The sequence below is a fragment of the Neltuma alba genome, unplaced genomic scaffold, assembly GCF_004799145.2.
Source record: "Neltuma alba isolate B1F8T4 unplaced genomic scaffold, ASM479914v2 tig00012021_pilon, whole genome shotgun sequence".
NCBI lineage: Eukaryota > Viridiplantae > Streptophyta > Magnoliopsida > Fabales > Fabaceae > Neltuma > Neltuma alba.
This window is the reverse complement of record NW_021636590.1, coordinates 65,390-137,478: the sequence shown is the minus strand read 5'-3', so window position 1 is coordinate 137,478 and position 72,089 is coordinate 65,390. Positions and strand designations below refer to the sequence as shown.

General features: G+C 35.2%; 5 protein-coding genes and 1 long non-coding RNA gene across 6 annotated transcripts; 1 reads left to right on the top strand and 5 right to left on the bottom strand.

Annotated features, from left to right (window-relative positions):
- Window positions 1-27,671: 27,671 nt before the first annotated feature.
- Window positions 27,672-28,825, bottom strand: LOC114721280 (uncharacterized). The gene is made up of 4 exons (XM_028907113.1): window positions 28,632-28,825; window positions 28,292-28,552; window positions 27,938-28,215; window positions 27,672-27,861 (listed from the first exon to the last, which is right to left on the bottom strand). Exons 1-4 carry the CDS (start codon window positions 28,782-28,784, stop codon window positions 27,672-27,674), a joined length of 882 nt encoding a protein of 293 aa, XP_028762946.1. The 5' UTR covers window positions 28,785-28,825.
- Window positions 28,826-29,213: 388 nt separating this feature from the next.
- LOC114721285 (uncharacterized) lies at window positions 29,214-29,682 on the bottom strand. Its single transcript, XR_003738058.1, has 3 exons — window positions 29,632-29,682; window positions 29,347-29,556; window positions 29,214-29,258 (listed from the first exon to the last, which is right to left on the bottom strand). It is a non-coding gene; the product is annotated as an uncharacterized LOC114721285 (long non-coding RNA).
- LOC114721279 (uncharacterized) lies at window positions 29,229-30,092 on the bottom strand. The gene is made up of 4 exons (XM_028907112.1): window positions 30,071-30,092; window positions 29,632-29,940; window positions 29,347-29,556; window positions 29,229-29,258 (listed from the first exon to the last, which is right to left on the bottom strand). The coding sequence occupies exons 1-4, from the start codon at window positions 30,074-30,076 to the stop codon at window positions 29,229-29,231; spliced, it is 555 nt and encodes a 184-aa protein (XP_028762945.1). The 5' UTR covers window positions 30,077-30,092.
- Window positions 30,093-53,446: 23,354 nt separating this feature from the next.
- LOC114721284 (cyclic pyranopterin monophosphate synthase, mitochondrial-like) lies at window positions 53,447-56,022 on the top strand. The gene is made up of 3 exons (XM_028907116.1): window positions 53,447-53,640; window positions 54,667-54,811; window positions 55,196-56,022. The coding sequence occupies exons 2-3, from the start codon at window positions 54,710-54,712 to the stop codon at window positions 55,766-55,768; spliced, it is 675 nt and encodes a 224-aa protein (XP_028762949.1). The 5' UTR covers window positions 53,447-53,640; window positions 54,667-54,709; the 3' UTR covers window positions 55,769-56,022.
- A 10,820-nt stretch (window positions 56,023-66,842) lies between these two features.
- On the bottom strand, window positions 66,843-68,073 carry LOC114721282 (uncharacterized mitochondrial protein AtMg00810-like). Its single transcript, XM_028907114.1, has one exon. The coding sequence runs from the start codon at window positions 67,980-67,982 to the stop codon at window positions 66,897-66,899; it is 1,086 nt and encodes a 361-aa protein (XP_028762947.1). The 5' UTR covers window positions 67,983-68,073; the 3' UTR covers window positions 66,843-66,896.
- A 1,716-nt stretch (window positions 68,074-69,789) lies between these two features.
- LOC114721283 (uncharacterized) lies at window positions 69,790-71,207 on the bottom strand. Its single transcript, XM_028907115.1, has 2 exons — window positions 70,167-71,207; window positions 69,790-69,856 (listed from the first exon to the last, which is right to left on the bottom strand). The coding sequence occupies exons 1-2, from the start codon at window positions 71,095-71,097 to the stop codon at window positions 69,828-69,830; spliced, it is 960 nt and encodes a 319-aa protein (XP_028762948.1). The 5' UTR covers window positions 71,098-71,207; the 3' UTR covers window positions 69,790-69,827.
- Window positions 71,208-72,089: the final 882 nt, after the last annotated feature.

Sequence of the window (72,089 nt, the reverse complement as noted above, 5' to 3'; positions counted from 1 at the left end):
TCCTAGTTATCCTTGAATTACACTGAGTACCGGTGCAATGCCGGATAAATTTTTTTTGTATCCTATCAATTTTACTGCCTTAAAAAATTCATCTGAATGTACCATTAGCCTTCTCTTAGGGTAGGAAAGTTACATAATTTTTCTTAGAATTTAATTCCCTCAGGAATTCTCTAAATTCTTTTTTCCCCAAAATCAGCTCTTTACTAACGATAATTATGCTTTAAATATTATTAAAGCTAACTTCCTCATCAATTGAAGTCCAAAATAATTTTATAAATTATTATAATCCTCCAAGGTAATTTCTCAATTTTTGCAGAATTATTGAGGCTTCTAATTATTTCTCATAATTAACTTTTTGTCACTCTTACTTTATTTATTTTCCTTCCAATAATTCCTCTAGGCCTCAAATACAATTCATTGACCTTTATTTCTATTTTTCATGATTTTTTGAAAATTTTTGAAAATTTCTAACTTAAATTCTCAATTAAATCTTTATTTAATTGATATTTAAAATATCAATCTAGCCTTTAACCGGATTTCAAAATTCAAACTAGTGTTAATTATAATTCCCTCTACTTTAACTAGCCCTTGATTTACTTAATCCCCTTAATCTTAGGGTTAAAATTTTCAGGATGTTACATGAACCATTTAGAGTTACATCTTATGGCCTTAAGTTAGAAAATTTTGAACGTTTAAAAGTTCCCTCTCGGGTTACTACTCATTATAATCCTTAAATTCTCCGGACTTTGAAAAACCATAACTAACTCTAAAAAAATCAAAAAGATTTGGTTCTATGTCCTACTTGAAGCTTCCAATGAGCTCTTTGAGGGAAAAATATGATCAAAGTATGAATCCAGCTCATATGTGCCCAGTTTTAACATCAAGTTGCATTGTTCATTTGGTAAATTTTTCAATTTTTCAGAATTTATGCTCAACTTTGGAAGAGCATAACTCTTTGTACAAAACTCCAAATTTCATAAAATACCACTCATTTTAAAGCTAAAAATATGATATATTAAACCGTTAAGTTTTAGATCCAAACTCTATCATTTGCTCAAAATTTCACATAGTCAAACTTTGCCCTTAAAAAGTCAACTTTTATTCTTTTCATGCAAAACTCACCCAAAATAAACCATAACCATTCCAACATGAACTAGCCATACATCCCATCATATGATAAGTCATTTAATATAATTTAAAAGCCACTATGATCATCTATAGAATATTCATATGTATTACAAAACTTGTACATAAAGTTCAACATAATTCCATCTAACTTTCACAGCATTCTTCTTTAAGATGGCATCACTTTCTTGCCTTTATCCACACTACTTGCTTGCCCTATTAGTGTTGTTTGAGCATAGAGAGGAATGAGATTTCATAGAAATCTCGGTAGCAAAGAAATTACAACAATAATATTAAACATACAAGATATATTACAATCAATTCCATAAAACATTTCTCTACCTTTTTGTCATAGAAAAACTATATCAAATCATTCCAAGTTAATAAATTAATGTATTATGCCAAGGCATATCATGCAAACAAATAAACCATATTACCATCAAATAATTTTAGTTACCATATGGCATATATTCAAAGAATCATATCATGTAGCAACCAAGCAAGTTAAAATTAAAATTGTAAATTCTATGTTGGTCCTCCTTGTTCTCTTGCCCAATGCCTATCAATTCATGCATAAATACATGTCAAATTATCAACCATAACACATGAAATACCATTAGGTATCAACATAAGTCTATAACCCTCTTTTCTTTGACTTTTTTACTTTAATTTTCATCTTTGTTTCCATCAATCTCTTGGGCCATTTTTACACAATTTTTCATGTAGAATCCAAATATGAACTTGATTTTATCAAAATCAAACTCCTCCCTATCCATATGAGCTTGGCAGAATTGAATATAATTTAGGGTTAAACTTTTTATTTTTGATTCTAATGCTTTTAAACACTTTATCATGACATATTCTCACAAAAAAACACATTCTGAACTCATTGGAATCATAAAATTAAACTGAAACAATTTCTAACCCACTTTACTATGCTTGACCGAATTATCATAATAACTAGGGAACTTGGAGTTTCTTCCAAAAATTAATCCAAACATCAACCAAGCAAGCCAATCCAAGCTCTAAATCATGGTTTCTATCCTTCCCTAACCATTCTTCATTATTTCAAAAATTCAACAGCATATTACCTCAGGATTTTGTCACCAAATTTCACTTGAAACAAGCTAGAAACATAGTCAAATTAAAGCTTAAACATATCTTGATTGATCCTTGATTCTTGCTTGAAATTTTTGGGATATTTTCAATGTGTTCTTGGCCTCCCAAACTTAGTTTTCCTGCAACAAAATCTCCCCCTTCAAGTGTTCAAAAACTGAAAATTGAAGGTGTAAGAGGGGGTATTTGTAGACCTCAATGTGGCCTCCTTTTCCTTCCAAGTGTCCCTTAAAAATCTGAGATATTATGGCTATGTGGAAACTTTAGATGCTGTAGAAATATCAAAGTATACAAGTGTCCCTTAAGGGACAAGTTTTCAAATAAAATCATGTAATAGTTTGTATTATTTTATTCCATAACCATGTGTACCACTTGAGCCACAAAATTACTATTCATTCCTGGCCCAAAATAATGTCCAATGGGTTAGAGAAAGAAGGAAGAAGTATCACCTTGTATCTCCAAACATTTTTCCACCTGATTTCGCCCTATCAGCTAAAATTCCTTTCTAATTTTCAAAAATATTTCTGGACATTCAAAAATTTATTTCTTCCCACCAAAATTCATATTTTAGTATAGGAAAGCCCCATAAAAATTTTAAAAATTTATCTCAACCTCGAATTATTTATTTTGAATTTCCTCCAAAATTGTGTTTTACCGACAAGATTTCAGTAATAAATATTCTAAAATTAATTCATGCACTTCAAGGGCCTATAAATAATTTTATAAACTCAAATAAGTCCTCAAATAATTTTTTCATATTTATTTTAGAATTATCGAGGCCTCTATATATTTAAAATAATTATTTCAGTCTAATTTTTTATTGTTTTTCCTAAAAAATCTCTATTTATAGAAAATTCTGTAATAAATTATTTTCATGTCATTTCCACCTCCAAGACCTCAAATAGGTTTCAAAACCTCTAATTTACCTTTTACTATTTTTTGAGAATTTTTTGGAAATTTTCCCCAGTTTTCTCATTTTATTCTTCCTAGACTGATAATTTCAAAAATATTAGTCCGGACAAAAGTCGGATCTCAACTCAAAAGTTGTTTCGCTTCTAAGTCTACTTCATTACTTGACCCTCTGTCTATTTTATTATTCACATTCTTAGGGTCAAAATTTGCAAGATGTGACATCAAGAACCCTAAATTTGGCTGAAATATTACAAAACATATAAGAAGTTGGATTCTTTCCAATTTCATCACAAAACTACTTGATTCTTACTATTTTCTAGCTTTTAAACATGATTCGATCATCAATCAATACTGTAAGAATGGCTGATCAACCAAGGGGGTGAATTGGGTGTTAATTAAAATTAAAAACCTTTTCGCAAAATAATGAAATTCATAAGAAATTCTGAGTATAAAAACAATGATTTAACATAAGCATAATTACAGTAGTAGAATAGTTTAGCTCGAAATATAAAGAGGTAAGGGAAGAGAAGATGTAAACTGTGATTTATCTTGGTTTGGTCCTCACTGACCTACGTCCAATCCCTAGGCTCCTCCTGAGATTTTCAATCCACTATCTCCCTCAAGTTTAACACGGGTACTTGAGAACCACTACAATCACAAGTTTGATCCTGGCACTTGTGACGCCACTTACAATCCTTAGACTAATCAGTCTATTTAACAGCAACCTCACACTGAGGTAAGTACTCCCCCTTACACACCGTAAGGATACAATCTGATAATGATAATGAAGATTGAATATTTCTTCTCTCAAAGAAGTAATAGATGAATCTCAAGCACGTTTAGAAAACTCTCTTCTCTATCTTACAAATACATTGTTATAGTCTTTAAAGTACAGAGAAATGGAGTTTTCTTTTGGAGCTCTAAATGAAAATATGTTGATTTGGCATTTTAGCATTTGATGTTGTAAGCTCAGACTCTCCTTTTTTTTCTCATTTTGAATGTTCTTCTATTTATCGATGATGTTAGGTACTTGACTGTTGAGCATCTTCTTCCCGTTTGGCTTGAAGAATATGACCGGTGAAATTGGCCATTAGAAGCTTCTGACAAAAGTTGATTCTTCACATCATAAATTCATTATGGCTCTTAATCTGAAATAGTCTTCTTCAAATCAAGTGATAAGTATCTGATAATCTTAGAAACAATAAGTTGGAAAACATAGAATCAATCATAAGATATTCATATATTCAGAAAATAAGATGAACTTACTTGATTGATGTGTTGATCGATGAATAGTTGATCGATCAAGTTATCAATTAAATACCAGAAAAAGGATTGAAACTGATATGTACATTTATCGAGTAGTTTATGGATCAACAAATGATCAAACGTGTGATCGATAACTGATGAAACATAAATGCAGTGAGCTTTAAATGGATTATGCAAGGATAATCTTTTTCAAGTTACGTTTGCCTTTGTTTCCTTTCAATAGAGAGTTATGTGTAAAAGGAAGGCTGAGAAAAGCTTAAAGATATAAAGATAAAAGTTTTTGAAGATCATTGTGAATAGCTATTGTGAAATGAACTGGTGCAATGATTGAACAAGTGATCAAAAATTGTTTGATCGATCATATTATCAATAAAGCTAAGTATGAGGTAAATAGTTTTTGAAGACCGTTGATCAAATACTTTACCAATAAATGAATGATAGAAAAACTGATTGATAAAAGGTTTAAAATAGATTTTCTCAGATAAGTCACAAAATATTCGATGATCGAGTAAATTATCGATTAAAGATTAATCGATTAAGTGATCAATAAACTATCTTTGAAGAACTTGGTTCAAACATGTCAAGAAAAGCTTGATCGATCGCATTATGTGAAAAACAAAAGTTTCAAAGTTTGGATGATCAATCATTTTATCAAAAACTCAATGATCGATCAGGTGATCCAAAAATGACTTAAAACAGTTTAGTGTAGTGAGATGATGATGATCGATCAATTGATCGATAAATAATGATTGATCAATTGATAATAAAAAAAAGCCTTGAGTGAATGCTTTGACAAAACACTTTATTGATTAACCAAAAGTATTTTTAATACATGATGTTCAAATAGATTATCGATAAACAATGATTGAAAAAGTGATAGATAATAAGAGACTATTCAATGTAATAAATAAGTCAGGAAACTTTATCAGCTATTTAAGTCCGTATTGAATAACACTTGATCGATTAGGTGATTGATAATTTAACAAATATGGAGATTAAAACTTTTCAGATTTGCTTGATAACTTTAGCAATAAATCCCTTTATCAATACTATTATCAATAAAGTTTCAAATATAGAACGAAAAAAGTATTCCTCAGTAACTCAAAAACTTTATCAATTAACTTTTAATCATAATGTTATCGATTACTTATGCTTTTAGATTTTCAAAGATAGATTATAGCTTGAACACCTTAGTAATGCAATGAAGATAAAATAGAAGAATTGAAGGGATAGTATCAGTAACTCGATAAAGTGATTGAGTGTGTAGTTGCTTGATCAGGCTCAAGTAACATCTGATAATGGCTTTTCATTTCCTCATTTCTTCTAGTGCTTTTACTCAATAACATGTTTGAGGAGCATGTTGCTCGGGAGCCTAATCGATCTATGTAGAACTTCTGTCTTTGCCTAAATTGATCGATAAAAAAAAGCCTTGAGTGAATGCTTTGACAAAACACTTTATTGATTAACCAAAAGTATTTTTAATACATGATGTTCAAATAGATTATCGATAAAACAATGATTGAAAAAGTGATAGATAATAAGAGACTATTCAATATAATAAATAAGTCAGGAAACTTTATCAGCTATTTAAGTCCGTATTGAATAACACTTGATCGATTAGGTGATTGATAATTTAATAAATATGGAGATTAAAACTTTTCAGATTTGCTTGATAACTTTAGCAATAAATCCCTTTATCAATACTATTATCAATAAAGTTTCAAATATAGAACGAAAAAAGTATTCCTCAGTAACTCAAAAACTTTATCAATTAACTTTTAATCGATAATGTTATCGATTACTTATGCTTTTAGATTTTCAAAGATAGATTATAGCTTGAACACCTTAGTAATGCATATGAAGATAAAATAGAAGAATTGAAGGGATAGTATCAGTAACTCGATAAAGTGATTGAGTATGTAGTTGCTTGATCAGGCTCAAGTAACATCTGATAATGGCTTTTCATTTCCTCATTTCTTCTAGTGCTTTTACTCAATAACATGTTTAAGGAGCATGTTGCTCGGGAGCCTAATCGATCTATGTAGAACTTCTAGTCTTTGCCTAAACAAATTTGAATTCTAATTCAAGCAAAATGAAGGTCAATTTTGGGTGATCATGAATCTTCCAATTCAACTCCAAATTTTGCAAATGACCTATCCCAAAAATATCTTAATAATTCCTTTCTTTTCTTGAGGAAACATACAAGATATTAAGTATAGTAGTTAGTCAAAATATGAGATAAATAATTTATGCAAACTTTTTGCTCTATATTTGACATCATCAAAAATAATCATCATATCTAACAAATATTTACATGGTTCAAACATAATTGGAGAGCATCTCAGCTTACGGTTTCAAGCCTCCAAAATCCATTACAACCATCAAATCATAGAGCATCATAAATCTGAAGAAAATCCATGTTCTTATCTCGATTTAGCACTTAATTTTACCTAGACTTGGCTTGGTCTTCTCTTTCTCCTTTGGCTGAACTTCCTGTCCCTCTCTTACTCTTGAATTGGCCAAAATTTTGGCCATGAAGGAGGGGATGGGGTATTATATGTAAGCCAAATTACCTCATGGCAATCATTTAAATTCACCATTTCCTTTACTGTGCACACTTGTTTGATCTTGCTTCAATCCCTTTATGATTTTGCCATATAAACCCTCTTAGGTATCCTCATCTTTCACTGCCAAGACCACCTCATGAGACACCTCATATGCCACTGATCACACATGTGAAGAAAGCATAATATTTTATTATATAATTCCATTTCTTCTAAACATGCCCCTTAACAACTTGTACAATTTCATCCATGTCCCTATCATATTTGCATTAAAATAGGAAGAAAAATAGGGAGAAATTTGTACTCCCTCTTACCCTTGACTATCCCTCTGCCATTTAACAATTTTACATCATATCTAAAATGTCCTAACTTTAACCCCTCAGAGAATACATTCATAAGTGTTATGGTTCAAGCAGATCATGACACAAGCCTGTGGATTTAAAAATTCCAATTAATTACTCGAGTTACTATTTACTGTTTAACTTCTAGATTACAGGTCTAACTTCAAAAATTCATAACTAATTCCATAAAAATCGTATTGAAGTGTTCTAAAATTTTAAAGAAAGCTATTTCGATTCTCTTTAAGGAAAAAATATCCAATTAGACTTATCCTTACCCAATTCATACAGTTTAATCAATAAATATTACTATTCATTTCGTAAAATATGGAACTTCCAGATTCTATGCCTCAACTTTAGAAATTTGTATCTCCTTGTGTACACATCCAATTGAGGTGATCTATCTCTCATTTTAAAGCTTGGGAAGTGTACTATAAGTCTACCAAATCTTGTAACTTAACTCATTTGTTTGATTGGTCATACTAGAGCTACAAACTTACTACTCTAGGACCTATGTTTTATCCTTTAACATCTCTTTACTTTAATTCTTTTTATTTCTTTAGCATACATAACATTTGCTTACTCTTTCCCATTCATGTTCATACACTTTCATTCATGCTATAAATATTATAATTAATTCATAGGCATCCATAACATAAATTACATAATAGGAGAATTACACATTAAATAATAATATCATTCATTAACATGAACAATTCTCCACTTTCTTCTCCTTACTTCTGATGCCATTATTGCCCATTGATGATTGACCTAAATGGTTGGTTAGGGAGGGGGTGAGATTTGGGAGAATCTCAGTAGCAAAAAATACCATATTAATCATGCTAAATGGATGCTAATGCACTATACACAACTTGTTTATTCTCTTGTTAATTAGTAACACATTAGCATGCTCAAAGCTAACTTCTTGATGCATGGCCATGCAGACATAATCTACTCATCATGAATAGCAATTACAGTAGCTAAAATACATCACAATAAAATTCAAGTAACATGTACAAAGCAGTACACAAGCATACAACATCAAGCAATGACAATAGGTAAGTTCACTACCTTGCACCTCAAGCTTTCCTCTTACTTTTCCTTTGACTCCCTTGACTTTCCAACCATGTGGGCATTCGGTCAACATCACCAAATATCCTCTTGGATGTTCCAAGGTCTTAAACATAGTCATAATGATCATACAATCTATTAGGACCAAGAGACTACATAATGTTCAAGACTAGCTCTCTTGAACCTCAACCCTTTATCTTGGTTTTAGGGTTTTCTTTTGAAATTTTTCTAAATAAATCTCATCATTTCCCATCCTTAAGATCCATTTCTTGTCAATTACCACCACTTTAGATGGCCTTAGATTCAAGAAGATCAAATCTGAAAATTTTGCTTCGCGGGTACTATTCACGCAAAAATTCCAGAATTTTTGCTCAACTTTGAAAATTCATAATTAATTCTAGAAAAATCAAAATTGAGTGGTTCCAAGTGTCACTGAAAGCTCCTTAAGTTATCTTTAAATAAAAAATAGTTTTTGGAACCAATTCTGTTCTAAACAGTACCAGAATTGTACGGAATTCTTCACTCTTTCAAAGGTTAAACACTGTTTACAGATTTCAGACCCTAACTTTGAAAAATCACCATAAATCGTACAATATCAAAATGAAGTGTTCTACCCATGGATTTAAAGCTCACAGAGTTTACTTTAATCATGTCAATTTTTAGAATCAGATACAAAGAGTAACTTATTTGAAATAGGTATCAAATCAGATGCTACAACCATCACATACCTTGATCTTGAAGCTTGAACTTAGGTAGACTTTCTCTCACTAGAAATAGCTCTTTCTCTCTCTAAATGTAAGAGCAGCAGAGTTTTCACTATGGTTTCTTGCTTGGCTGAAATGTGAGGGGAGGGAGTGCCTATTGATAGCCAAAAATTTGGCTTGAATGGACTAAAATGCCCTTGGTGGCTAATAGAAAGGGTAAGGGCAATCTTGGAACTTCAAGTTAACTTTTGCATCATCCTAACCTCATTCTTCTAGAAGATGCAAAGTGTCACAAATGTGGTGGAGGAGAAGGGAGATTAGATCCTAGCCATTGGATCAAAACTTACTCCCTAAGTTTCCTCTTATTTTACTTGGCCCACATTTCGCCAACTTTCTTTATGGCCTTCCGGAGCTCAGAAAATTCTTCTGTCAGCTCCATAAATTCCTTTTAATTTAAGAGAATATCTATAAATTTTTTTAGGCCATAACACTTCCTTTAAGCCTTGCATAAAAATTCATTTACTAAAATACCCTTTTATTGGCACAATCGGCTTTTAAATTTATTAAAGCCATTCCACTAGATTTTTTGTTACCGGACTAATTTTATAAATTAGTACAACCTTTCAAACATTTAATCTCATTTTTGTATATATTTTTTAGGTCTCTTGCTATTTCAAATAATTACCTTAAATGGTATACTTTTTACCGGCTATAACCTCATAAATTCCATTCAAGCTACCTCAGGGGTACTTTCGTCTTTTCTCTTCACAGAAGAGCCTTAGAATATTATTTTCCATTTTTTACCGCTGTTGGTCATGACTCTCTGAATTTATGGTTTAGTCCCTGCTTGGACTTAACTTCATAGAACCATTTCTTTGAGGCTTCTAACTTAATCTTTGGCCTGTATCTACCCTCTTTTCTCTCTCTGGGCCTTTGAGACTTTACTAGAGCCTCTAACTTGATTATACCTGAGCCCCTGAAAACTTTTACTTTGCAGTTTAATCCCTAAAACTGCTTTGACTTCCTTTCTCATCTTTGGGACTTCTGCTCAAAAAGGGTCTAGTAGTTTATCCAATTCAGGCTATTTCTGGTACTTCTAGGCTCAAAAGCTAGGATGTTACAATTCTCCGCTCTCAAAAGAATTTCGTCCTCAAAATTCAGAGTCAACCCTCTATTCTTACCTTTAATGAGAGGTTAACTGAGGAGAATATTTCCACTTATACTTAACTCTGACCTCTTCAACTTTTCATTATACTTCATTTTTAGGTTTCAACCCTAGACTTCATACTTACATAACTTGTCGTTCTATACTTTTCTGTTATTTACATGAGCATAGCCTTTGCTTTTAAGCATTTTGTCACCATTACTCACATTCTTCCTATACTTTAGGCTTATTCTTTCATAATAATACCATAACAGTGTGCCTGTCTTCATGGTATTTTACTATACCATGGCATTTTGGGTTCTCCTAATACAGCCTTTATCTATTCTTTGCTGTATACCCTGCTATTCCTCTTTACTTTAAGGGCATGTCTCCTTTCTTCCCTTCACTGACTAGAACAGAATTGAGCCTAGTCTAATCAACAATAGAGGTGCTTGGAATAAGTCAAGGGTACGCTCTCTATATTAGTCCATCGCTGAAGGAGATTTCAGTATCTTAAACTCATCTTTGGTCATCATCTTCCCAAAGAGGTATTGTACTCTTACCCCTATAGCTCAACCACTTTCTCTTAGGCTTGGTCTACTATGACCTTGGTGTTAGAAACAATCTCATCCAAGAGGGGGGTGAATTGGGTGAGTTACAAAAATTTCCAATTAAAAGCGTGTCAGTATTGAATAAAAACAGAGAGTCAGAGTATGAAGAATTTTAACCGCAGAGAGGAGACACAAGATTTATACTGGTTCGGTCTAAACCACGTGACCTACTTCCAGTCCCCAGAACACCTCTGAGTATTTCACTATCTTCCAAGATTGACAGGGCTCTTGGTGCCTCGGTACAGTAATTGAATCGCTCAATCACTCCCCCTTACTCCCGTAAGGATACAACCCCTCTCAAGAGTCCACACTCTTGAGTGTCACTCAAGTCTTTAATAAGAGTAGTAATTGGCTCTCTTACAGAGTGAATTTAATGATAAACACCGATGCTCGGTAGTAACGTGAAAACAGAGTATTGAATGCGTAACTAAATAATCGCAGGTGGTAGTTCCGGTATTCAATCTCTTCATTAATGCTTCTTCGCGCCTTTTATAGTTGATATCGTTAAGTAGCCGTTAGACGGAAGAGCTTCTAGCCGTTGTGACTTCGTTTGCGTGTTTCGCTGGTTTCAACGGCTCCGCCATTAATGCGTCTGAGCTTCTGACACTGTAGGTCGCAGTCTACGTAATCCCGTTGAAGAGCCGTTGCCCTCGTTTTCATTAATCTGCATATTTTGAGCAAATGAGAGTTTTGTGGTGAATGCTTTAATCTCGAACACAGAGAGAAAACCAATTTATCATTCAAAGATTTGTGACGAAATCATTTATCAGTAAGAAGAACAGAAAGTCATTCTGGTTTAGTTTGATCGAAAAGATGATCGATTACTTGATGATAGATCAAGTTATCGATAAACAGAATGAAGACTTTTTGAATTAGATCACCAATATTATCGATCAAGTGTTGGATCATTGACTCTAAGAATTATCATAGAAAGAGGAAATCGTTCCATGATCGAACAAGTGATCGAACATATGTTTGATCAAACAGATTATCGAAAATTTAAATGTTACTGAAATGAAGCTTCAGTCATTGATGATCGAACATCTTATCGATAAATGTATGATGGATAATGTTATCGATAAACCATGGGTATGTATATATTCAATGAAAGACACAGCTATCTGAAATGATCGAACAGTTGATCGATCAATGAACATTCGAACAAGTGATCGATAAAGTGAAGAAAGAAATTTATCCTTGTAAGACAGAGAAAATGATTATCGATCACGTTTTGTGAAAACATGAGTTCCAGGGAATTGAATGATCGATCATATTATTGAAAAACCAGTGATCGATTTGGTGATCGAAAAATAGTTCACCATAACTTAATGTGAAAATAGCAATCCTTAGACTCTTTATCGATCATGTTATGTGAAAACTTATTTAAGCAAACAAGTTAAATTTATCGATAACATTATCGATAATTTGGTTGTAGGAAAAACTGAATAAGAGTAGATAAGGACATTGATTATCGATCATGTGATCGATAATTTTATGATCAATAAGTTTATCGATCCATCTGTAAAGATGATTACCTGCATTCAGAGAGTTAGAGCATAAAGTTCGAACACGTAATCGATAAACAAATGATCGAGAATATGATCGATAAATTGTTAACAGAATTAATGTGCAGAACAAGTAGATTATGTTACCTTTTATCGAAGTCGTTATTGATGACTGATTTATCGATCACTTGATCGATAAATACACTTCAGATTTGGTTCTCTTATCAGTAACTCGATTGTTTACCTGATATTATCGATCAGTTTATCGATAATTAACCATACTCTTATGTGATTTTTACGATAGCGATAATCGATCACTTTATCGATTAATTGCTCATCGAATAGTTCTTCAATCCGAATACCTACTATAAACCTGATTTACATTTGAGCAATTATCTGAAACCTTAGCGATAAACAATTGATCGATCAGTTGATCGATCAAAATACTTAACCTTGATATTCTGACTTTGTTATCATCAAAACTATAATCCTAACACTTGGGAGCTACTGCACTCTACCGTAGCCTCTTCAGGATCCATTATGACCCTGGAATCAATCTGAGCCGTCTTAGGATCTCTAGGAGACTCTAGACCATAGAGTTGAGTAATAAAATAAGTCACCTCCACTCAGCTAGTAACTTGACTGATTATTCCCTAAGACTGATCACAAATATCAGTATTGTCTTCTTAGGCCTTACTCAATCCTTTTTGTCAACTCCTAGAATTCTTAGCTTTCCCATATTTCTTTAGCCCTTAGTTTTAGCTTCTTTAGGCCACTTTCCTTTCTTTGTGCCTTTCAAATTCCTAGGCGCTGACTCATCTCTAGAGCCTATTAACTTGCCATTATATCAATGCCAGCCTACCTTGTCTTAGGACTCTGTAGTCTTTGCTGTCTCTTAACAATTTGGACAACATCAGGACAGGACTTATATCATCATATTCTCATTATCCTTCAGTATTCCGTAGTACCCTGTTAAGCTCGAGGAGCATCTGTTTGCATATCACACTTCTTTTCTTAACTAGTTTCACTCTCTCTCTAGGGTAAGGTGTAACCTTTACCACTTACTAACCAGAACTAACCATGATAGAAAGGACTAAAACTAGTAAACATACCCTATCATGGTTATTTAAGAGCAATCACATCATTAAAGAGCTAACCATGATAGAAAAGCATTCGACCTTAATTAAGGCTATCATGGTTAGAAACAGAATAACCTATATTTGTAATCATGGCAAACATGGTTAAAAAACAATACGCCTTTGAATGATAATTTATAATAGCAGTTTAGACTTGACTATCTTAGTCAATACTAGCAACAACTAAACTTGCAAAAATTGTCATTGTCACATCATGGATCCACAATAATTCAATCACATGCAATCTAAGGGCCTCGGGCCCACTATCAGCACTCTAGTCTAATGTTCAGACAAAATAAACCAAAGATAAAAGGTATAACGCGTTTACTAAGTCAAATGACATAAAAATATGAGAAGGTAAATAAGTCCCAAATGAATGCAATCCTGATACGTGGCAATATACGAAAAGATTGCATAAAATAAGGTCCAGAAGCTCTACACTGTCAGCTACAGCTATTGAGCCTCAGGAGTCTTCCCCGAAGGTCCCGCTAACGTATTGTTTCCTGAAAATGGTAAAGCAACACGAGTGAGACAACGTCTCAGTAACTAAATCCCTACCTATCCCATACCCTAGCATGGGCTAGCGAGGTGTCAGGTGGGATACACAGAGTTAATAATAGTTGATAAACATTTATTTAACATTTAAACCCACAATAATCATACAAGACAAATATTTCCACCAGTCTCATGCAATTGATACATTTCAAAAGAGATAACATACTTGTCATTTATTTAAAAGATATAAACATCAATGAATATCCCATGTCATATGCAATTCCTGAACCCAAATCCATCCTTATAACCTCCTTATTTCCGCCGACTGGACCCATGGGCTAAGTTCTTTCCATTTGACTAGCAACTCTAACAAGCTCACCACACGAATGATGTGGACCGGCCAAAGACCACAGAGCACTCGATGGACCATGGTTCCCCCCTCGAAGAACTAGTGGGGTGTCGCAGTCCCTTGAAGAACTAGTGGGACAATAATAATAGCCAACCATAGAGCTCCGTATGGAGGCTAATACCACGTGGCAAGTATATGAATCTCAATAACTCCAATTATCTCCTTTCCCCACCCAAAATAGATGCACAGGGTTCAAAATGATACATTTATATGCATAATCAACAGAATTTCATAATAACACATCATAATCATGATCACCAATTTCTTGCAATACAAACCATGTCAATCCTTTTTAAAATAGAATCCCACAAGACAGTTCATACAAAACGTAATATACTTTTATAGAATTAGTTATAAAACCACTCACCAACTTCATACTAGAGCATGCAACAGATAGAAATTTAGTTACCTAGTCTCCTAGCTAACAGTCAACTACAATCAGAGTCCAACCTCGAAAATGCCACAATAGAGTTTATATCTACAAAAAAAATTAAAATATTATCTCTATAGTACTAGAGTAGGCTACTCACAAAATTCTAGCCTCTAACTCCTCCTCTAAAAGCTTTAATTTTACTCAGAACTCTAGCCTAAAAGACATTTCTCTAAGGTTTGGAATGAGAACATATATATATGATTTAGACTTGATTCCTAAATTTTCCTTACTTAAATATCCTTTAATTATTAGATTATATTATTAGAATCATCAAATTCATAATGTAAATAGACAAACTGTAAATTTACAACTTATATTCCATCTTCGAAGGACTTAGACAAATAGACTTAGTATGAACCAGGTTATTCTCACTACAGAAGTTAAACCCTTAATCTAACCGTTGAATTTAATTCCTATCTATCATGATACTATCCTCTAAATTATAGCTCAATCTAACGGTGAATGAACTTTAAAATGCTAATTTACTATTCAGGCCTCTATCTGCTAAATCCAAAAGATATAAGTTAAAAACGTACCTAATAACTTGTAACTCGGAGATCAAAATGATGATCCAACCGTTGAAATTAACGATTTGGATGTTCCAAATGGGCTGACCAAATTTCAGTCCGATCCAACGGTTAATAAACTCAAAACTAGCACTTTTCTAAGACTACCTCAGATGTGTGCGAAAATTATTTACTCACTTCAATTCCACTCATTATCTCCTATATATAGGCTCCTCAAAACTCCTTCACTCTAAAGATTAGTCGATGTGGGAGTTCTATACTATGGTTTAAATTTTCTAGAATATCATCCACACACACACACAAAAAACATTATTAAAATAATAATAATGATAATTTGCCTATATCTAACTTCTTTTTTTTTTAATTAACTTAATACTAAAATATATTTATTTATAAATTTAATTAAATACTAGATAAAAATAAGGATGTTACATAAGGTCCATCCTGTGCCTTGCCTTGGCTGCTTCTACTTTTCCTATGGGAGGACAGATTACTCTTACTGGAGCATCGTCAACTTAACCACTTACTTTCTGTTTCATTCCTTCAGAGGATAGCTTACTCTTGCTAGAGCAGTATCGCTCTGGTCCGAAGAACCACTTCCCAATCTTAGAGAGGTACTTCATGGTCAAGACTTTCCTCATATGCAATCTCTACCAGGGTACATTCCTTGAATACCATATCCCTATCAAAGGGAGCCTCTCCATTGGATTATTCAATTGTAAAGGCAGTGGCATCTATCTATAGGAATCTCATTTCTTAGATTCCTTAATGGCCTGAGTTACATGGTTGCACGCTTTTGGATACCTCAGGGACATAAAAGAGTATTGTTTAGTCCCTAACATTGTCATGTATCTAAGCATCATTAAGCTCTAGGTATCACCAGTAACATGCTTATCTCTCTCTATTCATTAGTTCCCAATGCAACCATCCATTATCATGTTCTTATTCATTTCCTTTCATCTTTATCCTCAAGAGGGATCTTGCCTTACTTTACTCTTTCTAACTTTCTCTACCTCTTGACCAATTATTCTTATGGTTAGGTATTGATCACTATACCCTCATCACTCACATCCCACAGCAAACACTTAATCACCTTACTGTGTTGTATCTAGGTCAGGCACCTAGGTCATCATTGACCCTTCATTCATTATCATCTAATCTCTGCCCTTCTTGGTTCACTATCCCATAGGGATTTCTACCTCCATGCAGGGATTTGAACAAACCTCAAACAACTCATCCTGTTACGTTGCCTCTATCGAGGTCACATCGATTACTTAAGGTACAGGTTAACATTTGGTTCCCTTACTAGGGCATTAACTTATATCTTTGATTTACTTACTGTACATTTAACAAATTATTTCTATGGTTATATACTAACATAAAGTGACCAAATTACACAGCAGGCATTGTTCATTAAAACATCTCCGCTGTGTGACATTCCAGTCAGGAACCTTTAACCAATCACCCGAGGCTTAGGTTGTCACCTTGCTTCCCTATTAGGGCCTGGACTCCTATTCCTTACTGGCTTACCATACTCTTAGCCATTACCCTCTGGAGACGTCTTTCAACTTTGACTCATTCCTTGGTCGAACTCTCTCAGCTCAACCATTCCTCTCCTGAGGGGGGAGTCTCTTAGTAACGACTACTTATCTCTCAGATTACTCTCTATCATTCCTTACTTCTCTTCTATATTTATTTCCCTTGGAGAAAACACCTCAATATCTTAACCTCAATTGGACCAATCCTAGTAACCTGTGACTTTTCTAATTTAGATTTTCTCTCATACCGGGCTTTGCTTGAACTAATACTCTACTTATACCTTAGTCAGAACCTCTACTAGAACTTCTGTTTTGTCTCAACACTTGCCAGAGCCTTTGCTCTGTTTAAATACTTGTCAAAACCTCTGCTCTGATACCAAAATGAAACGTCCTACCTTTAACACCTCAGAGTACGCATTCGTAAGCGTTATGGTTCAAGCAGATCAAAACACAAACCCGTGGATTTAAAAATTCCAATTAATTACTTGGGTTACTATTTACTGTTTAACTTCCAGATTATAGGTCTAACTTCAAAAATTCATAACTAATTCCATAAAAATTGTATTGAGGTGTTCTAAAATTTTACAGAAAGCTATTTCGATGCTCTTTAAGGGAAAAATATCCAATTAGACTTATCCTTACCCAATTCATAGTTTAATCAATAAATATTACTGTTCATTTCATAAAATCTAGAACTTCCAAATTCTATGCCAAAAATTTGGAAATTCGTATATCCTTGTGTACACATCCAATTGAAGTGATCTACCTCTCATTTTAAAGCTTGGGATGTGTACTATGAGTTTGCCAAATATTGTGACATAACTCATTCGTTTGATTAGTCAAACTGGAGCTACAAACTCCTTGCTCCAGGACTTACGTTTTATCTCTTAACATCTCTTTACTTTAATTCTTTTTATTTCTTTGGCATACATAACATGGGCTTACTCTTTCCCATTCATGCTCATACACTTTCATTCATGCCATAAATATTATAATTAATTACATGGTATCATAGGCATCCACTTTCTTCTCCTTACTTCTGATGCCATTATTGCCCATTGATGATTGACCTAAATGGTTGGTTAGGGAGGGGGTGAGATTCAAGAGAATTTTAGTAGCAAACAATACCATATTAATCATACTAGATGGATGCTAATGCACTACACGTAACTTGTTTATTCTCTTGTTAATTAGTGACACATTAGCATGCTCAAACTTCTTGATGCATGGCCATGCAGACATAATCTACTCATCATGAATAGCAATTACAGCAACTAAAACATGTCATCATAACATTCAAATAACATGTACACAGCAACACACAAGCATACAACATCAAGCAATGACAATAGGTAAGTTCACTACCTTGCACCTCAAGCTTTCCTCTTACTTTTCCTTTGACTCCCTTGACTTTCCAACCATGTGGGCATTCGGTCAACATCACCAAATATTCTCTTGGATGTTCCGAGGTCTTAAACATAGTCATAATGATCATATAATCTATTAGGACCAAGAGACTACATAATGTTCAAGACTAGCTCTTTTGAACCTCAACCCTTTATCTTGGTTTTAGGGTTTTCTTTTGAAATTTTTATAACATAAATCTTATCATTTCTCATCCTTAAGATCCATTTCTTGTGAATTAGTACCACTTTAGATAGCCTTAGATTCAAGAAGATCAAATCTAAAAATTTTGCTTCACGGGTACTGTTCACGTAGAAATTCCAAAATTTTTGCTCAACTTTGAAAATTCATAATTAATTCTAGAAAAATCAAAATTGAGTGGTTCCAAGTATAACTGAAAGCTCCTTAAGTTATCTTTAAACAAAAAATAGTTTCTAGAACCAATTCTATTCTGAACAGTACCATAATTGTACGGAATTCTTCACTCTTCCAAAGGTTAAACACTGTTTACAGATTTCAGACCCTAACTTTGAAAAATCACCATAAATCGTACAATATCCAAATGAAGTGTTCTACCCATAGATTTAAAGCTCACAGAGTGTACTTTAATCATGTCAAGTTTTAGAATCAGATACAAAGAGTAACTTATTTGAAATAGGTATCAAATCAGATGCTACAACCAACACATACCTTGATCTTGAAGCTTGAACTTAGGTGGACTTTCTCTCACTAGAAATAGCTCTTTGTCTCTCTAAATGCAAGAGCATCAGAGTTTCCGCTATGGTTTCTTGCTTGGCCAAAATATGAGGGGAGGGAGTGCCTATTGATAGCCAAAAATTTGGCTTGAATGGACTAAAATGCCCTTGGTGGCTAATAGAAAGGGTAAGGGCAATCTTGGAACTTCAAGTTAACTTTTGCATCATCATTGCATCATCTTCTTGCATCATCCTTACCTCATTCTTATAGAAGATGCCAAGTGTCACAAATGTGGTGGAGGAGAAGGGAGATTAGATCCTAGCCATTGGATCAAAACTTGTTCCCTAAGTTTCCTCTTATTTTACTTGGCCCACATTTCGCCAACTTTCTTTATGGCCTTTCGGAGCTCAGAAAATTCTTCTGTCTACTCAATAAATTCTTTTAATTCTAGAGAATATCTATGAATTTTTTTAGGCCATAACACTTCCTTTAAGCCTTGCATAAAAATTCATTTACTAAAATACCCTTTTATCGTCAGAATCGGCTTTTAAATTTATTAAAGCCATTCCACTAGCCTTTTGGTTACAGAACTAATTTTATAAATTAGTACAATCTTTCAAACATTTAACCTAATTTTGGTATACATTTTTTAGGTCTCTTGCTATTTCAAATAATTATCTCAAATAGTATACTTTTTACCGGCCATAACCTCATAAATTCCATTTAAACTGCCTCAGGGGTACTTTCGTCTTTTCTCTTCACAGAAGAGCCTTAGAATATTATTTTCCATTTTCTGGGGTTTTCTTGGAATTCTCTGTATACTCTTCTATTTTTACCCCTGTTGGTCATGACTTTCTGAATTTATGGTTTAGTCCGTGCTTGGACTTAACTTCATACAACCATCTCTTTGAGGCTTCTAACTTAATCTTTGGCTTGTATCTAGCCTCGTTTCTCTCTCTGGGCCTTCGAGACTTTACTGGAGCCTCTAACTTGATTATACTTGAGCCCCTGAAAACTTTTATTTTGCAGTTTAGTCTCTAAAATTGCTTTGACTTCCATTCTCATCTTTGGGACTTCTACTCAAAAAGGGTCTAGTAGCCTATCCAATTCAGGCTATTTCTAGTACTTCTAGGCCCAAAAGCTGGGATGTTACAGTATCGAGTACTTTTATAGGTCTTAACATACCTACCAATCTTGGGATATGTTCTGGTACCCTTGTTAATCACAAATAACCTCACATAGAATTATATAACTTTCCTAAAGGGGGAATGATGCTCTTCCCTTTGTTCTTTCATTAAAACATTTAACAATATTTATTTTGGAGTAAAATTGACCAAATTCTTTCTATCGGTCCATATCTGAGTACCAATACTATCTTTTCATCATGAAAAATTTTCTAATTTTCTCTAGTCAAACATAGATGGTTTATTTTAACTTTCCTCGAATAGCATACAAATAGCCTTTAAATTCTGTTAAAGCCAACCTCTTTGCTTTCTAGGGATGAAATCTATTAAGGAGAAAATAATATGGAATATATTTCTTGTATATTCATGATCAGAAAGGGGAATTTATACACAAGAGAGAGTCTCGGTCATTAATGGTTCATTATTAGGGGATAATATCCTATCCTATCACATATGATTTGATCCTATATTAATTACAATATATTTACATATCTTTACACTCCCCCTCAATTTGGAGCATAGATGTCAATCATGCCCAACTTGTTACAAAGATAGTCAACCCGAACCCCATTCAAAGCTTTAGTAAGGAGATCAACTAATTGATCACTGGACCTCGCGTGTCCTGTTGAGATGAAGTTTTCCTTGATCTTATCTCGAACAAAATGACAATCAATCTCAATGTGTTTTGTGCGTTCATGAAACACTAAATTAGAAGCTATATGTAAGGCTGCTTTATTGTCGCACCACAGTCTTGCTGCTAATGAGGTTTTAAGACCAACCTCCTTCAGTAATTGATGTATCCAGACGATCTCACACACAGATTGTGCCATAGCTCTATATTCTGCCTTTGCACTTGATCGTGACACCACATTCTGCTTCGTGCTCCTCAGGACACAAATTTCCTCCCACAAAGACACAATATCCTGCAGTAGATCTTCTTGTGGCCTTTGAACCACCATGATTAGCATCACAAAAGCACTCAATATCTATATGACCATGATTTCTGTATAATATCCCATGACCTGGAGACCCCTTCAAGTAATGAAGCACATGCTCTAAAGCTTCCCACTGTCTGAGAGTAGGCGAGACCACAAATTGGCAGCACGCCAACTCGGGTGGGTTAAAGCTTCATGAAGGGTCTTAGGTATGGAAATAAGATCTAAAGAAGAGATAAAGACACAAGAGGCAGGGGAAAGGTGGTTATAAGAAACAAATGAGGAAATAGGATAGGTGTAAGTGCATTTACCTTTGCAAAGAATGATGGGCAAGTCAAGTGAAGGATCTGGATCAAGAGCAAGAGGTGTCTCGGAGTTGGAGAGAGGTGTAGGCTCAGGATGAGAGATGCTCAACACAGGATCTGATGACAAAGCAGACACTGGAGGGCCAGAATTTGGGACGGTGACATTAATCTCCTTGGAACCTCTTGTGTAGACATGAGACAGGGGTTGTGGCACAGGTGCCAGAGTAGGAGCTGGAGCTAGAGCTGGAGCTAGAGGTGGTAGAGTGGGTAGTGGGAGAGCAAGTACACCAAAAAGTCATCCTCTTCCATAGATAGAAGAGGGACAGGTGAAATGGATGGAGAAAAGTATGGAATCGATTCCTGAAAGGTGACATCTGTAGAAATGAGATAATGATTAAGAGTAGGAGAGAAACACCAATAGCCCTTTTAAACCCGAAAGTAGCCAAGAAAGACACACTTAAGGGACTTTGGATCCAATTTGGAGACAGATGGTCGTACATCCGGACAAAGCAAACACATATGAAGATTCTAGGATCAACAGGAAACAAAGGTTTTAAAGGGAAAAGAGTAGTAGGGAATGTTACCATCAAGAACCGAAGAGGGCATGCGGTTAATGAGAAAGCAAGCAGTGGAGACAGCATCAGCCTAAAGTGTTTTGGGAACCTTCATTTGAAATGGAAGTGCTCATGCCACCTCTAGTAAGTGGCAATTTTTACGTTCTGTAATACCATTTTGAGCTGGTGTATCAACACAAGAAGATTGATGAAGGACACCATTTTGAAGCATATAGGATTGAAACATGCTAGAAAAATATTCTTTAGCGTTATCACTGTAGAGTACGAATCGAAGTATGAAATTGAGTTTTAATTTCAGCAAAAAAGGCACAAAAATGAGAGAATAATTCAGAATGACTTTTCATTAAATATAACCAAGTTGTACAGGAATAATCATTAACAAATGTAACAAAATATTTAAAACCCCCTTTTGACTCAACAGGACACGGACCCTAAACATACTAGCTCAAAAGGGGACGAAGCCCGTTTATTAACGCGAGAGACTAAAGGAAGACGATGATGTTTGGCAAAATAACACGACTCACAATCTAAAGATAACAAATGTTGAAACTGAGGATAAACCGTTTTTAAAGAAGACAAAGATGAATGACCCAAACGACAATATTCTTCAAAAGGAGTGAGACCACCGGCACAAGCCACAGCAAGAGACCCTCGCTTGTCATGGAAATAATGTCCACTAGATTCATAGCCCCTACCAATAATCTTATTCATCAAAAAATCCTGTATCAAGCAATGATTAGGAAAGAGTGAGACCCAACAGTTTAATTGATGAGTAAGTTTACTAGGGGAAAGCATATTAAATGCAAGATCAGGTACATCTAGCACAGATGACAAATGAATAGAGGGTGTAGGTTTAACAGTGCCTAATCTGAGGACCGGGAATGGGAGCCATTGGCAATAGTGATAGTTGAAGAATTGGCATAAGAATTATAAGTGGAGAAGAGATGGCGGTTACCTGTCATGTGGTCAGTAGCACCACAATCTATGATCCATTTAGAGGACGAAGAGGCAAGAGCAGTAGCCTGATTACCTGTAGCAGCAGGAGTACTCACGGGTGGTGTGAGAGATTTTAATTGAGCATATTTAGCAGCAGAGATTGCAACCTTGTCATCTTGCCACATGTGCAAAGTTATTATGTAGTTGTTTATTTTGCAGCTTACGATAAGTACGCTTTGTATGGCCCAGTTCCTTACAGTAGTAACATGTCACCCCATTTGAATCTGGAGGGGTTCCCCTTTACTTAGAACCACCATGGTTAGTTGTCCCATGATTCTCATTTTGTCCCCAACTGATTAAAGCACTGACAGGAGCATTTGTAACTGGCGATGAAAAGATTTTAGTCCTCATCACACGAGAGAACACCTCCTGAAGGGTAGGAATTTTAGATCCAGATAGAATTTGAGATGAATAGTCTATACTCAGATGGAAGACCCATGAGAAAACTCATGATGGCCATATGCTCCCGTTAGGCCTATTGAACTTTCAGATCAGTAGTGAGGAGCATTAGAACATTCAATTCTTCATACATTCATTTAAAATCCATGAAGTAGGTTTTGAGAGGATGATCCTACTTCTCTGCACCATAGAAAGTTTGCAAACCTCATAAACATGAGAGATATTTCCCTTGCCTGAGTATAAAAACTCTAAGTAATTCATCAGTTCTTTAACAAATTCACAGTGAGTAACAGAAGGAAAAATCTCACTGTCAATGGAGTTGCGAATCTGTAAGAAAAGTCGTGCATCATCCCTTAACCATGATTGACGGGAGTCAGTGGTTAAAGGGTCTTCAGTTAAATGATTCTCCTTCTCAATGCTTCATAAGTAGATATGAGTAGTCTTACTCCAATCTAGGTAATTTGTCTAATTTAATTTGTACTCAGTAATCTTAACAACTATCGGAACCACTCCAGAGGTAACTATAGCCTAGTATCACCCATGAGAGATAAACATAAAAGAGATAATAATTGTAGCAGTGGGGAAAAAAAAAAGTAGCCACAAATGATCACACCAGGGACCAAACAACACCTCCTATGGTCTATAGAAGGCAGGAACAGCAATACCAAATTTGAACGTTACTGTTCAAACGACACAGTAACCAAATAGGTCTGAATCAACGCAATGGGGGGGACCAAGATCTGAAAAACACCAGGGATTTACCGGAAAAGGGAAGATGAGGCTAAAGAAGACTCAAATGGTGAAAAGCACAGCGACACATGAACAGTACCACCGCAAGCAACGGCACGTAAGGCTCACGTGCTACTCGGACGGCAACGAAACTTCAGGATCGGCCGGTCAACACTGTAACATCCAAACTTTTAGACCCAAAAGTACCAGAAATAGCCTGAATTGGATAGGCTACCAGACCCCTTTTGAACAGAAGTCCCAAAGATGAGAAAGGAAGTCAAAGCAGTTTTAGGGACTAAACTGTAAAGTAAAAGTTTTAAGGGGCTAAAGTGTAATCAAAGTTAGAGGCTCCAGTAAAGTCTCAAAGGCCCAGAGAGAGAAAAGAGGCTAGATACAGGCCAAGGATTAAGTTAGAAACCTCAAAGAGAGGATTGTATGAAGTTAAGTCCAAGCAGGGACTAAATCGTAAATTCAAAAAGTTATGACTAACAGGGGTAAAAATGGAAGAGTATACAAAGAATTCCAAGAAAATCCCAGAAAATGGGAAATAATATTCTAAGGCTCTTCTGTGAAGAGAAAAGACAAAAGTACCTGTGAGGTAGCTTAAATGGAATTTATAAGGTTATGGCCAGTAAAAAGTACATTGTTTGAGGTAATTATTTAAAATAGCAAGAACCTCAAAAATGTATGCAAAATGAGATTAAATGGTTGAAAGGTCGTACTAATTTATAAAATTAGTCTCGTAACCAAAAGGGAATTTTTATGTAAGGCTTAAAGGAAGTGTTATGGCCTAAGAAAATTCATAGATATTTCCTAGAATTAAAGGGAATTTATGAAGCAAACAGAAGAATTTTCTGAGCTCCGGAAGGCAATAAAGAAAGCCAAAGAAACGTGGGCCAAGTAAATTCAGAGGAATCAAGTTTGATCTAATGGCTAGGATCTAATCTTCCTTCTCCTCCACCACATTTGTGACACTTGGCATCTTCTAGAAGGTTGAGGTAAGCATGATGAAGATGATGCAATGATGATGTAAAAGTCAACTTGAAGTTCTAAAATTTCCCTTATCCTTTCTATTAGCCACCAAGGGTATTTTGGTCCATTCAAGCCAAATTTTTGGCTATAAATAGGCACTCCCTCCCCTTCATATTTCGGCCAAGCAAGGATCTATAGGGGAAACTTTACTGCTCTTGCATCTAAAAAGAGAAAGAGCTATTTCTAGTGAGAGAAAGTCCACATAAGTTCAAGCTTCAAGATCAAGGTATGTAGTGGCTGTAGCATCTGATTTGATGCCTCTTTCGAATTAGTTACTATTCATATCTGATTCTAAAATTTTGCATGCTTAAATTACACTCTGTGAGCTTTAAATTCATGGGTAGAACACTTCATTTGGATATGTGTACGATTTATGGTGATTTTTCAAAGTTAGGGTTTGAAATCTGGAAACAGTGTTGAACTTTTGGAAAAGTTTCAAGTTCCGTACAATTCTGGTACTGTTCAACATAGAATTGGTTCCTGAAACTATTTTTCCTTTAAAGCTAACTTAAGGAGCTTTTAGTAAGACTTAGAACCACTCAATTTTGATTTTTCTAGAATTAATTATGAATTTTCAAAGTTGAGCAAAAATTCTGGAGTTTCTGCGTGAACAGTACCCACGAACCAAAATTTCCAGATTTGATATTCTTGAATCTAAGGCCATCTAAAGTAGTCCTAATTGACAAGAAAAGGATCTTAAGGATGGGAAATGATGAGATTTATGTTAGAGAAGCTAGAAAGAAAACCCTAAAAGCAAGAGAAAGGGTTGAGGTTCAAGAAAGCTAGTCTCAAACTTTATGTAATCTAGTGGTCCTAATAGATTGTATGATCATTATGACTATGTTTAGGACCTTTGGAACATCCAAGAGGACATTTGGTGATTTTGACCGAATGCCTACATGGTTGGGAAAGTCAAGGGAGTCAAAGGAAAAGTAAGAGGAAAGCTTGAGGCGCAAGGTAGTGAATTACCTATTGTCATTGCTTGATGTTGTATGCTTGTGTGTTGCCGTGTACATGTTATTGAATGTTCACTACTACAAAATGAAAAATACTCGACGGTTATTTTGGATCATATTTGACGGTTAAAAACCGTCAACTATACTGGCGTCATATATTTCAACAGCAAATATTTGACGGTTATTAACCGTCAAATATTTAAATCATACTTGACGGTTACTAGAGAAAAACCGCCAATTATTTTGAGATTATACTTGACGGTTCCAAAAACCGTCAAGTATTCTGGAATACTTGACGGTTCCAAAAGTGACCATCAAGTATTATGAAACATACTTGACGGTTATTTTTGAAAAACCGTCAAGTATTATTTAATACTTGACGGTTTTAAAAGTAACCGTCATGTTAGAATACTTGACGGTTTTAACTAATAACCGTCAAGTATTATTGGTTTTTTTTTTAAATTCGTTCTCCTTTGCCAGCAACCCCCTGCAATTTTGAAACCGATAACAAAGGCTCATTTAACAGAATCATGCAGGCCAGCATTCAAACCAATTCAGCCATATACATATATGTTAATGAACCGAAAATAATTTACATTATCATATATATACATGAACCAATGAAAACCAACTATGATATATTAAAATTCTGGCAAGTACAAAAGGTGAACCAATTCCAAAATTAGCCAATTGCCAAAGTTGTGCAATGCCTAAAACTAACCAACAGCCAAAAATGAACCAAAACCAAAATTATATTGAAACCAAAGCTAGCTGTACGTACATACACTGTCTTAATGTACACTTCCCTATCTATGTTGTGCCCACTGACGGAATAAGGCCATCGCCAACTCCTCAACGATTTCTTCCATCTGAGCAGATGAATACACTGTGCAATATGTGTCGGCAAAGTACTGTATGCAACCACAAATTATGACTTAAGTTAGATAGAAATGTAAAGCTACAGTAAGTACAATAATTCTTAAATATATAAATTGAACCTTAACAAATGCATATTACCTGCGTGGGAATTGTGTCAGCATTGTGCAGAATTATCTCCTTCATAAATTTCATCACGCAATATCCACAATGGGAGCTCTTGTTGGGCTGACGTGGGCACTGTAAAGAATGGAAAAGGAAATAATATTAGTCAATCATATAAATAAACCATATTTAGTAGAATAGTAAATAATGGTAGTGAATACCTTCACTTTCTTCCACGGGAAGGTATCGTCAAATTGGCCGTTTTTTACCGGGGGCAGGGTAAGGCCTGATTTGTGCGGTATAGCCACAAAGCCCTGAGAAGACAATAAAATTGAATATTAATGATTGTCAAAAATTTGATTGAAGCAAGAAATTAAATTAAATTTAAATAATAGAGATAAATATTACTTGTTGAACAATGAAACCATAAATGGTCGATTGGTTGGATCCCCATGAAGAGAATCAAGATACCAAATCCTCGGCTTTGTGGGATTGACCACAATCAGCATCCAGTGTCCCCTAAGTATAAGAAAGACAATTAGAACTATTACAAATTATTTTGAAAATGAAAGAATTTAGGAAAGTTTACCCTTGACAATAAGGCGCCAAAAACAAAGTCTGAGCCCCCGGTGTTGCCCTAGAAATGAAGATATCTAACAAGTCTCTGGATAAGTCTTTCTTCATATTAGGTCCGTGGCCAGCAAAAGTGTGGGGGCTGATAATCTTGAACTTGTCATCAAGGCCACCAGGGGCTATGAAGTTCTTGAAAAGATATCTAAATCAACAAACGAAGATATCAATAGAATAAATGTTCAAGTACTTAAGTATTTAGTTAAGGTTTTAACAAATACCTGATATAAAAGTTACAGGCATTTGTGCTGGCCATTCCATGCGTCAGAATCTCTTTCAATACTTCATTTGTGACATAATCTGACGAGGGTCGACCGTATACCTCTGGCTCAAACTCTAGGGGAATCATGAAATCCTCGCCATGTTCTAATCTGGCCCCAATTGCATATTCCTCAAGACATATTCGGAATCTTGATGATACCACTTGAACGGGCTCAGAGGGCTGCTTCTGTGGTGATGATAATGAGTGATCACCCAATAGGCTCTTCTTCCCCTTAGACTGACAAACAGACTGTTAGTAATTAAAATAGAGTTTATTTTAAATCAGCTGAATTTGTAGACCTATACATATATACCTTTGAAGGATGTCCTAATGTAAGAAGACGGCCAGGCCAAGCGACAAAGCTACCCACTGCTTGAGCCACTGTCTCTGCATCTGGGGTGGGTATCGGGAGGGCATAATTCGCATCAATAGCAGTGTTCAACTGCACCCTCACATGATCAGCAGGGAGAGGAACATTATGAATTATACTCTCCCCCGGTAAATTGAACATGCGGCCCGTTGCAACAGTGTGATGTTTAGGGCTATCCGCCATACACTGAACGTCCGCTTCACCCTGATTTGTTTAACATGAGAGACAAGTTAGCTAGATATATAAATTATTGAATGTAATTATATAAACACAAGTATTATACCTCAGGTAGCAAGGGGAATGTGCAGCTGTCTTTGCCACTTGGGCTGAGATTCGGAGCCGGCTGTGGTGCTTGATTCTTGATCAACTGCTCGATTAGGAGCGCTTGCGCTTTAACTTGCTCCTTTAACCAGCGTGTTTCTTCCTTCAGCTCCATGAACTCAGCAGAGGAAGGCGTGCACGATGAAGAGGGCTTTTGTCGGTACCAAAGTAATCTCTCTTGGTGACTCCATAACCGACGCCCCTAAGAAGACCAGGATGGTCAGGAGTCCCCAATGCCCTCCTCAATATATCCTGGTCATCTGCAGAATATGCCCCCTGCGAAACTTCCTGGGACAAACTCTCCTGTGCAACAAACATTGATATAGTTATTCATACTTAAAGATATTTGACAATAACGTGAAGATTATTTAATTTAGAATAATACTCACCATCCTGTCCACGACCTCCTTAACGCGAGGATTATCAATTTGGCCATCTTTATTTTGCCTGGCCAGTGCCCACAGCATCTGACATGATACAGTGACATCTGATCCCTCCTGCTGAAGCTCAAGGCCCGCATAACCCAAGCGGCCCTTTCGGTAGGGATACTCATTCTTCTTTACTCTTTCCTTATTTTGGAACTTAATTCCTGCAAAAACAAAGTAGATTCACAATTAAACAATATATAGATTAAACAAAATGGACTATTTAATATCAAAAAGAGCGAGGATTATTACTTGAAATTGCCTATCACGACGTGACGTCACAAAAGCAGCCCAATCCTCTGGTTTGACCAAGTCCCGTATCAAGCTAGGAACCTGGGACTCGTCGGCTGTGGAAGGATCCTTCAAGTACTTGTGTGTGACAAAATATCGGAAAGAGCGTAGTGCCCTCCCAGCCTTCCCCTCCACAAACCTCTTCCTGCTCTCATCTATATCAAATGCAGACTGCAAAACATATAAAACAACACATTAGTGTCACGCAGCTTGTAAGAAAACGAAATTTGAGTTATAATATATTACCGATACATCTGTCCAAATAGTGTCTCGCACTGAACGATCAACCCTCCTCCAGTGCTGCGCTGTAATGGGCACGGTGCTTCGTGCCACTGCCCCAATATAGCTGATAAATTTATTTGACCGTACAGCTTGTCCTTTCTTATTCCACTGTACGGCAAATTTCTTTCCTTCTGTTCGAGCTTTCACGACCTCTTGCATGACACAAAGGCCCCTCTGTATGCGTGCTGCCTCCTCTTGCAACTGTCTCTCCTGCTCAGAGGCATCTCTCGGCTGAGATGGGTTATCAGTGCTAGATCCGCTATCGTCTGCCATCTGCAATGAAATTGAAGTAAACAAAATGAATCAGAATCCATTAAATGAAAATAAAGTCATTAATGACGAAATTTATTTGAACAAAATTAAAACAAATAAAAGAATCAAAGAAAATAATGAGAGAATTTACATGCATGTTTAAGAAGATCTTTTTCTTTTTCTACTCTTATGTTTTTGCATGTTCTTCTTGGTTTGAATTGTTTTGATCTTCTTACGAAACACTTTCCCCCTCTTTGAAATCCATATTCCGTCGTTGTGATCATGCCTGACATACATGGATTGATCTTCATTTAAATGAGAATCAAGTGAGGCCCCTTGAAATGGATCATCTTCAATTGCATTGTCTTCATACCCCGTCTCTTCAATATCCATTTTATTAGTCAACAAAACAATAGACCATCCTTTGGCAGCCGGGTCAGGGACATAAAACACTTGCGTAGCCTGAGAAGCCAAAATGAATGGCTCTTCCTTGTATCCTTCTTTATTCAAATTCAATTGTATAAACCCTAAGTCATCAATCCTCAATGCATTATTATTATCCACCCATTTGCAACCAAATACCGGAACTCTGAATTCAATGTAATCCAACTCCCAAATATCCTCAATCACTCCAAAGTATGACATACGTGCATAGATAGGATTTTTATCTTTGGCACTCGATATATGCATGGTACTAGCTACAAGAGTTACGCCACTATTTTGCTGTTTACTCCGATCATCTTGTCGTTTAGTATAGAAAGTGAACCCATTCATAAGGTAGCTTGTGAAAGAAATCACATGTTTGCTCGGTCCATCTGCCAACAACTTTAATTTCTTCGAAACAGAATTAGGATCATTATTATACTTGCCATGCACATGCTCTCTCAACCATGCTGTAAATTGTTTATTGTGTGTTTTGGTGTACCAACTTTCAAGTTTATTGGGATTATCCCTCTTTAGCTCATCAATATGCTCATGCACATAGTCCTCAATCTCTTCGGAGTTGTGCAATACATATAGATGTGCCTGCTCCCACTGTTGGTTTGAAATAGTTACGACTTTCTTTCCCATAATCCCTTCTCCATCTGTCCTTCCCTCATGACGAGACATTGGAACCCCAATATCACTTGCATTTTTTAAGTAATGGGTACAAAATTCAGTAGCCTCTTCACAAATATATCATTCTACAATACAACCCTCTGGCCGACTTCGATTTTTCACATACCCTTTCAATATTTTCATGTAACGCTCAACTGGGTACATCCATCTTAAATACACTGGGCCACACAATTGGACCTCTCTAACTAAGTGGATGGTTAAATGGACCATGATGTCAAAAAAGGCCGGAGGAAAATACATTTCAAGTTCACATAACGTAACTATGATTCGGGTTTGCAATCTTGGCAATTTACTAGGATTAATCACTTTGCTGCAAAGAGACTTAAAGAAGAAACATAACTTTGTGATCGTAACTCGTACCTTATCAGGTAAAATAGCCCGTATTGCCACTGGAATAAAGTTTTCCATTAAGACATGACAGTCATGAGATTTTAAACCTTTTAACTTCATATCCTTCATTGACACAAGGTTACTAATGTTAGAAGAGTAACCTTCTGGCACTTTTACTGAAGCAAGAAACTCACAAAAACTACTTTTCTCTTTTCTAGAAAGGGTGTGAGCTGCCGGACGAAGAAATGTACGAGTTCCCTTATCCTCTGGTGCCAATTCCTCCCTTATCCCCATTTCAACCATGTCTAGCCTGGCATTTATGCCATCTTTAGTCTTCCTGGGAATATGGAGTAATGTGCCAAACAGACTTTCACATACGTTTTTCTCAATATGCATAGCATCAAGAAAATGTCTCACATTTAGGGTTATCCAATACGGCAATATAAAGAAAATAGACCTCTTCTTCCACCCACTTGTCCCAACATGCTTCGCGAAAGGTTTTCCAAATTCACAATCTATATCTTTCACCTTTTGAAATACATCCTCCCCAATCAACGGTGTTGGTGCCTTACCTTCTTCTGAATTCCCATTAAAATATTTTTGAATCGCCGGTAAGGATGATCACGATGCAACCATCTACGATGTCCCATATATGAATTTTTCATTCCATGCTTCAACCTTATGGAATCTGTGCTCTCTTCACAAATGGGACAACCAAGTTGTCCTTTAATGCTATACCCTGAGAGATTACCATACGCAGGAAAGTCGTTAATTGTGCCAAATAACATAGCTCTCAACTTGAATTTTTCTTCCTTATATGCATCATATACATCAACTCCATTCTCCCACAATACTTTCAAGTCTTCAATTAATGGAGCTAGATATATATCTATGTCATTTCCTGGTTGCTTTGGCCCAGAGATTATCATAGACATCATTGAATACTTGCGTTTCATGCATAGCCATGGAGGAAGGTTATATATAAACAAAATCACTGGCCATGTGCTATGGGTGCTGCTTTGCATCCCATAAGGGTTCATCCCGTCGGTGGCTAATGCAAGGCATAGATTTCTATCTTCTTCCCCGAATTCAGGATACTCAATATCAAACTTCTTCCATTCTGGAGAATCAGCAGGATGGCGAAGCATGCCATCTTTAACCTTTCATCTGCATGCCACCTTAAATTTTTCGCATCTTCTACATTACTATACAAGCGTCTGAATCTTGGCACTATGGGAAAATACCATAATGCCTTCTTCGGGCTCTTCCCATTCTCTTGGTAGCGTGATGCATTACACTTAGGACACTCAGTTAGTGACTTATACTCCTTCCTAAACAAAATGCAATCATTGGGGCAAGCATGTATCTTCTCATAGCTGAGGCCGACAGAGCGCAACACTTGCTTTGCATCATACGTTTTACTTGGAAGCTCATTTTCTTTCGGTAGCATTTGTTTAACAAGCAACAGCAGTTCTATGAAGCCTGTGTCGCTCCACCCATTTCTTGCTTTCAAATTATACAGTTTCAACACTGCAGACAATTTTGTGAAATCAGTACAACCTTCATATAGAGGTGTCTCAGCATCACACTTCAATCTATCAAACATTTCAGGACAATCGTCAAGTTCCCGTTCAATCGCATCTGTCATCTCCTCAAGACGATCGGCTTCACATGTACTCATGTCAAGATTAGATGATCCACAGCTTTCACTATGCCCTCGACTACTATTACTCACATCTCTTGTCTTTCCGTGCTTTGTCCAACACTTGTAACTTTGATCAATTCCATTGATAATTAAGTGGCTCTCACAATCGATGGCGAAATCCACTTAAAAGGCAACACTTAAGACAGGGGCAAATAATCCTGTTGCGATCATCGACGTGCTCAATCGCAAACTTAATAAAATCTTCTACCCCATCCCAATATTCTTTTGATAGACGATTGGCGGACATCCATTCTTTGCCCATGGTCCCCGACTAAGATGAATCATTTAGAGGAAAATGTGATCAGTGACTCAAAGATATTATGAGAATTAAACAAAAATAGAAAGTCAACACATGAGCCACTATTGATCACATTTATCCCTCTTTAATTCTACTTGCTAACAACTACTAGTTGTTAGTAACTAGTAATTCAACAAAAATTTACTTTCATTTCAGTTTGAAAATATTCTACTAATACTAATGTGCTATTCCATTTGGAAAAAATTCAACAGCATAACGGCTTATAACTTAGAATTCCCCAGGCTTTATGGCAGAAAACCAAACCAGCACATAGTCAATTTCAATTACAAAAACAAAAATCAAAACATTAGCATTGCATTCCCCAGACTTTATCATGAAAACAAAAAACTAAAACACCCTAAACCCAAACTGATCAAAATACGAAACACCCATTTAGAATCAAGAACAAAAAAAAACCCATTCGGCCAAATAGCAAACCCATTTTCCGTGTGTATGGTGAACGGTCCTAGCATTATCCTATCATTCCCTTTCCACTACAATCATTTCTCAAAGGAAGAACTAAAGGAAATAAGGGGAGCGAGTGAAGGATTACCAACCTGAAGCCGAAATGACAATCTGGAGAATGCACGACAGTGACGAAGCAGGAGGATGCCACAACGATAATGGAGGACACCGAGAGGGACGATGATGGAGGACGAGCAAGGACGGGCAAAAAAAGCAAAAGGGAACGGCCGAAACAAAGGTGGGTACGGCGGCTTGGAGAGTTCGAAGCAGAAGGGGCGCAATCGGGAGAATGCACGCACAATGACGAAGCAGGAGGATGCCGCACTGATAATAGAGGACACCGAGAGGGACGATGATGGAGGACGAGCAAGGACGAGCAAAAAAAGCAAAAGGGAACGGCCGAAAAAGAGGTGGGTAGGGCAGCTTGGAGAGTCCGAAGCGGAGGGGGCGCTAGAAATTTTGAACTGAAGAGATTGAACAGGGGAAAGGGACGGGTTTTTAAGCACAATACTTGACGGTTTCTATTAATAACCGTGAAGTATTCTCAAATAATATTTGACGGTTTTAAATCAAAACCGTCAAGTATTACTAAACTTGACGGTTTTGATTTAAAATCGTCAAGTTTAACTTTAATATACTTGTTCTACTAAAATTGACGGTTTCTTTAGAAACCGTCAAGTTTTCTTCCGGGGGATTATATTTGACGGTTTTTGTGATAACCGTCAAATATTTAGCGTCAAGTATTCCCCAATTTGTAGTAGTGGTTATTGTGACATGTTTTAGCTACTGTAATTGCTATTCATGATGAGTAGATTATGTCTCCATGGCCATGCATCAAAAAGTTAGCTTTGAGCATGCTAATATGTCACTAATTAACAAGAGAATAAACAAGTTACGTGTAGTGCATTAGCATCCATCTAGCATGAATAATATGGTATTGTTTGCTACTGAGATTCCTGAATCTCACCCCTCTCTAACCAACCATATAGGTCAATCAATGATGGGCAATAATGGCATGAGAAGCAAGGAGAAGAAAGTGGAGAATTATTGATGTCAATGAATGATATTATTATTCATTGTGTAATTCTCTTATTATGTAATTATTGTTATGGATGTTTGTGATGCCATGTATTTAATTATAATGCTTATGGCATGTATAGAAATGTATGAGCATGAATGCGAAAGAGAAAGCCCATGTTATGTATGCGAACAAAATAAAAAGAATTAAAGTAAGGAGATGTTAAAGGATAAAATGTATGTCCTAGAGCAGTGAGATTGTAGCTCTAGTTTGACCTACCAAATGAAGGAGTCAAGTCATGAGATTTGGTAGACTTATAATACACATCCTAAGCTTTAAAACGAGAGGTAGATCACCTCAATTGGATGTGTATGCAAGGAGATATGAATTTCCAAAGTTGAGGCATAGAATCTGGAGGTTTCAAATTTTACGAAATGAACAGTAATGTTTATTAATTAAACTGTACGAATTGGGTAAGGATAAGTCCAATTGGATATTTTTCCCTTAAAGAGCATCGAAATAGATTTCTATAGAATTTTAGAACACCCTAATACAATTTTTATGGATTTAGTTATGAATTTTTGAAGTTGGACTTGTAATCTGAACACAAGAGTTGACGTGCAATCCTCCCTGGCTGGTGTGTGCTCCCACCAAACGCCCGACACAGAAGCCCTAATGCTGAACACAAGAGTTGACGGCAAAGACCCATTGTACAGCACAGACAGAGTGAAACCAGACAGAAAATCTAACCCTAAATGGCCTGCTCTGATACCATATTAAGGAGAAAATAATATGGAATATATTTCTTGTATATTCATGATTAGAAAGGGGAATTTATACACAAGAGAGGAGCCTCAATCATTAATGGCTCATTATTAGGGGATAATATCCTATCCTATCATATCTGATTTGATCCTATATTAATTACAATATATTTACATATCTTTACAAAATCATTTTTAAGACTTATAATAATTCCAAGTATTTAGTCCCTATTTTTCTCTAATTATCTGAGGCCTCCTTGTATTTTAAATAATTCAATTTTAGCTAAATTCATAATTAGTCAAAATTCTAAAATTTTCTCAATTTGCTCTAGGAATATTTTTGTCATTTTTAGCCTCATACAAGCCTCAAAACCACATTTCCTATTTTCTAAGATTTTCTAGGATTTTTTTAGAATTTTTGGGCATGCTTTTCATTACTACCCTTTATTAAACCTAACTTTTAGACCACATTTTATCCCAATTAGAACCATTTGAAACCATTTCTTATGGCCTTATGTTGGAAAAATTCGAACTTTAAATTTTATTAAATTTGGGTTAGTATTCATGTAACCATAACCAACGCCAAACTTTGAAAAATCATAACTAATTCCAGAAAAATTGAAATGAGGTGGTTCTAAATTCTATTTAAAGCTCTTAATATGAATTTTAGAGGAAAAATACTCACTAGTATCCAATCTTTATCAATCAATCCTAGAATTAACGCAAAGTGATATTGTTCATATCGTAAATTTTCAATTTTCTAGAATTTATGCCCAACTTTGGATAGGTATAACTTTTTGTACAAAACTCCAAATTTAATGAAGTTACCACTTGTTTTAAATCTAAAATATTATCTATAAGTTTGTCAAGTTTCATCCAGAATCTCATTCATTTGGCTAGAATTTCATCGGTGGGAAAATGAGGTATTTTTAGGGTAATTTTATCCATTTTTCAAGCATTTTCTCAACTTTTCTCCCTTTTTAACATCATAGAACTATTTCAAACCCATATCATATGCTCAAACAGGATTTCTTGATCAAATATCCACATACATAAAATCTTTGATTATTATTATATTAATCCACAATAATTCACATAAAATTACCAATTATGCTTTCAAGAGGCATAACAATTACATATCTCCCAAGACAATCTCCTTGCCTTTTTCTTTGCTTAGTCCAACCCCTAGTTAGTAAATATTTGAATATAAAGGAATGAGATTTCATAAGAAATCTCAATAACAATGAATCACAATCATCATGCTACCCATGTTATGTAAAAATGTGACATGTTACCACTACAATAAAATGTGTTATTTACCTCCCTCATTTATGTCTGTTCTAAAAAACAAAGGAGAAATATATAGTTTTTATGTCTGTTTACACAAAACAGACATTACTTCCTGGCTGTTTACACAAAACAGACACAAAGTAACATCTGTTTAATAAAAACAGATATTAATTCACGTCTGTTTGGAGAAAACAGACGTGAAGCCATGTCTGTTTTCTCCAAACAGACATGAATTAACGTCTGTTTGATACAAACAGACGTTACTTCACGTCTGTTTTTAAAGAAACAGACGTGAAGGTGGCTTATTTTTAGAAAAAATTCACCCTCATCAGCTTCATATCAGTACTGCGAAGCTAATTTAGTCACCAGCTAGTGGCTAGCGTGCACGGGAACTTTGATTTTTTGCTCTCTCCCTCTCATTTTTGTCTTCTAACTTTGATTTTTCACTCTCTCCCTCTCATTTTTGTCTTCTACCTACAGTAACCGTGAGCTACTCTGAAACTCTCCCTCTCATTTTAGCTCTCTCAAGGCCGTTATTCTGTAGCTAGCCCTCACTCCATTGTTGTCGTTCTGCATCAGCTATCATTTTTGTGTTGCAGTAGCTCGTCACCATTGATTAACAAGGCTGAAGCAGTGAAGTTCACACACACAGCAGCTTGTTGTCCTCCTCGTCTCTCTAGGCTGTGATACTCTCTGATTCGAAGGCAAGCTAGAACAGTTTCAATCTGCAGTGTGTTGTGGGTTTAATATGTTGTACATGGGTTTGTGTGACTTGAGGAATTTTGAGTTGGTTTCTAAGGTTTCTGTTTAAACTTTTATTGAAGAATTGTGTTTAGATAGTTTTAAATTTGTATATATTGATTGGGTAGAAAATTTAAAGATTTCAAGCCTTGTTAATATTTGTTAGAAAAATAAAGCATACAAGGTGTTTGTCAAAATGCCTAAGAGAGATTGCATTTAGATAGTTTCCTATATGTATTGAGTTTAGATTAAGGATTGAGTATACATTAAATTATTAATGAAAAAATTGCATTTAGATAGGTTGAAATTTGTTTACATTGATTGGGTAATAGATTTGAAGTTTAAAATCCTTATTAACTAACTTGTTTGAAAATTAATACATCAAAAGTGTTTGTCAAAATGTCTAAAAGAGAATTTTCCTATATGCATTGAATTAGAATGTTGATTACATTCAAGAGGAAGCTTTAAACATGGGATATTTATTAATTGGATAATGGATTTGAAGATTAAAAAGATTGTTATGCATTAATTATTTGTCAATGGAAAGCTTTGTTCTAATAATTTTTGGATTTTTATTATGTTATATGTAAAATCTCCACTACTTGTAAAAGTAATTTTTATGTCTTTTTAAATTTTAGGAAGTGGCATGATGATATAGTCATTATGAGATGTTTTATGTTGTAATTTGAATGAATCGGATTCAATTGATATTATTAGTTTTGAATTTGGTTAATGTTTATTGGGACTGTGTTGGATGATAAAAATCACATTTTTAACCTTTGTTTTACACCAAAACAGACGTAAATTTACCTCTGTTTTATCCAGACACGTGAAATGTCTGGTTTAGAAAAACAGACGTAAATAATACCATTATGTCTTTTGTTCAAAATAGAAGTAAAAAGGGGGTACTTTTTATGTCCTTTCTTTTCATGTCCCCTGCAAAACAGAAGTAAAAAGTCATGCAAAACAGAAGTAAAAAGTCTTCATTGTAGTAGTGTACATTGAAACTAGAGTTATTATGGAACATTTCATATGCACTTTACTTGCCATGGAAAGAGAGCCATATATTAACCATTACGCCACTCCACATTACATATTGCCAAGGCACATTTGAGATAGAAATTCACACATAATCACATAGCTTGCTCAATCACATCATGGCAACATAGAACAAGTAACAAATACATATTTAAACAAGCAAGAAAGCAATCAAATTATGAGTTCAATGCTACCTCTTGATTAGGAATACAATTTGGCCTCTTTAAAGATTCGGTGATTCTCTTTGTTTTCTTGCACAATGCCTATCAATCCAAGCATAAACACATTCCATGGTACCAATAGTCCAAGCATAAACACCATTACTCAACAATAAACTCATATAAACCCCTTTTTTCTTGATTTTTAACATTATTATTTCCTCCTTGTTTCAATCAATCCTTTTGGCTATCCCTACACAATTTTTCATGTAAAATCTAAATATCAAATCAGATTTAACAAAATCACACTCCTTCCCCCTTAACTCTATTTGGCCGAATATTAGGGTTTAAGGGTCATTGGTTTTCATTTTTTATTCCAATGATTTTAAACATTTTTCCTTAGTGTTTTCCTACACAAAAACACCTTTTAAACTCATTGGAATCATCAAATCACATTGAAACAATCTCTAACTTCAAGAACACATAGTTGTTGAATAGGCCCCTTAAATCCCTAACTTAGGAGTTCTTCCAAAATTCAGCCCAAGCATCAATTAAACACATCATTCCAACATCATATTTATGGTTTCTATCCTTCTCTAATGCCTTTTCATATTGATCAAAATTGGGCAGCATGTAGACTTAGGATTTTGTCATGAAATTTCAACCAAAACAACCCTTAAACCTAACCAAAATCAAGCTTAAACATACATTGATAGGTCCTTGCTTGAAGCTTGATGATTTTCCCTTCCTTTGCAACGTTTTAGGTGCTGTTTTGTAATACTTTTTTCATTGAGCAGAATTTTTCCTTTTTTTCTCTAATTTTGGTCGAATTATGCCTATTTGGGGGGTATTTACAGATCTCACAAGCTGGCCATAACCTGTCACATCCTACAAAAATTGACGCCTAGTAATGGAGATGAAAAATTAAGTCAAGGGCTAATACAGAAGGTAGACTGGTTGACAAAGACAAGTATGGCATAAAATCAGGATAAATTAGTGTCAAGCATTGGTGGCTATGCCTGAATTATTAATAAATTAGAATGTGTTTATGTATGAATTGGTAGGTTTTATGAAGAAGAATCAATGAGGATATTGGCCCTTTGAAGAGGCCAAATTATATTAAGTGAACAAGGTAGCGTTAAATCTAATTTTATTGTTTTTCTTGCTTACTTAATGTGTATGTGTCGGTTGTTTTATTCTTCTACGAATTGATTGATTGATACTATGGTATGGAATGCTCTTGATATTTGATATGCTTTGGCCAAATGCACATTGATATGGAATGTGAACATGTACTATTTTTCTTGATGGAATAATGTGCTATTTATGGAATTGGAATTGACTATTGTGCAATATGACTTGTCACATTTTGTAACACATGATTAACATGATAATTATGATTCATTGCTACTGAGATTTCTATGAAATCTCACTCCCCTCAATGTATAAACAGTAATAGGAATCCTAGGTGGTGTTATCAAGGGTAAGGAGAAAGGAAAGGGATTCATTTGGAGGATGAGGAAGTTTATGGTTATTGAAATGATATTTTGTAATTATATACATTGGTATCTATTGTTGTAAACTATGTTAGAATATTATATCAATGATTAAGGATATTTACATGTGAGTAATTGATCAAGGATCCATGTGCGTATATGTTTTATGATTGGAAAGGTTATGTGAAAGGAAAAGAAAAGAAAAAGAGCAAAAATTGCAAAAGGGGCACAAAGGTTAACTTTTTGGGAGCAAAGTTTGATCCACGTGATTTTGAGCAATTGGATGAATCTGCATTTGAAATTTGAAAGGCTTACAAGTCTCATTTTTAGCTTTAAAACAAGTGGTAATTTACTAAATTTGGAAGTTTTGTACAAAAAGTTATAATCTTCTAAAGTTGGGCATAAATCCTAGAAAATTTAAAAATGACCAAATTAAAAGTACCACTTTGAACGAAATATGGGATTGATGCATGAGATCTGGATACCAATGAGTGTTTTTCCTCTAAAGAACATGTCAAGAGATTTCTATAAAACTTGGAACCATCCCATTTTGATTTTTCTATAAGTTATAAATTTTCAAATTTGGCAAAATTTTCAGTGAATAATGAATAGTAAATCAGAACCAAAGTGAAAATTTTGAAACTTTCTCATGCTCAAGACTTGAATAATGTTCCGAATGGTTTTAATCATTATATAATAAAGTAATAAAAGAGGTGCAACATTACCCCTCCAAAATGGCCTCATTTTATGCCACCTAAGAGGACATGTATTCCTCTCCGTAACCCTTAAATTTCAGGTCATGCCAAGTGTCCCTTTTGTCTTGATTTTTCTTTGTTATTTTGGGCTTAATTGGACTTAAACTCTCTTGACATAAGGAACCATAGGCTGTACAAATTTTTAGACTTTCTTGGCCTAAAATTAGCCTAAAACTAATTGAAAAGGGAAGGGAAAGTGTGGCCCAATCAAAGTTATCAATTTTCAACTAAAACTCACAATATCAGTTACTATTTCCAAAAATAGTTCTTGGCCTCCAAAAATTTATTTCCAAAAGTTCTCTTTTAATATAAAAAGGTCTCATAAATTTTTCTAGAATTTATTTCCACCTCCAACCTCCTGTATTGAATTTTCTCCGAAATCGAGTCTTACTGATAAAGTTTCATCATAAAATATCCAAAAATAATTCCCTTCACATCCTAAGGCCAGAGATAATTTTTAAAATTCATAATAATATGCTAAATAATATTTTTCATATTTTTTCCAAATTTATTGAGGCCTCGGGGTAGCTCAAATAATTAATTACAGTGAAAAATCCCCATCCAGTCATAAAATACTAATAAATCTTGGAAATTCTGTAATAAATTATTTTTACCCCTTTTTCACCTTTGGGACCTCATTTACTAATCTAAATCCTCAACTCTCCATTTTTCCTATTTTTGGAGAATGTTTTAATTTTTCTAACACCCCTTTATAGTCTGTCTAACCTATACCGAATATTATGAAAATATCAGTCCGAATCCTGTCTGGATTTTTTGTCAGCATGGCTTTATCAGCCAGTCTACTTTTCCTATTGGCCCTTGACTTAATTTTTTCATTCCCATTATCAAGTTTAAAATTTACAAGATGTGACACCCCTTCCAGCCACTTTCCAAATTTAAGATTAGGTCCCTAGTCGGGTTTAGCCTCAGGAATCATCTCGCTGAGGTTCCCAGTACTATTGTTGACCATTAATCATCTCCAACTTCTATACTTGAGCCCTTGAGGCTTCATCAAAGTCTTTAACTTGCCTATCTTGTTGTTCTAGAAAACTCTTACTTTGCAATTTAGCCCCTGGGAATCCTCTCATCTTTTTAGGGAACTTCTATAACTCTTGCTAAAAAATTTTTGCTAGCTTGTCTATTTCAAGCTCATTCTAGTACTTCTAGGCCTAAAATTAGGGATGTTACAATTCTCCCTCTCTCAGCAAAATTTCATCCTCGAAATTTCAAAACTAATCATCTTCTCATGCTTTTCTTTTGAGAGGTTGATTAAGGAGAATGTCTTCACCTATACTTCACTCTGGCCATTAACTTCTTGTTAGTGGTAGTCTCACCCAAAAGGGGGGTGAATTATAAATTTTGTGAATTAAAACTACTAAGCTAAACAGAAACAGAGAGCGTAGGTTAGAGCGATTTCATCGTAGAGAGTAGACACAAAATTTATACTGGTTTGGTCTTAACCACTTGACCTACATCCAGTCCTTAGAACATCTCTGAGTATTTCACTAAGTTCCAAGATTAATCGAGCTCTTGGTGCCGTAATACAGCAATTGATTCACTCAATCACTCCCCCTTACTACTCGTAAGGTTATAAACCCACTCAAGAGTCCACACTCTTGAGTTTTACTCAGAAGGTGATTAGAGATGATATGTAAAACTCTCTCATAGAGTAAATGGATGAGAAACACTAAAGCCCAGTATAAACAAGAACAGAGTATTGAATGCAACAATAAGTTATATGCAGAAGGTAGCTCACGTATTCAATTCTTTGCATTAAATGCTTCTTCACGCCTTTTATAGTTGAGGAAGTTTAATAACCATTAGACGGAAGAGCTTCTAGTAGTTGAGAGTTCGGTTGCGTGTTTTCCCAGTTGTAACGGTATTCGCCATTTAATGCTTCTAATATGGTGGCCTACAGGCTACTAAATAACCGTTGTATAATCGTTAAACTTTCTTTATAATCTGTGAAAATACTTCAATCTAATTTGTTTTTCCTCCAGAATGATATTCAGGAATATAACTGATAAAATGATAGTAATATTCTTATGTTAAGAGAGAAGTAAATCAATCAAACATCAAATTCAATAACTAGAAACTGAACAACCTTGATTGAAGATATGATCGATAACTGGTTTATTGATTATGTTATCGATTAATAAAGATAAAAGATTCTAAGACAGATAACTATATTTATTGATCATGTTATGGATTAAAAAATGACCGATCCCGTTATCAATAAAGGGACAGATTAACTTCAAAAGAATATGCAAAAAAAATAGCTCAAGGTCACCTATGATTTTAACACTCTTAAAATAGAGTATTAAGATAATCATCAAGGCTGAGAAAAACTAGAAGAGAAATATTCAGAAGATTCTTAATCTCACTATGGCTTCTGGTATTGAAAGAGTTGGATCATTGATCATTGATCGATTAGTGTTAGATCGATCAATTTATTGATAAAGCTAAGTAACAGAGAATTTGATTTTCAAGGAATATTGATTGAACATTTTATCGATAAATAGATGACAGGAAAGTTGATTGATAAAATGCAATTTGACAAAGATTTTTATAAAGAGCATAAATCCTATAGTGATCGAGTAAATGATCAATCAGAGATTTATCGATCAAGTGATCGATAATAATGTAGTAGAGAAGTCCAGTTCAAAATCCCAAGAGCAAGTTGATTGATCATGTTATGTGAAAACAGAATATTCAGTAGATTGGATGATTGATCATTTTATCGATAAATTGATGATCGATCAAGTGATTGAATAAAGACTTAAACAATTTCAATCAGTGAAAAGGGGCTGATCGATCATTTGATCAATAAATAGTTGATCGATCAATTTATCGATAAAGTAATTTTCAAAAACACTTAACCAAAGAAAAAATATTGATAAACAAGTGAGATATTTATGCAGTGACAGAATAGGTTATCAATAAAGTTGTAATCGATAACGTGATCGATAAATGGTGTTTAAACAAAATACAATGAGAGTGGGAAGTTTTACCATTTATATGTCTTCTCATCGATAACTTATTTATTGATCAAGTGATCAATAAATACTCACCAAAACTTGTGTTCATTATCTGTCAGTTGTTCGATCATTAGATTATTGATCAATTGATCGATAACTTTCTGCAAGCTTCTTCACAAGATAGTGTTAACGATGATCGATCAAGTGATCGATCAACACATTCAAATAGATTTATCAATCAAGTGATTGATTAATATTTCTGTAAAGTTATTAGTTTACATATGAACTTGATCTATCAAGTGATCGATAAATCATTGATCGATTAGGTGATCGATCAATTTACTAAAACATAGATTTCTTAATTTGTTGTCATCAAAACCTTAAATCTAACACTTCTCATTGTGCCTCATTGCCAAGTTTCAATTATGAAATCCATGCTTACACAACTTACTATTCTATACTTTTCTATCATTTATATGAGCATGGCCCTCACTTTTACATATTTCATCATTGCTGCTCATATTCTTTCTATTATTTAGACACATTCTTTCATGATAATGTCATGATAGTGTGTGATACCTTACTTTATTACCCAATTTTATATCAAGTGGGAACAATTGGTACTATTCAACAAGACATTAAGTTGGAAAATTTTGAATTTTTAAATTTAATTTTTGGGTTACTATTCATTGTAACCCTAATTTTGGCCAAATTTTGGAAAATCATAACTAATTCCAGAAAAATTAAATTACATGGTTCTAAGTCCTACTTGAGGCTTTCAATGAGCTCTTGAAGAAAAAAAATACATCTAGAATATGATCTCAGCTCATGTATGCTCAATTTTAATGCCAAAGTGTACTATTCATTTGGTAATTTTTTCATTTTTTTTAAGAATTTATGCCTAACTTTGGAAAGGCATAACTTCTTGTACAGAACTCTAAATTTTATGAATTACCACTCATTTTAAAACTAAAAATAAGATCTATTGATATACCAAGTCTCATGACCAAACTCCTTTATTTGCTTAAAATTTTTTATGGTCAGACTTTGCCTCCATTTAGGTCAACTTTTATTCTTTTTTATGTTTAACTTGCCATAACACATCAATAGCCATTCAAACATAATTTAACTATACTTCATAGCATATAATAAGTATATTCTCATAAGTTAAAAACTTCAATGATCATCCAAACATCAATCCATAAATATTACAATACCTATGCATACAGTTTATTATAATTTTCAACAACATTTTCTTTATGGTGACACCACCTCCTTGCCTTTGCCGTACCACTTGAATGCCCTATTAGTGTTATTTGGACATAGAGAGGAATGAGATTTCATAGAAATCTCAGTAGCAAAAAATTATAATCATAATGTTTAACAAGCAAGGTAAGTTACAATTAAATTCATAAATCATCCATTTATTTCTATGCCATGCAAAACCATATCAAATCAATCCAAGGACAATATATTAGTGCATTTTGCCAAGGCATACAATGCAACTAACCAACATATTACCATCAAGCAAGTTCCAACACAACATGGCATATATTCAAAGAATCATACTATGAAACAACCAATCAAATTAATATTAAAATTGTAAATTCTATGCTACCTCTTTTGTTCTTGAACCACACAGCTTCCTTTGTTGATTCTTAAGCTTCCACTTGCTCACTAATATGACCTACCAAACAATAAGAATAATTGTATTGCAAATCAATAATGACATCCATCACACAATTCTTTCTAAAATCCTACCCTTCTAACCTTTAATTCAGAGTTTTAGTATCATCAATCTTTCTATAATTTCCATAGATTTTTCCTACACAATTTTTTATATAGAATCCATATTTGAACTTAGATTCATCAAAATCCAACTCCTTCCCTTCTTTCTCAAGTTGGCCGAATGGTTCCCTTGGGTTCCAAAAATTTCATTTTCAATTTTAGTGCTTCCAAATACATGTTCTTCACATATTCCTACACAAAATCACCTTATAAATCCATTAGAAGCATTAAAACAACAAACATCAAACCCTAGGATATCATTCTCCCCTTGGCTGAATAGTCCCACACATATGCATGACTTGATATCTTTCAAACAAGGTTTAACCACTATCTACTAATCATTTTCTATCCTTTAAACCATATAACAACTTAATATCAATCATAATCTATCAAAGAGCATTTTGTGCAACACTAACCCTTAGGGTTTTCAATCATCAAACTCCACCAAAACCAAGTTTAAAACCATCAATCCAAAGAAAATCGAACACTAGATAGGATAACCATGCTTTTACCTTGATTAAAGACTTGAATCACCTTGTTTTTTCCTTGCTCTTTCCCTCCTCCTTCTCCCCTGCACTTGACTGAAATTCCTCTACCTTCCAAGCTCCCAATTTGGCTAAAGAAAAGTGAATAGAATGGAGAGGAAGTGATATAAATATATATATATATATATATATAAGGCTTGATTCATACTTACCATGTGGAAGTTTTTTTAATGATTGATTTTTACTATGGGACACTTGGCCAAATCTCCTTTCATGCTTCTCACTTAGGCTCCACATGTCCTCTTAGGTGTCCTCCACATATAATGAATATGCCACCTCATGGGACACATAAGCTTTCATGTGTAAAAATGTACATATTTTATTCAAAAATCTAATCTTCCAACTCTATCCTCAAACAATGGCGCCATTCAATTCAAAAAAATAGGGGAAAATTTAGCCCCACAAAGCTGAAGGCTTACCACACTATGTAATTTCACGTAATCAGTTAAAATTTTCTTGTATCTTCCTTTAATGAGAAAATATTTCCTAAATTTTCTCAGATTTTATTTTGATCTATAACTCCTTTAATTGAATTTTCTCCGAAATTGGCCTTTACCGATATAATTTCCAATTTTAAATAATTTAAAGCTAACCTATACATCCTTAGAGGTTGGGAAAAATTTTAAAATTATTAATAATCCTTCAAATAATTTTTTCATGAATTATTGAGGCCCTTATGTATTTTAAATAATTCAATTTGGCCAATTTCCCTTTAATTAGTCAAAATTCTAAGAAAATACAGAAAATTCTAAAATAAATTATTTTCATCTTATCTTCATCTTCCAAGTCTCAGATGTTGTTCTGTAGCCTTTATTCTATTTTTATGATTTTTGAAGAATTTGCTAGAATTTTCAATCTATATGCCTACTCTTTTCAATATTGACATGATATTTCAAAAATGATAGTCTGTTCCTAGTCTAGTTTCAGTTCAAAAGTTGTGTTGTCTATCTATTGGCTACCCAGCTTAACCCACGGTCTATTTTATATTTCCCATTTCTGGGTTAAAATTAATAGAATATGACACACTATACCTGTCTTCATGATATTTTACTATACCTTGGCATTTCAGTTTTTTTAAAACCGTCTTTATCAGGTCTTTTCAACATACATTGTCATTCTCATCTTTCTCTTAAAGGCCTATCTCTTTTCTTCCACATTCTCGTTTCATATTTAGCTTGCCTAAATGCATACCGTCCAGGACTTATAACTCTCAATTCTTTCAGCTCTTGCTTTTCTCACCTTCCTTCCTTGACTAGATTAGAATTGCGCTTAGTCCAATCAACAATAAAGGTATCTGTGAAAAATTCAAGGGTACTCTCCTTGTGCTAATTGACTACTGGAGGAGGTTTCCATATCTCAAACTCATCCCTCGTTATCATCTTTCCAAAGAGGTATTGTACTCTTACTCTTATGGCTTAGGAACTTTACTTAGTCTTGATTACTTAGGCTTAATCTACAGCAATCTCGGGAGCTACTGTGCTCTACCATAAGCCTCTTTAGGATCCACTGTGACCTTGAAATACGATGATTTGTCTAAGCTATATTAAGATCTTTAGGAAACTCTAGACCATAGGACTAAGTAAAAGAATAAGTCACCCCTACTCAGCTAATAACTGGACTAATTATTCCCCAAGACTAATCACAGATGCTAGTATTGTCTTCTTAGGCCTTACTTAATCCTTTCTATCAACTCGAGAACCATTTATCTTTCTATATTTTCTTTTCTTTAACTATTAGCTTTCTTAGGCCATTTTTCTTTTTGCTGCATCTCTTTAGTCTTGTAGGCCATTGGTTTATCTCTATGGCTTTTTACCCTGCCATCATATTTATGTCGATATGCCATGCCTTAGTAATCATCTTATCCTTCTTACTATTCTTGCCATCTCTTATTGATTTTAAATAGTATAGGGAGAAGATTTATGAATGTACCTTCTAACTTTCTTTAGTACTAGGTTCAACTCTAGGGATATTTTATCCCTAGGTCACTCTTGACCAGATTTTCCCTCATTAGGTTAAGGTTGACTTAGTGTGCCTAACCTTGGCTGCTGTTACTCTTTCTTATAGGAGGACATCTTGCTCATATCGAAGCAACATCAACTCAACCACTTTTCTTGCCCTTAATGGAGGACATATCGCTTTTACTAGTATGGCATCAACTCTATTGCTCTGGGAAGATGTGCTATTTTCTTTGTAATGTTGTCAACTCCATCATGGTTGTTTCTCATTCTCTCCTTTAAAGGACAGCTCGCTCTTGGTAGAGCAGCGTCAACTCTGAGTTAGAGGATTGCCTCCTGATTTCTTGAGAGATACTCTATGGCCAAGACCTCCTGCTTACATAATCTTTATCATGACATATTCTTTATATGTTGCATCCCTATTAGGGGGAGCCTCTCAACTTGACTCATTTAGTCACTTGAAAGTGGCATTTACCCATAGGGATCTTATCTCTTGGATCCCCACTGGCCTGGGTACTATAGTTACACCTCTCATAGATGTTCTAGGGACATGAAGGGATACCATCATGTCCCAAACATTAATAAACATGTAGGAATCATTAGAAACATATTTATCTCTTTACTTCAGTTCCTAATGCAACCATCATCTATAATATCCCTATCTATTTCTCTTTATCTTTATCCTCAAAGAATACTGCCTGACTCTTACTCTTTCTAACTTCTCTTATCTCTTGACCATACATTCCAATGGCCATACACTAGTTATCATAAACTAACCACATTATATAGTAGGCATAGATCATTCAAACACCTCCGCTGTGTAGCATTCCAGTCAGGGACCTGATAGGGCTGAGCAATGGGCGGGGTGGGCTAACCCGAAGGTTAGCCCATAACCCGCCTATTTATTCATAAATGGGCATGGGCTAACCCATAACCCGGTAGTAGCCCATTTAGCCCGTATTAAATGGGTTACGGGGCAGCTCGTTTGGGCTAACCGGGTTACGGGGTAACCCATTTATTTTTTTTAAAATTTTTTTTCAGTATAGTTATTTTGTATATGTAACCTTATGAAGCTGTCAATAAATTTTGCATGCCAAATAGCAAATCAAATATGAAATAACATCAATCATATTCAATCACACAACCTCACTTAGATTCGCAAACAATCAAAGTCTGATAAAATCATAAAAGTAGTCACCAATCATAAAGTCTCATAAACTTTGAAAGTTCCAACTTTCACCTAAAAGATAAAATAAAAGCTTAGACAAGCATAAATGTTTGATAAAAGATGAATGAAAAACAATATTATCAATTAAATGAAGAATAAAAATATTTTAAAAAAATTAAAACTTAAACGGGCGGGTATGGGCAGCCCAATACCTTGCCCATAGCCCAACCTGTTTAATGGGCTACCCTGCCCATTTAAGCCCGCCCGTTTATAATCTCTTATTTGGGCTAATTGGGCGGGCTTAAATGGGTAAAAATTTCATGGGTCATGGGCGGGCTAGCGGATAATGGGTTTGTTGCTCACCCCTAGGACCTGACATCAATCACTTGAGGCTTAAGCTGTCACTTTGCTTCTCTATTAGGGTAAAGACTCATATCCCTACCAGGCTGATTGTATTCTCAGCCATTACTCTCTAGGGGAGTCTTTTGAGTTTGACTTATATGTTGGTCAAGGTTCCTCAGCTCAATCATTCCTCTCCTGAGAGGGAGACTCATAGCAGTGGCTACCTATTTCTCAGGTTACCCTTTGTTATTGATTACTTTTCCTCTGTGTCCATTTTCCTAAGAAAAACCACCCCAATCTCTTAAACTCAGTTGAACCAATCCTAATAACCTGTTGCTTACTTAGATAGGGATTTCTCTCATACCCAGCTTTGGTTGAATCAATGCTCCGTTTAAACCTTTGCCAGAACCTTTGCTATTTATTTTAGAGTAAACTTGACGGAATTCTTTCTATCGATCCATGATTCAAGATATCTATCTCTGAGTACCAATATTGTCTTTTCATTATAGAGAATTTTTCTAATTTTTCTCAAGTCAAAAGTCAATCCATATACGATTTATTTTTATTTTCCCCAGATAGCATATAAATAGGCTATAAATTCTGTTAAAGTTAACCTCTTCACTTTCTGGGAACAAAATCATTTTTAAAACCTGTGATAATTGTTCAAGTATTTATTTCCTATTTTTCTACAATTATCTAAGGCCTTCTTGTATTTTAAGTAATTAAATTTTTGTTAATATGCATGATTAGCCAAAACATTGAGAATTTCATCAATTTGCTCTAGGGGTATTTTCATCATTTCTAGCCTCATACGGGTCCCAAAACCTCATTTCCCCTTTTTTTGAAATTTTATGGGATTTTCTAGAATTTTCGGGCATACTTCCTATCACTGCCCTTTTCAGCCTGAAATTTTTTGATTTTACAATTAGGTACCTACTCAGGTTTAGCCTCAGAAATGATCTCACTAAGGTTCCCAACACAACCTTTAGCCCTTAATCATCTCTAATTTCTATACTCAAGCCCTTGAGATTTTAACAGAGTCTCTAGGGCCTGTCTCATGGTTCCAGAAAACTCTTACTTTGCAATTTAGTTCCTGGAAATCCTTTTATCCTTTCAAGAAACTTTTGAAACTCCTACTAAAAAGGGTCTAATAGCCTGCTCATTTCAGGCTAATTCTAGTACTTTTAGACCCAAAAGTCAAGATGTTACATGGTCTCCAAGACTGTTGGAGTCTCTATTTTTCTTATTTCTTGGTCCTAGAAAACTCTTTGTCATTTGAACCCTGAGAATCCATCTTATTCTTTTAGAGAACTTTTGGGACTCTTATTAATTGATGTCCAATAACCTACGCATTTTAAGTTATTTCTTATATTTTTAGGCCCAAAATTCAGGATGTTGCACTTAATATCTCTTTTTTTTTCTTGCTAATGAAACCTAAACTCGCTCTAAACCTTGAATTAAATTTTAGGATGTTACAGACTCTGCTTGATAGTCAACAAATTCCGCTTACATTCAATTGTATTATGTGTTGATAAGGAAGGTTCAGGCAAAAACCCCAAGTGCCAAAGTGTATCTTTAAGATCCTGTGCAATTGATTTTAATGTGTTTTTGAAGGGGCTATATAGTCTTTTTACGTTTTTTATTAATGTAATTTGATCTCTTTAGGATCCTGTGCAATTTCCAAGTTTCAATAGACTTTTTACACTGTTTTGTTTTCTATGGGACCTCAATGGCATTTTCCCTTTGAATTTTGCATTGTGTTTTGTAAATTTCAAGACCCAATAAAATATTTAATAGCTAATAATGCACATTTTATGAGGAAAAAAGATACAAAAATACCCTAAAAATGCTAAAGGACAAATTAGGGTAGGTGAATTTCACAGTCCAAAATCAGACCCCTTAAATTATTTTGAAATTTTAAAATATTACAAAATGACAACATTGCCCTTACTCCCAGTCCATTGACTACTTTTGTTTTTGAAATTTTGATGACTACTTTTGTACGACTATGGATTACATAAGAATAGTAAATAACTAAACAAAAAGTAGTCATTAGATTTTCAACAACACTTGTTATATTTTTTTGAATTTTTAAAACAAAAGTAATTAATAGTGAAGCTAGAGTAATCGATAGCTAAATAAGAGTACTCACCAAATTTTTAAAAATGAAAGTAGTGAATCACAATACTACAGTAGTTAGTAGCTAAAAGCAGTAGTCATCGGAGTTTTAAAAACAAATATAGTTAATAGCTAAAAAGGAGTAATCAATTTATAAGAAAGAGCAGCTAACGAAGCTCTGGCAACTAGTCACTGGAGTTCTAGTGACATGTCACCAGAGCTCTAGAGGTGGGCCACCAGTAGGGTTGTCATTGCTAGAGCTTCGATGGCTAGAAATCGGCTAAGGGTGCTGAGGTGGCAATATTTTTTTAAAAAACAAAGTGAAGGGCATTTGTGTAATTTGGCAAGATTTGAAAATCTCAAAATAGTACAAGAGGTCTAGATTGAAATTTTGAAAATGAATTGAGATTTTAAAATTCACCAACACTGATTTCTCTTTTAACAATTTTTAGGATATTTTATTATCTTTTTCCCATTTTACTATTCAAATAAAACTTTTTTTGCTCAAAAATTTTTATCCCAACTAAAACCTTTTATAAAAATTTAATTATTTCATGAATAGTATTTTGGATTTCGAAAGCGACAATTCTACTACGAGTGTTGCGCCTGATTGCCAGCCTTCCCATAGGGAAAGAAATGAGTTGCTACCAAAATTTTAAAAGGTTAATTTTGAAAATCTAAAAAGCATGGTCTCCAAAAACACAGTAGGGTCTGGGAATCGATCATGCATAAGGAAGATATTAGGCACTCCATAGCATTCATTCATGAGAACCATAACCCTAAGTTGACTACAAAAATAATATGGCCTTTAAAAAAATATTTTAATTGCCAAAAAAAGAATTAAATAAATGAAAAAAGATTTTAATTTTAAAAAAAGAAATATAGAAAAAAAGAGTTATTTACAAATACTTTTATTTACAAAAAGAGAAATATAAAAAGAAAAAAGAATTATTTTAATTCCTTTAATTGTTTTTATTTTTTTTCAATTATGACTCATATTATTACTTTCTATATAAATACCAAATCATTATTAATTTTTGATTTTTATTTTAAATTTTGTATTTTATTTTTTTCTTAATTATAGCTCCAAAAGATATTTCCAATTGAGAACCAATAAACTTAAATGAGAAATTTTTATTGTTATTTTATGATATTTTTATTTTTTCTTTAATGTGTCTACTCCTAATCTAGTGGCTAATTAATTTTTAGTCCCCATTTTTTATTTGATTGCCATTCATTATAAAAAGAATATTTTTGATTGATTTTTTTTTTTAAAATTTGTTACTGGACTTTTCAAACTTAGCCTTTAAAAAAAAATCATTTTGATTTTTTTCTTTTATTAATTTTGGTTCATTAATTTGGTTTATTATTTTGTTGGCCCGGAAAAAAATAGGTGTTCACAGTCGGCCTTGTGAAGAAAATGATCTTACATCAATGAATTGCAACGAAAACGGTGGGGTCAAGGAGCTTCAGGCGCCTTTTAAGTAGCGGAGGAGCGGACCAAAATCGCGGAGGGTAGAAGCCAGTGGCAGTCACATTCCACAGTTGGTCGAGTTCGCCGACAGATGCCGTCCACCGCTGTCAGTCCTGCGTGGTTGTTCTCCGGCGAGTATTGAAGAAGCTGCGAATTTAGTCTCCTCTCAAAATCCGGTGAGTCTGATTTCTTCAATCTGGCTCTGAATCTAGATATGAATTTGTTCCCCCGTCATTTTTTTTTTCTTTTCATTGTCGCACATTTTCTTGCCTTTCTTTTTCTTCTGTCTTTTTCTAATTTTTCATTTTAATTAGTTTCAAGTTTTGGCCAAAATAATAATAATAATAGTAATAGTAATTGGATGATAAATTGCAAGAGTGTTATTATCATTGTCATTCGTCAGTGGTTGGAGGAATTGCCTGAATCAATTGGCTTACTAAGGCACTTCGTTGAAGCATGGGGAAAAAAATTAGAAGGGCATGATATTCACTATGCCGGAGAGTATTATAGGTCTGCTCATGAACCTTGTTATGCGAAAATTAACCAACAACTCTTTGAAATTTGTTCCTATGTCAACGGAGAATTCCGCATTTTTATATACTGGTACATATTAAGATCAGAAGGGAATTGCTACTCAATCAAACTATTAGGAGTGACAATATCGCATCCTCTGCCTGCTCTTATTTCTATTCCAAAAGCTTCTCTATCACAGCACAATTTTTGAAGCTTTTAGCTTATATGATATAAGGCCTTGCCTAGGATCTTGAAGTTTCATTTTGGGCATATGATATAAATGAAGTCTATGCTTTGGAAGATTTCGCTTGTGCTTATCTTATAGTTGTATTTCTTTGAACTTCCCTTCAGTCTTCAGGTATTCTATCCTGCCTTCTCACAAATTCAAGTTATTTTTTTTGTTTAAACTCTTTGGTTCTACTTGTTCTGCTTTTTCTCCTGAATTTTTAAGAGTACGCACTGTGGGAGGATTTAATATTTCTGAATATGTTTTCTTCTCGTTACTGTATGCAATAATATCCTGTGCATGGATGCTACAGTCTCATTTATATTCCTATTTCTGATTTTCATTTTGCTCCTTCCTATTTTCTTCTGCAGTAAGTAAAGCATAACAAATTCCATCTTATTGTATTTCAATTTTTTTCACTTCGCAAGCATCAAATTTGACTGGAATTTCCACTGTCTTGCAGTTAGCTATATGTTAAGAACCAGGAAAATCAGGACCTGCTTATAATGTTTCTCCAACGAATTGTAGGTGCATTCCCTCCCTTGAAGAGGATGATTTGCACTTACCGTGGCCATGACCTTGCAAGCTCTATTCAGGAACTCAACAATGTAAAATCCATCTTTACATCATTCTCTGATTGAGATTCCAAGTGCATAATAAAGCATATATATATATATGATTGAATGTTTTGGTGGCTCTAGGGTAGGGTGATTAGATAAATATCCATTTATTTTCCAGTTTCCATTCCATTGGATAGATATGCTGAAACTTTTGTTCCACACACTTCTAGAAAGTCCTTTCACACCCCAAAAACAAAAAAAATTTTAAAAATTGTTTTCATGTAAGTTAAGACAAAACTCCTCACATACTTACTCTGGATACCGTAAAATCACTTTTAAAACCATAGTTTGGTTTTCTTCCAAGCACTGTCTAATTCCCAGAAAATGTTACTAGATAATGTTGTTCATCTTGAACTTCTTATGCCACTTCAGGAAATGGAGTCAATATTTGGCCAGCCTCCTTCTAGTAGATTTGATAGCACTGTGAGTGATGGTCCTGCAAATACCCCAAAAACATGTGAAAGTCCTTCTAGTTTGACTCATACCAGCAATACTGGGGAGGCACAAATGGTGGATGTGTCCCCAAAGGAAAATACTAAAAGAACTGCCATTGCGAGTTGCGAGGTAATCCTGGGAAAGCATGTGTTCGACTTGGTTTTAGCGAATCAAATGGCCAAAGGAGATGTGCTTAGTGTGGCGAAAATTGCAGGCATAAGTGGTGCAAAGCAAACCAGTAGTCTCATTCCATTGTGCCATAACATAAGCCTTAGTCACGTACGAGTGGATTTGAAATTGAATCATAAAGACCACAGTGTAATGATAGAAGGGGAAGCCGCATCAACAGGGAAAACTGGTGTTGAGATGGAAGCCATGACCGCAGTTACTGTTGCTGGCTTAACAGTGTATGATATGTGTAAGGCTGCTTCAAAAGATATAGTTATTACAGATGTGAGACTCAAGCATAAGGCTGGTGGCAAGAGTGGAGATTGGTCCTCAGGACGATAATGTTTCAAAATATGTGCCATTTTGAATGGCACAACGACAAAGAAGCACTTGAATTGTATTATGACAAAAGGAAAAGCTGAGAGAATTAATTGAAAATTGTTAGATTAACGCAGTCAAATGTTTTGCCTCAGTCCTTCTAGTTTTGACATTAGGCTTAGATTTTTATTATTGGTAACAGTATGTTTTCAATCTATGGGAAAAGTAATCGAAAACCCTGTTTTGTCCCGTGGATGCCGAGTAGAAAATATTAAGCATGATTATTGCATTCTCAATTAATGCGTCATTAAAATAAATGGTGCCTTGTTCTAGTTCATTAGTGTTGATTGCTGGCGTCAGTTTTCACATGAAAAACACTGGTTAGTGTTGAAGTCGATAAAAGGCCCATTTGTCACTTGTCAAGGGAAACGTATTCGCAAAATGTATGATTAGAGGAGGTTTGACTTGTGCATACTCTTAGTGGAGTACTCAATTCGGAAATGCCTTTGTTTGGGATAAAAGAAAAGCAAAACGGCTAAACTAACTCCGAGGCGCTGTTCCACACGTGTTTGCAAACTATTATTATCCTTGTGAGTCACGTGCTGCAGCTGAACTGGTAATTCATCAAAAATCAACAGGTCTATCCCCATTAAGCTAGCCACCCTAGCTGGGGCATACGCAGCGTTGTTCTTCTCCCTGGGACAAGATAAAATAGGGAAACTTAGAGAGACTACTTACAAACGAAAAATGTGAATGGATTTGAACAGTCTTTCTCCTTTTAATCTCTCTATTAATTTAATCTTTAACAAATATTACTTCCACTAGAAGTGATTAAACTACACATTAGGGTTGCGCTAACAACTCTAGGGAATTGTTTAGTATTTAAGACACTTAAGTTGCACCCCCTTCTGGCCTCCTCATTGTTACTCGCTTCCTAAGGTGGTATTTTTGTTTCAAATATAGGAATTATTAAATTAGTTTCATTAATAAATCATTGTGTGAAACATTTAACGTGGACATCTTTAAAAATTGTTTAAAAATTTGTCATTAATAAGTATTGAAAAAACTTGATTACTAATTTATATAGCCTATAAACCTTGTAGCAGCTTTGTGATTGATCCATGTGGATATTGTATATTTTTTTTAAAAAAAAATTATTGTTGCCTTCCTATTGGTTGATAGGGGTATTTTCCTAAAAAAAAGTTGTTTTGTTTTCATTTATGGTCTATTCATTTTTAGTGCATACACCTAGCTGGGTTAGTTGTTTTGTTTTCATTTATGGTCTATTCTTTTTGTTGTTGATTTTCCACTCTTCTTTGGGTCTATAAATCTGAGTTTGGGTATGCGTTTTTCTTTTTTTGTGTTGGCGCATGTATTTGTTTTGGACGTTCTATTTCCATTGGTTGGGAGCGTTTCCATTTTACTTTGCATTCGCGGGGTGGATTTTCAATGGTTTTTGAGTTGGTGATCATATAAATATAGAGTTGTTGGTGGGCTTTTGTGCTGTGCTTTTTCCACTGTTTCTTAAGGTTGTGGGGTTATATTATATACGAATCTGTTTTTGCTTTGTCTTTTGGTTTTTACTACTTGGTGTTGATTGTTTCCTTTTTTCTTTGCTGCAGAGGGTTATCTAGAAGAATGGATTGCTCTATGGAGATTTCTTTGGCGTTGATGAGGTCAGGTTGCTGTGATAAACATCTCTGTGTTTGTTGTGGGTGCATATGATGACATGGTTTGGCTTTTATGGAAGGTGGTGAGGTCTTTGAATTTTATTCTCATGAGGAGGCAGGTATTAAGATTCTCTGACTTCTTGGGGTTTGTTTGTGTGCTCTTTCTTCTTGTCATGGACTGTTAACCTTTGTCCGTGTTCATTTTTTGGGGTGTTTTTTTGGAAGTTATCGAAGATCCATGTTGCAGCTTTGGCCAACGACCAATTGGATGGGTTTCAGTTGATTGTTAGAAATAGAGTTGGGAATCAGGGCCGGCCCTTCAGGGCTGGCGAGCTTAAAAGGGCCGGCCCTCCAAGGTTGAAATTTTAAAAATATCCCAATTTGCTAGGCCCAACCCTTAAGCTACAGGGTTAGGGCCGGCCCGCGGGCTTTTGGCCCGTTTGAGAAAAAAATACTATTTTTTATATTTATCATATTTTTTATAAAAATATAAAAATAAACCAATGAAATTATTAATAAAAGACATAAATATGAATAAAATTAAGTCACAAATATAAAATATCATCATATATAAATATTCATCAACATCTAAGAACATCTAAAACATTCATTAACAAGATAACAACATCTAAAAGTTTTATCTATAATGCAATTGTGCAATAAATAAACATTATCATTAATCTTTTGAAACTTCATCATCACTATAATTAATTACTTGTCTTTATAAGTACGTTTTTCTTTCGTAACAAAAATATCAGGTTTTTCTTCTTTATAAGAATTTTATTTTTAAATTTTGCAATCTAACTCTTATTTTACTTTAATGTGAGAAACATTGTTGTTGAAACTCATGAATTTCTAATTCAAATTATAGAATCACAAGTTATATAAGTATAAAAATATTCTATTATCAAATATATATATAGTTTAAAAATATCAACGCATATAATATAAATCAAATCATTATTAAAGTCCAAATTAACCAATTTTTTAAAAATTTAATTAGATAAATTATTGTCTAAAACTAAATTTAATTTTAAAATGATAATAATAACTAAATATTTGAAATATTATTAACAATGTAAAAAATTAATAACATTAATATTATATAAAAAAATTTAAAAAATAAAAAATTATAAAAGGGCCGGCCCTTTTAAGCCCTCGGCCCTCCAGGGCTTATTTCTCATTTTAAGAGAAAAATAGCAAGCCCGGCCCTCATAATTTCATGCTATAAATGGGCCGGCCTGATGGGCTCGGCCCGTTTTCCCAACTCTAGTTAGAAAGGTGGTAGATATTTTTTCAGAGGCTTTGAAGTTTGAAGTAGTTTGTCCCTCTGCAGGCCTTGTGCTCATCTGAATGGTGGGTGGTAGATATTTGTTGACTTTTCTATCATCTAAATTATTGAACACATAATAGATGCGCATTATTCACTCACGTTTAAATTTTTGAAGTTAAGCGGTAATCTGATTCACTGTACATTGTGTGGATCTCGTATGCTTTTTGGGCTTATTCTAAACACGCACACTGCTCTTCTAGAGGCTGAAGATTATGCCATCGTCCTTTAATGGGTTTTAAAGCTGAGAGAATTTTTAGTAATACACTTCGTCTGTTTTTAGAATCAATTCTGCTTAATTATGTGTTTCCATTGCAGTGATGCTTGATGCAAATTTTTTTCTACGTCTTTTACAGGGTTCGCAGGTTATGATGACTTAACAAAAGTGCATGATGGTTACCAAGATCCAAGCATCGCTCTCCTCAAGCGAAACTTCGGCCGTCATACTTAATACAATAATCCTCCTGCTCTAAATGTGTGACTACAAAATGGGTCTTCGGATGGAAGGAGTATATATCTTTTTTTTTTTTTTGGTATTCTTTTGGTGATATTTCTACTTTCTAGCTTTTCAGCCGTCGCATTCTTTCTGTATTGAATCAGTACCAGTGAATTTGCAAGTTACAATACATTCCAGTCCACCGTGACTCCTTATTTTTTTTGGTGGAGAGACAAGAATGAACGACTGTGGTGTAATAACGACACACAGCTCTGTTTCGGGCTTTCCAGCAACAAACAAAGGGTTCTACGACATAGTAATTTATTTTTGACGCACTATCAATTATCCAAAAATAAATTTTATATGCATGAGAATAGCATCGCAGTAAGGAAATTAATAAACTCAACATTTACCTATATTCATTTTTAACTGTTTCATGTTATTCGTAACTTAGCTGATGGCATTTAAAAATCTCTATTTTTTTAACTTAAATTAATTATTAAATCAACTAGGACTGTTTAAGTCACAACATTGTCAGTTTCATCCCTTGTGAATATGTTAAACGCTGGATAAAATTAATTTATAATGTTGCCACGTATACTAACGGATATTAAAAAACTTAACAGCTTTCATTTAAGAATCATTAAATATTACCTTTACTAATTCATCAGTATCAAAGACTTGGTAGTTACGCCGGAGTTTGTAAGGATGGGTTTGAAGGGAGTTTATTTCTTCCTTCCATTCTGTGGAGTTTTATATGAAAAAAGGAATTAACATTTAGTGTTATAGCACATAAATCCATCTAATTAGGTTAGATATCAAGAAAGAAGGCCAAACGTACATGGGTATCCCCAGCGTCACTAATTAGGTTAGTTATTTAGTATTTAGCTAAAATAAATTAACTGGAATGCAAAGAACAAAATAGAATTCTTAAATTCATTCTAATTCTTTAATCTAATTATATCAATTTGATGTAAAATGAAAATTGTAAAAATAGAAATGCAATTCATCATAAAATTGAATACACAATCTAGAGCACGAATTCTTCCTTCCAAGCAGAACAATAAGGGGGAAAAAAACAATTGCGCGCAAAGAAGAAAAAGCATTCATTGTCTAATGGATACAAGAGAGTTCTTCTAGGACCTTTGACATAGATTCAAATCCTACTTGATGCAAATTTTTTTGCTTATATATGTGTGTGTGCATGTAAGTTGATTTCAATATCAAGAGAAGGATTTTGAATTAATATTGTGCTCAAGATTGAAATTGTTTTGGCCTTAATATATGTGCGTTGAAATTTTTGGCTATCTCAGCGTTGTGACTCTTCAATAGTAGAGCATACATAATTAATCAAGAAAAAAAAAATTGCTCCTTTAAATCGTTCCTCTCTGAAAAGTATAATAAATGATGGTCCCCTTCTTTGATAGTAATCCTTTCAAAAATACCCTCCATTTTAAGCTCATCTCTAAATTATAAGTATTTCATGACGGTCAAAATATCATCAAATGAAATTACTTTGGCCACACCTCTTGAATGATTTCTATCTATTCACCCAAATTCCTCGATAATAGAGCATAACAATCATAAAACGAAATGGCCTCTTGAGTCTAATGACTAAAAACAATTATGGCGAAAATACTAAGAAAATTACCTTATCAGGTAATATTAAACACAACAGTCAGTTCTAATAAACGAAATAGTAAAATAATAAATAAACCGACAATGATATCCTCTTATCTAATACAATTGAAAAGGTACGTGGTTATCTAATGAATGAGTATATGGATTATCTAATGATATTTTTAGAAATGACACAATTTTTCTGAAGATAAGCGAATATTACATCTCATGAAGTATACTTTTGTGTTTGAAGTATGTTCTTGGTGACTTTTAACATTTCAATGCTGCCGATTTCTTTTTTTGTTTTTTTTTTGGGCATAGGTTGCCTTTATAATAATTAAGAGAACTATATAATTACATAGAGGTTTACACCAGGGGTGTTCAAGGCTGGCCCATTCCGGTCCCGACCTTATTGAAATTTTTCAGAACGGGACAAAAAAGAGACTGGGATGGGATAGGATACAAGACGGAGTCATCCCGTCCCAGTCCCCTTTTTTTTTTCATTTTTATATAATACATATTGTCATTTTCTTTTCATACCTTTTTAAGATTTGAGATTATTGTATAGAACTATAGATCCATTTATTTAGAGCTTTTATATTTGCTGATGATTTGAGACTTTTGATGATTAGAATTTCTAACAAGCTTTTATTGTGTTAAAAGCTTTTATTTAGAGTTTTTAATGACTATTATATATAATATTTTGGGCTTTTATTTAAGGGTAAGAAATTAAAAAAAAAAAGATGTTTTTACAAGAGCCAATTAAAAAAAAATCAGATTTTATTGCAACAGGCTCAACAACTTAAAAAAACATTAAAAAAAATTATATCGAGACGTCCCAGTCCCGTCTCATCCAGACCAGGACTGAGACAACATCAGGATGGGACGATACACAAGACAGTTTTTCTGTCTCATTAATTGAACGAGACCTCCTAATCAACAACATATCTAAGGATTGGGTTGTTGACAGAGCACGATGGCGTCGTGTGATTCATGTAGCCGACCCTACCTAGTGGGATAAGGCTTGTTGTTTGTTTGTTTGTTTACTGTTCATCAGGACAAAACTGGGACGGGCCTGTCCCGGCCCTGATATGTCCCGTGAACAACCCTAATTTACATTCTTTTTAATATCTTGAAAAATGAAAAGACACTGAATCACTTTGTGAGATAATTCAGAGAATTATATAATTACACAGACTTGCACCCTTTTCAATAATATTTTGAAAAATGAAGAGATTGTAAATTATTTTGTAGAATAATTTTGAGAACTATATATCAGCCATTTAGTATGATATGGAATTTGAAAGTATGGAAATGGAATTGAAATTGGAATTAGGAGAATTGTTTGCTTGGTACGCGTCAGAGAACATGGAAATGGCTTCAGTATGGAATACTCTCACGGGTTCAAAGAACTTGGAAACTTTATGCCTAATTAAATATCACTTATTTTAACCATTTAAATTTGTTTATCTATATATTTTTATATAAAATTATAATAATATTTTTATAAAATGTTAAATCTAGACCATTAAATTTTAATCAAATGGTGGTGAAGAGAAAAGGATGGTAGAGGAAGGGAAGGGTAGATAAGAGCACCCATTTCTATGTATATTGGCTTGATCTCATCATTCTTATAAGTATCATGCAAAGTACAGGGTTTTGCTACACAGATGGTATTTGTCCGACGGTTTTGCATTCAACATTTATTCTATGCAACACAAAGGGTTTATGATCAACTAAAGATAAATTAGTGACTGATTACTACACAAAGGAGTGCTTGATGGTGTATAATTTCAATGGTATTGGAGGAATGATGAGAAAAGAGGAATGTATTAAATAGATGAGACCAAATAATGCTTAGGCCAAACTCAACGGGACAAGAGGGCAAGGAAGGCTTGCTGGTTGTGGAGGCTTGCTGTGTGAATTTGTGACTGCAATGAATGCTGGATTAGGGGATTCACGAGAAAGTTGGGAATGTGTTGTGCATTAAAAGCTGAGATCTGGGGAACCATTACAGGCTTGAAAATGGCCTTCAACACTGGTACTAAATAAATGGTATTAAAATCTGAGTTAGTGAACATTTTGTTGTGTATTTGTAAAATAGTACTCCCTCCGTTCCTTATTATAAGAGACGAATAACCGAATTACGTTGATCAAAAAAACTGTTAAAATTAGTTAAGAATAATTAATGTGTTAAAAGTATAATTTTTTTCCAAAAATGCCCTCATTAATAAGGAGAGAGAACAATGGTGAATTATTAAAAGAAAGAGAAGTGGGAAGGAGAGAGAGTGTGAGTTAGAGACAATAAATATGGGTAAAATAGAAAATCAACACACAAAAATAGAGACAACTTTTAAGTGTCTCTTATATATAGGAACATGCCATAAGCATCAAATGTCTCTTATAATAAGGAACAGAGGGAGTATATTGGATTAAACTTCAACTAGGGTCCTGATTTTTCCTTTTTATAAAAAGAAAATAGAAGAGTCCTATTTTTCTGGAAAATCCTAAAAATATACCTCTAAAATTGCAAAACCCCGAATCAGAAATGACTAACAAAATGTATTGTCATTTGTTTTTCAAATGTTGACAATTGTTATTAAAGTACAGTAAGCAAGATTGATTCAAAATTTAAAAATTTAAAAATATTTTTCTGATATTCTTCCTTGGTTTTTTTTCAGAATTCCTTTTTGGTGTATATAGAGAGTTCAAGCATCGTTGAAACATCTCGCCAATGTGTAGCAGATTTCAAGTACTAGCAGTGAAGAAAGGACGCAAAAATTCAGGAATCGAAGATTTCTAATCTTCACAGAAACATAGGGTTGACGTTGTCTAAACATGGTAATTAATCGTGGTATTCTTTTTTTTTTTTGGGGTGATACAGGAAAGAAAGACAACAAAACAAATAAACTAGAAGACTATTAAGCTTCGAGGGATTCCTATCCCCACCAGTTCTTCCATGTAAGTTTGCTCGACATTCCTCGGTGGTGACTCCCAGATCGTTATCCTTTGCCTCTGTTCCCAAGCTGGTTTTGCTAGGTGGTCCGCACTTCTATTACTTTCTCTGTATATGTGTTTCAACTCTATCTGCCAGTCTCTTCGCCTTATTTCCCTCAGGTTTTCCTCCAGTGGGTGTCCTCCAATGCTCCTCCCACTCTGAAATTGTTCTATAACATAACCGCATCACATTCTACTTCTATTCGTTTTAAACCTAGCTCCCAACATATGTTGATGGTATTCTTTTTTTGCCAACATTTAATTCATCATATTCTGTCCCCTAACAATCTCAACATCTCTATATCCAAAAAAAAAAAAAAAAAGATCTGAATATCTCCCAATGCAATGCAAATGGCAATGGAAATGATTTGTGATTCAGGTAATGGGCTTATGGAGATTGATGATATAATGGATTGAGGACATTTTAAATAGATAAGGGATTATAAACAAAATACACATAAATGCTAATCTATTTTAGATATCAAACTCAAGAGAATATGACTTTATCAATTTTTTTTTTTTAAAGCAGGACACGGGGCATGAAAACAAGATGTGATGGGAACACGAGGCTGAAATTGATTTTTTTTTTTTACTATGTTTCAGCAAATTGAAAGTATAAATTTTTCTAAAAAATAATTTGTTAGATTTAAGGTTTTGATAATAACAAATCAAGTATGTTCTGGTTTAGTACGTTGATCGATCAAAAGATAATTGATCAAGTGTCAGATAAAATGTCTCTGTTTGCTTGAATGTTGGCACTAAGTTTGATTGATAAATTAATAGGTAATTCAAATTGTATGTGTTGATCGATCATTGTTAACACTGTTTGGTACAGAAGTTTGTAGAAAATTGTCAATCACTTGATTGATAATCAGATGATCAAACAATTGACAGATAAAGAGACATAATTCTGGTAAGTATTTATCGATCACATGATCTATAAATAAGTTATCGATGAGAAGACAGATAAATGGTAAAGCTTTGTTTTGTTCATCATATGACACTCTGCTTTTATGTCATTCATGTCCCCTCCTTTGACATACTAGAGGTGTGGTGTCTGTTTGCTTTGCTTGCTGTTCCTCTAGAAGCTTTATCTTTTTCTTAGAGCTTACCAACTCCTTTGCAGTTCTTACTCATTCTAAATGTAATGCATTATATTCAGATTGTAATTCATCATAAGAGGGTTCAGAAGTGATTACCTTATCTGTCTCTGAATCTTCGTCTTCTTGAGCCACTAGATAGACGTTTGCTGTTTCTTCATCGTTGCTTTCTTCTTCTTTTGAGGAACTATCTCTCCAGATTGATGTCACAAAGGCCTTGTTCTTTCTGAATTTCTTCTTCTCCTTATCCTTCATCTTGGATAGTTGAGGACACTCTGCTTTGATGTGTCCCGGTTTTAAGCATCGGAGTATATAGAAATTTGTTTCATAGGAAGCTCTGTTTTGTCATAGAAAAACAAAAGTGAACAGAGTATGGTATGATCAATGAAAACATCGATAACTACATATTGAATTGGCATGAATTATCGATCAATTGATCGATAAACAAGGAATATGGAACTGACCAAAGATGATGGAAGGAAAATTATCGATAAGCCGATCGATCACTCAATTATCGATCAACACATCGATCAACAGCAACGAAGAATCTCAGTAAAATCCGGCAAATGGGTAAGGATTATCAATAAGCTGATCGATAAACTGTTAATCGATCAAATGATCGATAAACCATACCAGGTATGCACTTTTACTTAACATTTATTGATAACGTGATCAATAATTCATTGTTAAATAACTTGATCGATAATTGTCTTCAGTGTTCTTGTGTGTTTTTCTTATTTATTGAACATGTGATCGATCATGCATTGATCGATAACTTGATCAATAAATTTAGTGTCTATAACGTTCAGATTTTGAAAAACCCCGTCAGTTATCGCAGTCCTAGCTCGATAAAACCATCACCCCTGTTTCACGCAATGTTCAAAATCTCACTGTCCCATTAAGTCTCTCACTTCACTTCACTCGAAATCACTCCTTAAGCCCTTTCGATCTCTACCAAATCCTTTGAACACTCTTTTCACCAATCAATCTCTCAGAATCCTTGGGTGTAACGACAAATGGTGAGGGTCAAACAACCTGGAAGTGACCGGGAAGAAAACACTGAAAAGCAAACCCAGTCCAAAGAGATTGCTACTCCTACAACGAAAAAGGGATATAGACCCAAAGTGAAGCAAGAACCTTTGAAGAAAAAGGGAGTACTTAAAATCAGAGAAAGACAAGCTGAAGGAATTGGGCAACCTACACCACAGAGACGCTTTCCACGCTCAAAATCCAAATTGCCAGTTGTGACCGAAGAATCTAAAACAGAATCCGATGATGAAACTTCAGTTCAAAAAGCTGTGGAGGCTGCACTAAAAATTCCTATCCCCAAACAACCACGGCACAAGAAACAAAGAATAGGAAAAGGTGTGTAGTAACAGCCTTCTGCCCAAAGTATACCTTTCAAATCATCTGAATTCTTGGTTGGAAACTTAGATCAAGATGTAAGCATGTTAAAGTTTAAAGCTAATTTTACAACTCAAAAGTCTTGTCCTGTGGTCTCAGTAGATCTAGATAGTTTGAAAAAGAATGAGAAAATCAAATTGGATTTGAGTAACCCTCTGGAACACTACTCTAACTGGTTGAGTATTAGTGGTGAATACTGCCCTGAAGTGTCAAGAGATTTTACTACAATATGGAATCTGTAGAAGAGTATGATGACCAACATAATTTAGTGAATAATTATCTCACAACAAAACTCAGAGGAAGAACCATTACTCTGACTTCTGCTAAGATAAATGAACTTCTCGGGAATCCAGAATATGTCAGAAGAGGGGACATGAATGACATAAAAGCATACAAGATTTTACTGCTGTAGGAAATAGAATAATATGGAGAATAATTCTCTTGTATTTCATTGATCAGAATATACACATATATATACAAGTGAGAGGAGCCTCTGCATTAATGGCTCATTATGATAATATCATATCCTATCAAATCCTAATCATAATTACATAATATTTACATATCAAATCATATCATATCTCTACACTCCCCCTCAAGTTGGAGCATAAATGTTAAGCATGCCCAACTTGTCACACAGATAGTCAACACGAGTCCCATTTAGAGCTTTAGTTAGAAGGTCGCCTAATTGATCACTAGAACGCACATATCCAGTGGAGATGAAGTTCTCCTTAAGCTTGTCTCTGATAAAATGACAATCAATCTCAATATGTTTGGTACGTTCATGGAACACAGAATTGGAGGCTATATGTAGGGCAGCCTTATTGTCACACCACAACTTTGCTGGCAAAGTGGTTTTGAGGCCAACTTCCTTTAATAGCTGATATATCCAGATTATCTCACATACAGACTGTGCCATAGCTCGGTATTCTGCCTCTGCACTCAATCTGGACACCACATTTTGTTTCTTGCTTTTCCAGGACACCAGATTCCCGCCCACAAAGACACAGTATCCTGTAGTAGACCGTCTCGTGGCCTTTGATCCACCATGATCCGCATCACAGAAGCACTCAATGTCTGTATGACCATGATTTTTGTATAATATCCCACGACCTGGACATCCCTTCAAATAATGTAACACGTGCTCCAAGGCTTCCCACTGTCTGACAGTCGGGGATGCCATGAACTGGCTTAGTACACTGACTGGATAAGTAATATCCGGACGAGTTACAGTGAGATAGTTTAACTTGCCAATCATTCTCCTGTACCTCTCAGGATTCTCAAATGGTTTGCTCTTCTGAGCCTCAAGCATCCGTTTCTCATCATCAAGAGAATCATCGAGTGGTATGCTCCCATCAGCGTCAAGGAGTGGGTTGTGAACCATAGGAAACTTAGTCGGTGCTGCTCCCAAATTTCCAGTTTCCTTCAGGAGGTCAAGAACATATTTGCGCTGTGTCAGTAATATGCCCTTCTTGCTTCTCATAACTTCAATACCTAGAAAGTATGTCAGAGAGCCCAGATCCTTCGTCTGAAAGTGGGAATTAAGAAAGGACTTGAGGGACGAGATGCCCGAACCATTACTGCCTGTGATCACAATGTCATCTACATATACCACCAAGAGAATCATGCCAGCCGCTGTTCTTTGATAAAATACAGAATGATCGCACTTGCTTTGGCTCATGCCAAATTTCTGTACGACAGTACTGAACCGGTCAAACCATGCACGAGGGCTTTGCTTTAAACCATACAAGGACCTCTTAAGGCGACATACTTTCCCATGCTCCCCCTAAGCAACGAACCCAGGTGGTTGCTCCATATAGACCTCTTCATGAAGATCACCATGTAAGAATGCATTTTTAATGTCTAATTGATGTAGATCCCAATCATAAGTAGCAGCCAGAGAGATGAACAGACGGACAGATGAGAGCTTAGCAACAGGAGAAAAGGTTTCGGAATAGTCAATGCCATAGGTTTGTGCATAACCTTTAGCCACAAGGCGAGCCTTAAGGCGGTCAAGTGTGCCGTCAGCCTTAGTTTTCGGAGTGAACACCCATTTACATCCAATGGCCTTTTTACCCGCCGGTAAATCGACCAGGGTCCATGTACCAGCCCGATCAAGGGCCGCCATCTCCTCTTCCATTGCAGCACGCCAACCTGAGTGGGCCAAGGCTTCACGAATAGTTCTGGGCACAGAGATAGTATCTAGGGAGGCAACAAAGGAACTGGACACAGGAGACAAGCGGTCATATGAAACAAAGGACGAAATAGGATGGGCACAAGTACGTTTACCTTTGCGAAGGGCAATGGGTAGATCAAGAGAGGCATCCGGGTCTGGAACAGGAGGTGTCTCAGGATTAGGGTCAGAACGAGGTTCAGTGTTGCTCAACTCAGGATCTGAGGGCGAGGCGGACCAGGGAGGAATAGAAGCTGGCGTGGCGGTAGTAATCTCCTCTGACCGTCGTGTATACACACGATCAAATGGTTGAACGAGTGCGGGAGCGGGTGCTTGCGACGACAGTGATGGTGAGGTGACAGAGTATATTAGAAGGTCATCCTCCTCCGCAGGTGGAGCAGGTGGGGAAGAATGCGAGAAATATGGTGTGGACTCCTGAAAGGTGACATCTGCAGATACTAAATAACGATTGAGAGTAGGTGAGAAACAACGATAACCTTTTTGGACCCGAGAGTATCCAAGGAAGACACATTTAAGCGACTTGGGGTCTAACTTTGAAATAGATGGACGTACATCCCGCACAAAACAGACACACCCAAATATCTTAGGAGCAATAGGAAACAAAGGCTTAGAAGGAAAGAGGGTAAAAAAAGGAGAGTTACCATCAAGAACAGAGGAAGGCATTCGATTAATAAGGAAGCAGGCAGTGGAGACCGCGTCAGCCCAAAATGGTTTAGGAACCTGCATTTGAAACAAAAGTGCACGGGCCACCTCAAGTAGGTGGCGATTTTTTCTTTCTGCAACACCATTTTGAGCTGGTGTATCGACACAAGACGACTGATGAAGTATACCATTTTGAAGCATGTAAGATTGGAACGAAGCAGAGAGATATTCTTTGCATTATCACTTCGTAAGGTGCGAATAGAAACATTAAATTGAGTTTTAATCTCAGCACAAAAGGCACAAAAATGGGAAAACAATTCAGAGCGATGTTTCATTAAATATAACCAAGTTGTCCGGGAATAATCATCAACAAATGTAACAAAGTATTTAAACCCTGCTTTGGACTCTACAGGACAAGGACCCCAAACATCAGAATGGACTAACTCAAAAGGGGATGAAACCCGTTTATTGACACGAGACACTAAAGGAAGACGATGATGCTTGGCAAACTGACATGACTCACAATCTAAAGACGACAAATGCTGAAATTGAGGATAAACTTTCTTAAGAGAAGATAGAGACAAATGACCCAATCGACAATGAACTTCAAAGGGAGAATGACTGCTAGCGCAAGCTACCGCATGAGACACCCGATCATCCAGTATATAGTGCCCGCCAGATTCATAACCTCTACCAATAATCCGCCTCGTCAAAAGATCCTGTATCAAGCAATGAGAAGGAAAAAGTGAGACCCAACAGTTTAGTTGACGGGTGAGTTTACTGGGAGATAGGAGATTAAAAGAAAGTTTAGGAACATTTAGCACAGATGACAAACGGATAGAGGGTGTGGGATTAACAGTGCCAAAACCGAGAACTTGAGACTGGGAACCATCAGCGATGGAAACACTTGACGGATTGGCAAAAGCATTATAAGAGGAGAAGAGATGGCTGTTACCTGTCATATGATCAGTAGCCCCGGAATCTATGATCTACTTTGAGGAGAAGAAGCAAGGGCAGTAGCATTATTACCTGTTGTAGCTGCGGCACTCACAGACGGTGTAGTAGATTTTAACTGGGCATACTCAGCAGCAGAAATCGTGACTGTGTCACTGGCTTGTGTAGCCACGTGGGCAGAGTTATTCCGTTGCTGTTTATTCTGAAGTTTTCGACATGTGCGTTTTGTATGCCCCGGTTCTTTGCAGTAATAACACACTACCCCACTGGAGTCAGAAGGGGCTCCCCCTTGCTTCGAACCACCACGGGTAGGCCCCCCGCGGTTATCAATGGGACTACGAGTCTCATAGGTGCCCTTACTGAGCAAGGCACTTGTAGGAATACTAGCAGCTGGTGGCAAGAGATTCTCAGCTCTCATTACTCTGGAAAACACATCTTGAAGGTCAGAAATTTCAGATCCGGATAAGATTTGAGACCGAACTGTGTCGTACTCAGGTGGGAGACCAGTAAGAAAGCTCATAATAGCCATTTGCTCCCGTTGCTTATGCTGAACCTTCAAATCAGCAGTAAGAGGCATTAACACATTCAGTTCTTCATACATCCTTTTAAAGTCCATAAAGTAGGCTTTGAGAGGACGATCCTGTTTTTCAGAACGATAGAAAGCTTTGCAGACCTCGTAAACACAAGAGATATTTCCTTTTCCTGAATACAAAAAATCTAAATAATCCATTAGTTCCTTAACCAATTCACAGTGATTAATAGAGGGAATAATCTCACTGTCAATGGAATTACGGATCTGGAAAAATAGCCGTGCATCATCCCGCAACCAGGTCTTTTTGGAATCAGTTGTTGGAGGATCATCAGTCAGATGGTCTTCCTTCTCAATGCTCCGCAGATAGAGGCGAATGGTTTTACTCCAATCCAAATAATTTATCCAAGTCAACTTGTGATCAGTAATTTTAGTAATAGTTGGGACAAGCTCTGAGACAGATTTAATTTCCGCCATAGATGAAGTGCACTAACCAAAGGGAATGCGAAAGAGTGTTACACAGGAACACAAAGCACGATACCTGGATTACCTAATGAATACCAAAGCAGTAAAAAGGCCAACAGCTACACAGGGAGCTGCAAACAGAACTGAATTACACAAACAGCGTGTCGGAGATGCGCCAGAAACGAAACAGAACGCCAGAAAGTAAGAACCGTACGGACGCCGAGTGAGCAGCGCAGAGCGCCGGAAAAAGTCGATGAACAATGCAGAGCGTACGGACTGTACGGACGCGAGTGAACAGTGCAGAGCGCCGGAAAAGTCGATGAACAGTGCAGGAGTACGGACTGTACGGACACTGTACGGACGCCGAGTGAACAGGCAGGGCGGTGGCACCAAAGGAAGCGTCGGGAAGAGGGTCACGAGCTCACACAGTAATTTTGGTACTGTAGCAACCGAAAATTAACACCCAAAAAGAAAATTCCTACGCTCTGATATCATGTAGGAAATAGAATAATATGGAGAATAATTCTCTTATATTTCATTGATCAGAATATACACATATATATACAAGTGAGAGGAGCCTCTGCATTAATGGCTCATTATGATAATATCATATCCTATCAAATCCTAATCATAATTACATAATATTTACATATCAAATCATATCATATCTCTACAACTGCATAGTGATAGCTACCCAGAAGAGTTGAACTTCCCACCAAAACAAATATGTGATTATTACAGAATAATCCACTACATTTATTCAAGGAGCATGGTGAACAAGTCTGGCAGCTTCTCACACTTAAACCAGGATGACTACCTACTGTTGGCCAGGATAATCAGTGGAGAGAAAATCAATATTGGAGCCTTAATCTATAGTGACATGAAGGATTTCACACTCAGTAAGTCCAAGTCCATACCCATCCCCTATCCTTAGCTAGTCACATACTTTCTCCAAGTAAACAACATTGCACCCTTCGAGCTTGGAGAAGTCAAAGTGAAGGTTC

Coding starts and splice junctions, on each gene's coding strand:
- LOC114721284 (XM_028907116.1), top strand. CDS start 54,710: ATGTTTCTCCAACGAATTGTAGGTGCATTCCCTCCCTTGAAGAGGATG. Junction 54,812..55,195: donor CTATTCAGGAACTCAACAAT/GTAAAATCCATC, acceptor ATGCCACTTCAG/GAAATGGAGTCAATATTTGG.
- LOC114721280 (XM_028907113.1), bottom strand. CDS start 28,784: ATGGAGCTGAAGGAAGAAACACGCTGGTTAAAGGAGCAAGTTAAAGCG. Junction 28,553..28,631: donor CATTCCCCTTGCTACCTGAG/GTATAATACTTG, acceptor TAAACAAATCAG/GGTGAAGCGGACGTTCAGTG. Junction 28,216..28,291: donor CATTAGGACATCCTTCAAAG/GTATATATGTAT, acceptor TCTGTTTGTCAG/TCTAAGGGGAAGAAGAGCCT.
- LOC114721283 (XM_028907115.1), bottom strand. CDS start 71,097: ATGGCGGAAATTAAATCTGTCTCAGAGCTTGTCCCAACTATTACTAAA. Junction 69,857..70,166: donor GAGTGCCGCAGCTACAACAG/GTAATAATGCTA, acceptor TGCTTGATACAG/GATCTTTTGACGAGGCGGAT.
- LOC114721282 (XM_028907114.1), bottom strand. CDS start 67,982: ATGAGCCAAAGCAAGTGCGATCATTCTGTATTTTATCAAAGAACAGCG.
- LOC114721279 (XM_028907112.1), bottom strand. Junction 29,557..29,631: donor CTATTTGGACAGATGTATCG/GTAATATATTAT, acceptor TATGTTTTGCAG/TCTGCATTTGATATAGATGA. Junction 29,259..29,346: donor GTCGTGATAGGCAATTTCAA/GTAATAATCCTC, acceptor TTGTTTTTGCAG/GAATTAAGTTCCAAAATAAG.